Source organism: Chiloscyllium plagiosum, unplaced genomic scaffold (genome assembly GCF_037043375.1).
Source record: "Chiloscyllium plagiosum isolate Xiang-an unplaced genomic scaffold, Cpla_swu_hap1 HiC_scaffold_37, whole genome shotgun sequence".
Classification (NCBI taxonomy): domain Eukaryota; kingdom Metazoa; phylum Chordata; class Chondrichthyes; order Orectolobiformes; family Hemiscylliidae; genus Chiloscyllium; species Chiloscyllium plagiosum.
The window spans coordinates 93,629,276-93,701,364 of NW_028270175.1; the positions used below are offsets into that span (position 1 = coordinate 93,629,276).

General features: G+C 44.6%; 1 long non-coding RNA gene across 6 annotated transcripts; it reads left to right on the top strand.

Annotated features, from left to right (window-relative positions):
• The first annotated feature begins 4,767 nt into the window (after positions 1-4,767).
• Positions 4,768-43,105, top strand: LOC148139873 (uncharacterized). Of its 6 annotated transcripts, XR_015753393.1 has the most exons (7): positions 11,728-11,814; positions 15,547-15,651; positions 20,557-20,663; positions 26,103-26,305; positions 28,363-28,471; positions 33,747-33,853; positions 43,001-43,105. It is a non-coding gene; the product is annotated as an uncharacterized LOC148139873 (long non-coding RNA). The 6 variants fall into 6 exon arrangements; XR_015753392.1 differs by lacking the exon at positions 26,103-26,305; XR_015753394.1 differs by lacking the exons at positions 11,728-11,814; positions 15,547-15,651; positions 20,557-20,663; positions 26,103-26,305 and adding exons at positions 4,768-4,848; positions 5,702-5,808.
• Positions 43,106-72,089: the final 28,984 nt, after the last annotated feature.

A 72,089-nucleotide genomic window follows, 5' to 3' on the forward strand; every position in this document is an offset into this window, starting at 1 on the left:
CTTTCTATATTGAACTTGAGTATTTTTCCAATCTGTTCGTAAATAATCTCCAAAAGTGAAAGTTTCATTGCAAACATGAGCATAGTTTCCACACGTGAGTTACACAAGCACGTCTCAGTTTAAAAACAAGATTTAACTCAAAGTAACATTCCATCTCAAAATTAGCCAAGTTACACCAGTAATAAAGCTCATCCACCCAATGAGGCACTTCACAACATACTGCAGTGTTGTACACAGCCACCTTTACCAAAGAATGATCACGTCACAAAATTGAAGGCCAAGAGCATGTCTCTTTAAAGGAGCTGAAGTCAAACTCAATTTTTGGAAGGATTTTTATTAAACCTGATTGAACATTTAAACCTCAGAGCATAATCTTTGCTTTTTTAAACAAAGTGTGTGGGAAACATCCCACATCTTGGTAAAAGTTCAGTGCGGCCTGATACATAGAGCCAAAGTCAAGCAAACATCACACTTTCCATTCACTTCTACAAAGGGCTGACATCACATTTCGTCAGGATTCATAGTATTTTATAAATTGTTTGTAAAATCATTTGTCACATTAAAGAACTAGACAATAAATGTCATTGTATACAATAAGAGTGAAGCCTGTGACAGCAAATTGAGCTTTGGAGGGCAGTGTATGCGCTTTCTAAATTCTGGGAGCACTTTGGGAGATTGCTCCCAGATGGTGATAGTGAGCATATCTGGAATGCACGTTTTAGATTTGAGAATCATTGGGAGACAATCTGTGGTTTAAATAGTACTTGGCTTGCGTTGTTGGTGTACAGTAAGCAATTCATAAAGTTACTTATATATTGTTGTTGACTACCTGCACGGTATTCAAATCTACCAGGTTGCCTTCAATCGTGTGAATGCATCTATTGTAAATATTTGGAATATTCCAGAACTGCCCAGTGCTTGACAAATTCAGGAGGGACAAAAAATCACATTGAGTAATTTGAAATTAAGAATCCAAGAGGATGTAACCACTGAAGTATTCAATTCAAATAGTTAAATGGAGTGCTCACATTTAAAATACCTCTTATCCATAGGAATAGAGGGACTGACAGAATTGGGATCAAAATCCTGGCTGGGGAGTGTGAAATGTGCTTTGATAAAGTCACCGCATTTACCAACAATAATTTGGCAAGCTCAGAAATTTAAAAAAAACAATATGAGCTTCATTGCGACTCCAGTCGGGTCCCAAGCTCTGTGAAAACTATAGCAATGTTCAGGTTTATTGCATACACTCTGAAACACATGTTTCTTCTACAGATCCTGCAAGTTTCCCCAATGAGCATAGTCCATCCAAATGATGTTGCTAACTTTGGCCAACTCCTTTCTTTCCGAGCCTCTATAACCTGAAGAGTGACCAGAAGCAATTACTCCACATATGTGGGAACATTACTGACGAAGATTCTTTCCTTCAGAATTGAATTCCATATTTTCAGTGCCCAGAACAGATAAAAATCTTGTTATCTTTTATAAAGCAACCTTTTCTTGCTTAATAATCAAGCTGCCTAAATTTTAAATTATGAACACTTCTTAATAGTTGACTAGATACTAACGAAATATTTTGTGTGAAACAAATCACATGATACATAGTTATTCAGATAATAAAACAAGTTTGTTCATTGAAGAACCCAGAGGAAAAGGTCATGAAACAATGTGACTTTGATACACCTCAATCATCATTTCAAGTGCATTCTCTGCATAAATTCTCCTTTTCCTCCTCGAAGTATTCAACTTCTTGAATAACTGAGAGAATGAAGTCACAGTTGTAGAACACAAAATCAGACCCTTCAGTCCAACTTGCTCATGCTGACCAGATATCCTAAATTAATCTAATCCCATTTGTCAGCATTTGTTCCATATCGATCTTAAACCCTTTCTACTGATTATCAATTTATTTTACTTTATCAGCACTTGAAATACTGACTTTGTTTTCTCCCAACATTGGTTAAAGAAATTATAAGTTCATTCATCCAAGTTAATTTTGTAATCTTTCACTAAGAAACAAGTGAGAACAACATATAGCTGAGTGCAAAACAAAATACTGCAGCTGCGCGATATCTGGGAACATTCTAAAGGTGAGGCACTGATACTGCACAAGTTTGTCAGTACGGTTTCAATTACTGACAATAATTTAGTCATGCCTTCGCCTTCACACAGTTAAGGCAAATGTGAGATATCTGAATTTCATGAATTGGTTTGTGTTGCACTTCGTGACGATTAAACCAAGAATAATTTTTGTTGATCAAAGGAAAAAGTGATGACCAAAGAAGCTGGACATCAGAGTCGAAAAGTGCCATGCTGGAAAAGCACAGCACGTCAGGCAGCATCCGAGAAGCAGGAGAGTTGATGTTTCAGGCATAAGCCCTTCATCAGGAATCACAGGCTTCAGAAAAATAACTGACATAGACTTATACCAATACATATGTAGAAGGGTCAGAGCATGTTACTATCAGATTAGAGACTAATTTCAGATTTGGTACCATTCATGCAACATTTCATATGATATTTACATATGTACCTAAAAGAGAAGTTGTCTAAAATTACAAGCTCCAGAATGATTATACGATTAAATATGGAAATAAAGCTGGTGAACAAGAATGGCAAAGTAAAGTCCCATCAGTATCGCCTTGGGCAGTGTCAAGTAAGAATTTGACAACAGAGTTATCATTTTGGTGTAACCTGCTCTCTGGACAAATTGCAGAAAAAATCTGTTCAATTTTATCTGCAAACTATTGAATGCAAAATCCTCCTTGCATAATAATGAGGCAGCATTTTGGGATGTCATTTTTAAAATATATTATTTTCAATGTTACTCACAATGAAGAGTGATCACTTGGTGCTGTCTACCTGACACAGTACGCAAAGGAATTAACAAAAAAAAATTATAACCCAAATTCAGAGTCACTAATTCAGTGCTATTGCATGGGTCCAGCATTTATAAGTAATCATTTTTTAAAAAATAAATACAGATACATTTACTAACTATATTGGAGTACAGTCAAGTTTCTTACTGAACAGTGACAGGATTGGACAAAGTCTGCATGGATTTAAGAGAGGGGAATCATACTTAGCAAATCTACTGAAAGAACCTACAGAGTCGAATATTAAAGAAAGAAATTGCAGGACATTTAGAAAAGCTTATCATTAAACATGGTAGACGGGGTTTTGTGAAAGAGAAACTATATTTGACAAATTTGCGACAGTTCATTGAGGAGATAACAAGCAGGGCTGATAAAGGACAATCCAATGATGTTCTGTATTTGGTTTTTAAAAATGTAAATGATAAGGTGCTACATAAAAGTTAATTGCACAATTTAGGAGCTCATGGTATTGGGGTAATGTATTAGCATGGACTGAGGATTGGTTTACCACACTGGCTGTTGCTGAGTCCTCACTTGGAGTGCTGTATACAATGTTAGCTCCCATATTTAATGAAGGATAAACCAACATCGGAGACCATTCAAAAAAGATTCACTTAGGTGCTTCAAGGATGAAAGGGTTGACCTATCAAGAATAGATAAGCAGGGGTGAGCTTATGGAAACAAGATTCTGATGAGCTTGACAGAGTAGATGTTGACTAGATCTTCTAGCACCAATGAAGTCTCAAACCAGGGGACATTACTAAGGGAACATTCATTTTAAAAAACATAAAGAATTTTTTACTCTCAGTGAATGGCTAGAATTTTCTCACCTAAACAATTGTGAAAGTTAAATGTGGGAGAGGAATGGTTGGGTTACTCTTCAGAGCGTTGTTCTGGCTTGTTGGGCTGAAGGGCCTGTTTCCACATCGAGGGAATCTGCTATTCTATCTCAAATTATTTTAAAAGAGGGCAGATAGATTTTTGAAATATTGAGTAGTTGAGGGCTATGCGGATCAAGCATAAAAGAGGTGTTGAGGTCTGGGTTGGCCCAGCCATGATCTGATAGAATGGGTGAACAAACTGAAGGGAATGAATGCATTACTCCTGCTCCGATTCCTTGAGTCTCCGTTTCATGTTTTTTTTTTGTTTCCAAAGAAGAGCGTGATACAATGTGCTAAAGATCTCAGATGTTGTGAAAAAGTGGTGTTTATGTACTGATTCAGATGGCATTGATTCATCAATCATAGCTATACAGTCATGAGTAGGAAGGCAATTCCCTCCATGAATAAAGAAAATCTACTGCAGAGCTCACACAAAGGCAATTCTTGCCCTCAGCAAACTCTCCCATCACATTACCCAACATATCAGCTAAAGCAGGACGCATTGCGCATGTTCTCGCCAACAAAGGGACTCCGGGTGATTGATGTCAGCACCGGACCAATGAATGGATGGCGGGCGGATCTGGAGGACCTAGCGGGATGTTGGTCCTCCAACCAATCAACGTGAATGAAGGGCGGAGCTAAACTAAACCATGTGATCACCCTCGCGCGCGGCGCACAGTCGCTGTAATGAATGCTCGGCAAGATATGGAGAGAAAGGATACGGTAAGGAAAGAAATAAACAGGGAAATGGGAGAAAAACTGTGTTGCTATGAGCGGAGAGGTTTTGCAAACAAATTGTGCACATCGGAAAACACAAATTTGAACGTCCCAGTCCCGTGTTTGCAGTAAATGGGGAATTGCCTCAGCATAGCTGCAGGCCTGAGTGAGCGCCGCCATCTTTATTCGGGACACGTGCGCGGCCGCCATCTTTGTAGGGGGCAAGGTGCAGCCAGGCGCATGTGCAGCCTTTCTCGAGTATAGAGTCTTTGGGATCATAGCAGCCAATACTGCTCTGATTCACCTCTGGGCTCCCTCATCACCACTTTGTCAATATCTAGCTTCCTCAGTCTCGAACCATGGGTGTATTTTTGGTCTGTTTACTACTGTATTATTACTTTTTTAGACCCTTTGTAAATGAGTTTGTGGGATATAAATGAATTAATGTTATTTCTGCAAGTATAAATTCTGATACAGAACAGGAATGAGAAAATACATATTCAGCAAAAAGAAAGGATATGTTAGCATGAGACGTGAATACAGAACAATGGTGGATATATGGGCAAACAGGAAAGCATCTGTTTCCCCCTACTCGGAGACACAGGAACAAACCCTAATCAAAGAGGTCAAAGTGGCCTCTGGATAGAAATAGCTGCTAATAGAATAAAAGATATGCCTAATCAATAATCTACAATAGACTGACGTCAAACACCCTTATGGGAGTCAGAGATAAGAGTTTGTCACGGACAAGACAGGATAAACAGAAGTTGTGGGGTAAGTCTTAAGGAAATGAGTGACGTAAGCGAAGCAGGGAACAGACAATGGAATAAGGAAAACATATGGGAAAAAACAGTATAAATTGCAAGGGTTTTTTGGGATATACTGTGCATTTTGTCATTGCCTTACCTGGTAATTAGACAAACCACCCACCTATAGGTGTATAAATAAAACGACGCTGTTGTTCAGATATTTGTCTCGGACTGAAATTATTAAAGTGAGTGAGCTTTTGTTTCTCACAAGTTTTTCGCTGCGGCCCAGCCCCTGACCATGTGCTGCTCTATTATCAGATTACTTTTTTCTTGAATATTTTTGACAGTCAAGAATTCTTTTTTCCAACAAGCAAGTGTATTTTCCTTCCATTTCTGACTATCAAATTCTGCACCATTTTCATTCCCTGTAATCCGTTTTGCACTCCCTGAAACATCAACTGTGTTTCTCCTTCCACAGATACCAGTGATTAATGCCAAAGCCCTGTTGCCTGTGGAGAGGGTGATGTTTGACTTTCTTGTACAGCTGCAGTTTGTGTGGTGAAGGTGCTCCCACAATGTGGTTGGGTAAGTGGCATTATAGATTATTCATTCAGCAACAGTGATGATTTGAAAATAATGTCAAATCAACAACAGTTTGTATTTTTATTATCATACTTATAATTTCACAAAAATACTATTGAGAACTTTAAACATATGGCCAGAGATGGAGATATTAGGTCAGGTGACCAAAAGCATTGCCAAAAAGCAGGTTTTGAGGGATGTCTTAAAGGTGGAAAGCAGACCTGTGAGGTTTTGGCTACGAATTTAAGACCATGCTGCTTCAGCAACTGTAGAAACAGCCACACAGGTGAAGTAATGAATTAACAAATGGTTGGGAGTCTCGAAGAAAAAGGGTTGTCGAGGTCTCACAGTGTGTGGGGTGCAGGGAGCTAGGGATTATCACAGCCAGGAATTAAATCAAGTGTGAGACTTTTAAATTGAGGGATATTGGCCAGGTGCTGGCAGGTGAGACTAGATTGGGTTCGGATATCTGGTCGGCATGGATGGGTTGGACCGAAGGGTCTGTTTCCTTGCTGTACATCTCTATGGCTGTATGCAGTTCATTTTAGTTAGGAGCCTTTTGATGGATCAACAAGCAGAGATTTAGACTTTTTTGAGATTACAGGGAGGTTGAATGTGGGAAGCTGGCCCTGAGTGTGTTTGGAAAATGAAAGTATGAGCTGAGACAAGGGTGGAATCAGCTAGAAATAGTGGTCTTGGCGTGGGACTGAGTTATCACACTCTCCTCACCTCTGGGTTTCAGCTGGTTGCCAGATTGTGAATCAGGGCGGTAACACAATCGGGAGCTGAGTGGCCTTGGTGGAGCCTAAAGTGAGTGTCGCTCAGCTGGCTGTTGCTGAGCAGCTGCTGCTTGGTAGCCCTGTAGATGACACCTTCCATCACTTTACTGCTGATCGAGTGTGGACTGACAGAGGGAAATTGCCTGGGTTGGATTGCCCTGTGTTGTTGTGTTGAACAGCCCTGGGCAATGTTCCACATTGTCGGTCGATGCCAGTGCTGGAGCGGTACGTGGCTTGGTGGGTGGCAAGTTCTGGAACACAAGCCGTCAGTATTATTGCCAGAATATTGGCAGGGCCCGTAGCCTTTGCACTACTTAACCATTTCTTGATGTTATTAAAACTGAACCGAACTGGCTTAAAACTCACATCTGTGATGTTAGAAACCAGTGGAGAAGGCTGAGATGGATCATCCCACTTTGCACTTCTGGCTGAAGATTGCTGCAAATGCTGTCATCTTATCTGGTGCATGGATGTGTGAGGCCCCTCCATCAGTAAGGGTGGGGATTTCTGTGATGCTTCCTCCAGTGAGTTGTTTAATTGTCCACCACCGTTCACAACTGGGTGTGGCAGAACTGCAGAGCTCCAATCTGTTCCATTGGATGTAGGATCACTTAGCTCTGTTGCTTGCTGCTGATGCTGTTTGATGCAGGTAGTTCTGTTTGATAGCTTCACCAGGTTGGCACTTCATTTTTAGGTCTGCCTGGTGCTGCTCATGGCATGCCCTCCTTTACTGTCCATTGTGATGGGTGAGAGCAGGATTTACAAACCCATGAAATTACAGATTGTGCTGGAGTACAGTTCTGCTGCTGTTGATGTCCCACAGTGCCTCAGAGATACCCAGTTTGAGATCTTACATCTCTTCGAAGTCTGTCCCATTTTGAACTGTGATAATGTCACTCAACACGATGGAGGTTTTTCTCAACTTTAAGGCAAGACTTTGTCTCCGAAAGGAATGTGTGATGGTCGCTCGTACGGATACTGTCATGGACAGATGTATCTCCGCTGTTCAATTCATAACAATGAGATCAAGTATGTTTTACACTCTTGTTGGTTCCCTCGCCACCTGCTGCAGACTCAGTTGAGCAGCTATGTCTTTTAGGACCTGGCCAGCTCAGTCAGTAATTCTGTTGCAGAGCTCGTCTCGATTGTGGACATTGAAATCCTGTACCCAGAGTACGTTTGACACCATTTTACTTCCTCAGTGCTTCCTCCAAATGTTGCTCATCCTGAAGGAGAACTGATCCATCAGCTGTGGGAGCACGGTACGTGGTAATCAGCAGGAGCCATGAGACTTTCTGGTCTCCGGAGCCAATGCTGTATACTCCCAGGGCAAATCCTCCCTGCCTGTACGCCACTGTGCCACCACCTCTGCCTGGTCTGTCCTGCCAGTGGGACAGGACATATCCAGAGATTTCAGGAGAAAGTGAAGACTGCAGATGCTGGAGATCAGAGTCAAGAGTCTGGTGCTGGAAAAGCACAGCAGGTCAGGCTGATAAAGGGCTTAGGCTCGAAACGTTGATTCTCCTGCTCCTCAGATGCTGCCTGACTGTTGTGCTTTTCCAGCACCACACTCTCGATATCTTGGGATGGTGATGGTGGTGTCTGGTCATTGTTTGTAAGGGATGATTCTGTGAGTATGAGTATGTCAGGCTCTTCCTTGATTGATCTGTGAGACAGCTCTCCACATTTTGGCACCAAAAACCATGTTTGTGAGGAGGATGTTGCAGCATTGAGAGGGCTGATTCTGTGGTTGTAATTTCTGGTGCCTTGTTAGTTGCCAGCTGGTCCATCCAGTTTCATTCCTTTGTTGATACTTTGGAGTGATTAATACAGTGAGCAGCTGGCTGGGCCGCTGTCAGGTTGGCAGGATTTTTTTCGCCATTAACAATGGTTTCATGGAGATCAGGAGATTCCTAATACGTTGTTTTTTTTTTCTTGAATTCAGATTCCACCATCTGCCTAGATGGGATTCGAACCAGGACTTCAGCCGTTTGTTTTAATATTCTGGATAAAAGCTAAATACATCAGGTTTGTTCACTCATTTTAAATATCACTTACCCTGGTTTTGTTTCTTTGTAAAACACTGTCCATCATCCTCCATCCTCCCCTCTAACAACGAGTGAGGAGCACATGGAGTTTCTCTGACACTAAGACTGAGATAATCCGATCTACTCCTTCCCTCCCTCCCACTAGCCCACTGAGCCAAACTGCATCACGTGGTATTCCTGGTTTTTATCCTAAACCTACATCTTTCTCCAGTCTCTTGTAAAGCCTTATCAGAGCTCACCTTGACCCTTTACTCTAATCTCACTAAACTCACTTTCCAACTCTCTTTCCTCCGCTGCCGCCTCATCACTCCCCCTCGCCAATTCATAGATTTTGTTCCTTGTTCTGTCTGTTGGTCTTTTTTGGTTCTGTCCTTCTCTCCCATTCTGTGAAAAACTAACATTTGACCTCACCGTTGTTGGAAAATCCTGCTCCATCTCCACTCTCCCTTTCCTTTCTGAATTCCTTGCATTTGGTGTCCCTCAACGATCTATCCTTGGTCTCTCCTGTATTTCACGTACATAGTGCCAGGAGGTGATATCGTCCAAAAACACTGTTAGGTTTGACATGTACACTGACGATGCCCAGCTCTCCCTCCCCATCATCCATTACTCACCTGTTACTCAGTTATCAAACTGCTTATCACATTCCCACTACTCGATTAGCTGCAATTTCCTCCAATGAAACATTGTCACGGTTAAACCCATTGCCTTACCTTTACCTTTCTGCTGAGCCCCTCCCTTCCACTGGGAACTCTGAGGCAGAACGACCCTCTTCACAATATTGCTGTTATATCTGACCCCAAGGTGACCTCTACACAATCACAACACCAGGAATTCCAATCTCAAACATTTCTTTTTTCCACCTCACCCCAGCTCCATTGCTACTGAAATCCCTTACCCGCGTCTGTGTCGCCTTAAACTTGAATCCAAAACAGAACCCTTGATTCCGTGACTCAGAATCTGGTTTCAGACTCCCCTCTCAATATTAACCCTCAGACACAGCCTCTCTCTATTTATCCTGTCAAACCCCTTAAGAATCCCATCTGTCTCAATGAGATCGCCTCTCTTTCTCCAAAATCCAGTGAGTAGAGTCCCAACCTTTTCAGCCTTTATTTAAAGGATAATCCCTCCAAACCAGGGATCATCTCATTGAATCTTCCCTGAAATGCCTCCAATAAAGTGACACATTTCCTTATCTAAAGGGACCAAAACTGCTCTCATTACTGCAGATATGGTGGTCTCACCAGCACTTCCACACGTTACTCTCAGGTATATACTCCAAACTCTAGTACTGAGAACCTTTGAATCAAAACATTCGATTCCCCTTCCTGATTCCCTGTTGTAACTGTGTGGTAGCTTTCTGTGTTTCCTGAACAATTAACCCTGGTCCCTTTGTTGTGCAGCTTTCTATAGTTTCCACCATTTAAATAATACTTTGTTCTTTTATTATCTCCTCCAAAATGAGCAACTTCCCGTTTTCCCAAGTTACATCCCATCTGGCAACTTGTTGCCCCCTTCTCCTGAGCATCTCTCTCTTTTCATAATCCTCTTAGACCTTTACAGTTATGCCTTTTCTAGCAGATATCCCCCCCTTCCCATTCTTCCAAACATTTACTGGGAGCACTGGGCAGTGGGAAGCAGGCAGAGTTGCTATCTTTTTAGGGATACGCTTTGGAGTTATTGAAAGGATCTTCCTCTCCATTGGTCAGGATGGAGACAACTTGCCCATCGTTAGCCTTTCACACCCATGTCTTATTGATGAGGCAGAGCGGCAGCATGGAATGAAAGAAAAGAAAATAATTCTTGTTCCCCATATCTCACTGACGCTTGGATCATTTTCTCCAATGTGTCAAAGAACTGCTGTGTTCAGTCACATGAGATCTCCAGTTGGAATCTCCTAGAAACCCGCAGATTTCCCCCTGAGTTGACTGCTGTTGTCCTCAAGGGTAATATGTACAGTAATCCTGGGCCACGAGGAGGGGATGGTGTAGGTTTCTAACTTGAACTGATAGTGATGGATTTTATAAACTTGTATTACAGGATATTACAGGTGGACATTCAGATGGTAATCTCAGTAAATGTTCTGCCAAACTCTGATTGAATTACTCAGTATATCAGGACCTGGATATTCGCGTTGTGTGTGTGAGTATTGTGTTCCAGATCAATCCCATTTGCTGCTTAAAAATTCTCCTTTGAATCATCGCATTCTCTCAAAAGGTCTCCCCAAACCTTCAATGTATCATGTAATCCTTTTATGATGACCTGATGAGTGTAAGGTTTATTGTTCGAATATGTAATTTTTGTATAAGGATGTCTCAGAGAGGGAGCAGAATATTCTTAAAGGGGAGAATAACCATTTTCAGGGGAGGCTGTTGTTTATTTGTATCAATGACATAGGAATAGAAGAGTTCACATTGTTGGATCATTGGAGTCTCTTGTGGGGTAGAATTGACCTCCATCAGAAGGATGGATTGTACCTGCACTGGAAGGGAACAGTTGCTAGTGCTATTCAGGAGGCATTAAACCAGTGAAGGAATGTGGGTAAACCCAGAGAGAGAGTGAGGAAGAGCTAAGTCTGACGCTGGTACAGTTCAGACATCAAACAGTCAAGGCAGACAAGGGCAAGGCACAGAATGAGCAGTTACACTGCATTTATTTCAATGCAGGAGGCCCGATAGGTCGGGCAGAGGAGCTCTAGGTATGGTTTTGAACATCGCACTGGGATATTATAGCAATTACAGAGGCATGACTTAATGATGGATAGGACCAGCAGCTTAATGTTCCAGTGTATAGATGCTATAGCAAAGATAGGAAGGGGGCAACAGAAAGGGGGCGTGGTATTTTTGATTAGGGATAACATTACAGCCGGGCTTCAAGAGGGTATTCCTGGGAGTACATCCAGGCAGGTTATACAGGTGGAACTGAGAAATAAGAAAGGGATGATCTCCTTATTGGGATGGTACTATTGACCCCCCCCCCCCCCCTTCCCCAATAGTCAGCAGGGAGTTGAGAAGCAAATTTACTAAGAGATCACTTCTCTGTAAGAATAGTATGGTTGTGTACAAGACTTGACCTTCTTTGTTATTCATTCACAGGATGAGGGTGTCACTGGCTGGGCCCAAAGGGCAGTAAAGAGTCAGCCACATTGCTGTGGGTCTGGAGTCACATGTAGGCCAGACCAGGTAAGGATGACAGATTCCTTCCCTGAAGGATATTAGCGAATCTGATGAGGTTTTTTTTCTCAATAATCAACAATGGTTTCATGGTCTTTAATAGATTCTTAATTCCAAATTTTTATTGAATTCATATTCCACTCTCTGCCGTGACGGGATCCAAACCCTGGTCCCCAGAACGTTATCTGGGTGTCTGGATTATCCATCTAGTGATAATCTCACGAGGCCATTTGGCAGGGTGAGTGACTGAGGTATCCGTAGGGCAGCACATCAGCACCAAATATCCCATGGTCTCTGCGGAAGATAGAAAGGGCTGGGGAGGGAGATATATCCCTGGTGGTGGGGTCTGACTGTAGGTAGCGGACATAGCAGAGATTAATGGCGATTAGTGGATGGCAGGTGAGGACCGGGGGATTATATTCTTATTGTGGTTGGAGGGGTGAGGGGAAGGCGGAGGTACAGGAAGTGGAGGATATGCGTTGGAGTGCATTGTTGATCAAATGGGAGGGAAATCCAGTCCATGAAAGAGGAAACCTTTCTGGGATGTCCTGGAGTGGAATTGCTTCTGCTGGGAGCAGATATGACAGAGGCAGAGGAATTGGGAGTACAGGATCACGTTTTTACAGGAATATACTCGATGGTAATCATGAGAGCAAAAAGGGGACTTGAAATATCTCTATGAAATAGTTTTTAAGGAGAATTCAGAGAGATTCTAAAAATACATTAAGGATAAAATAATAACCAGATGGAGAATAGGAATTCTTAAAGATCAACAAGGCCATCTATGGAGCAACAGGAGGTGGGAGAAATACTATGCTATTCTATTCTAGAGAGTTTGGAGAAATAAATAGTGATAACTTGAAAAGTGTCTAGATTACAGAGGAGGAAGTAGTGGATGTCTTAAACAGTAGCAAGGTTGATAAATCCCTGGGACCTGATCAGGTGTATCCCAGAAATTTGTGGAAAGCTCGGAAGGTGATGGCAGTGCCCCTCCCTGAGGTATTTATATCATTGTTTGTGACAGGTGAGGTGCTGGAAGATGGGTGTCATTATTTAAAAAAGGTGGTAAGGAAAGGCCAGGGAACAAGAGAACAGTCCATCTAACGTCAGTGGTAGGTAAGTTGTTGGAAGGGATTCTGAGGAACAGGATTTACATGTATTTGGAAAGACGAGGATTGATTAGGGATAGTTAACATGGCTTTGTGTGTGGGAAATTCTCTCTCTCTAACTTGATTGAGTTTTTTTTGAAGATGTGACAAAGATGATTGATGAAGGCAGACTGTGGACGTTGTCCATATGGACACTGAACAATGTTCCACAAAGCAGACTGGTTAGCAAGGTTAGATAACAACATGAAATGGCGGGAGAACGAGCCATTTGGATACAAAACTGGCTTGAAGTAGGAGGCAGAGAGTGGTGATGGAGGGTTGCTTTGTGGACTGGAGGCCTGTGAGCAGCATTGTCCTGCAGGAATGGATATTGGGTCCTTAAATAAATGACTTGGATGTGAATATGAGATATGGTCAGTGGGTTCACAGAAGACACCAAAATTGGAGGTGTAGTGGACAAAGAAGAAGTGGACAAGTTCAGAATGCAACAGTATCTTGACCACATGAGCCATTGGAGCGAGGAATGGCAGACTGGGTTCAATTTAGATAAATGTAAGCTGTTGGATTTTGGAAAGGCAAATCAGAGCAGGACTTGTACATTTAATGGTAAAGTCCTTGGGAATGTTGCTGAACATAGAGGCCATGGAGTGCAGGTTCATTGTTCCTTGAAAGTAGAGTCGCAGGTAGGCAGATTAGTGAAGGTGGGGTTTGGTATGCTTATATTTATTTGTCAATGCATTGAGTACAGAAGCTGGGACGTCAAATTGTGGTTGGACAGGACATGGATTAAGCCATTTCAGGAATTATGTTTTAAGTTCGAAATTCCCTGTTCTGGAAAGGATGTTGTGAATCTTGAAAGAGTTCAGACAAGATTTACAAAGACTTTGCTAGGGTTGGAGGATTTGGACTACAGGGAGAGGCTGAATAGGCCAGAGTTAATTTCCCTGGAGAGTCAAAGACTGGGAGGTGACTTCATGGAGATTTATAAAATCATGAAGGGCATGGATAAGGTGAACAGCCAGGATCCTTTCCCCCCAGTTAGGTGGGATCAAAATAAGATCCCATGGGCTTAGGTTGAGAGAGCAAAGATTAATAACAGATCTAAGGGGCAAAGTTTTCAAGCTGTGTGTGGTGTATGTGTGGAATGAGCTGCCAGATGAAACAGTGGAAGCTGATACAATTACAACATTTGAAAGGCATCCGATTGGGTACATGAATAGGAAGAGTTTCCAATGATACGGACCGATAGCTGGCAAATGGGGCTCCATTTGATGAGGATTCCTATTTGGCGTGGACAAATTGGACCAAAGGTCTGTTTCTGTGGTGTACATCTCTATGACTGTAATAAATTAAAATAAGATGTGTTCCTCTTTTGTGGAGAGCTAGCAGAAGCACAGATAATTGTCCTTGGAGCTGAGAAGGTTAAGCAGTGATTTTTGACCAGGTGCAAATTTGTTTCTAGGATATCTAATCTGCAGAGAGAGTGGAAATGTTAACAATGTCACAATTTTAGAAACTATTTTCAGGTAATTGGCAAATAATGTGAACATTATTTTATTCAGTAAGTTCTGAGTATCTGGAACAGTCTGAATGGCAGCTGGACACAGACTCAGCAGTTATTCATAAACAGATTTGGAATTTTACTTTTTAAGGGAAGATATGGGGGGCTATGGGCACATGGGAAGGGAATTTGGACAGATTTGCAGCATCTCCAGAGGGAGAGTGTACATCCCAAATGGGCTGAATAGCCCCAACCCCTGTGCTCTGTGATACTGCCCCATTGAGTGTGAATGTTGTAGCTCATCCCAGGGCAGAGAGAGGGAGGATCCCACCACTCACCTCACAATGGGCCCCGATGATTGATGTCAGCGCAGGCCAATAGGGGGCAGAGGGCCGTACTGGAGGACCAGGTCGTACCAGTTTGTCTTCCAACCAATCGGAGTGAATGAGGGCATCCTCAAGGCTGGAACTAAAGAAAGGCACATATCGCAGAGATTTGAGAAACTGGAGGACATGAGATAGGGAGCGTTCTGTGGCTGGTGAGGAATTATATAAATAAGGAAGAGTTGTGAGGCTGGATGAGGTGGCAGTGAACGGGAGAGTTGAGGATGGAGGAATTTAGATTAGTGAGGATTAGAGTCATAATGTTATACAGCAAGGAAACAGGCCCTGTGGTCCAACCAGTCCATGCCAACCATAATTGCAAACTGAACTAATTGTACCTGCCTCCGCTTAGTCCATATCCATCCAAATGTTTCCTATTTATGCACTTATCTGAATGTCTTTTAAATATTGTAATTATATTCACAGCTACCACTTCCTCTGGAAGTTCATTTGACACATATATTTTTTTTTTAAAACCATAATGTCTTTTCTCAAATCTTTCTCATTTCATCTCAAAATGAATGCATCCGAGTTTTGAATTCCCCTCTCCCTCGTCCATTCACCTTATCTACACTCTTTCTGATTTTATAAACCTCTAATAAGGTCACCCCTCAACCTCCTGCACTCCAGTGAAAAAACTCCCAGCCGATCCAGCCTCTCCTTAGAACACAATCCCTCCATTCATGGCAACATGCAGGTAAATCTCTCCTGAACCTGCTCCAATTTAATAATATCCTTCCTATAACAGCACAACCAGAACTGGACAGAGTATTCCAGAAGAGGCCTCCCCAACGTTCTGTACATCATCAACATAACGTCCCAACTCCTGTACTCAAAGGTCTGAACAATGAAGGTAAGTGTGCTAAGCACCTTCTTAACCACCCTGTCTACATGTAACACAAACTTCAAAGACGTGAAGCCCTCGGTTTCTTTATTCCCATATCACTACTCAAGGCCCTCCTTTTATTGAGTGTAAGTCCTACCCTCGTTTGTATTGTCAGGATATTATATTTTGCATTTATTCCAATCCAAAAAATTTTTGAGTATAAAGGCAGTAGGAGTATAATTAAGAGGAAAATCAGGAGGCAAAAAAAAAGGGACATGAGATAGCTTTGGCGAATAGGGTTAAGGATAATCCAAAGGGCTTTTGTAAATACATGAGGAGCAAAAGGCTAACTAGGGAGAAAATAGAGACCCTCAAAGATCAGCAAGGCAGCCATTGTGTGGAGCTGCAGACGATGGGCGAAATAGGATACAAGTATTTTGCATCAGTGTTTACTGTGAAGAAGTACATGGGAGCTATAGAATGTGGGGAAATAAATGGTGACATCTTGGAAAATGTCCATATTACAGAGGAGGAGGAGGTGCTCATTGAGTGGCTAAGGAGCTGGTGCAGGGGAAAAGGATTCACGTTTTTTGGATCGTTGTGATCTCCTCTGGAGTAGAGTTGACCTGCGTAAGAAGGATGGATTGTACCTGCATTGGAAGGTGTCTAATGTCTAGGCAGGGAGACTTTCTGGTGATACTCGGGAGGCATTAAACCAGTGAGAGAGTGGGTGTAAACCCAAGAAGATAGTGAGTAAAGAGATATGTCTGAGGCTGGTACAGTTCAGAAGTCAAATAGTCAAGGCAGGCAAGGGTAAGGCACAGAATGAAGTCAGACTGAGCAGTTGCACTGCATTTACTTCAATAGAAGAGGCCTGACAGGGAAGGCAGAGGAGCTCAGGGTATGGTTTTGAACATGGCACTGGGATATTATAGCAATTACAGAGGCATCACTCAGGGATGGATAGGACTGGCAGCTTAATGTTCCAGGGTATAGATGCTATAGGAAGAATAGAAAGAGGGACAGGAGAGGAGGGGGAGTGGCATTTTTGATTCGGGATAGCATTATGTTTTTGCTTAGGGAGGATATTCCTGGGAGTACGCCCAGTGAAGTTATTTAGGTGGAACTAGGAAATAAGAAAGGGATAATCACCTTATTGGGGTTTTCTGCATGGTTTCGTCCGGGTGCTCTGGTTTCCTCCCACAGACCAAAGATGTGCAGGTTGGGTGGATTGTCCAGGCTGAATTGCCCATAATGTTCAGGGATGTGTAGGTTGGCTGGCCCTGAGAAGTGCAATGTTATAGGAGGAGGTTAGGAGGCTTTCCAGGTCAGTATTAGTATGATGGGCTGAATGACTTGCTTCCACACTGTTGGGAGTCTCTGATAATTCTACTCGTTTTAAAATAGTTACAGAAAATAATATACCAGATCTAAGAGTTAAGGTTCTGAATTGGACAAAGGCCAATTTTGATGGCACAAGGCAAGAACTTTCATCTGGCCCCTCAAGCCTGCTCTACCATTCAATAAGATCAGGGCTGATCTTCTCATGGCCTCCGCTCCACTTTCCTGATCTCTCACCATAACCCTTAATTCTTTTCCTATTCACAAATCTACATTTTGCCTTAAAGGCATTCAAGTTGATAACGTTAAATGCTGCACTCGGCAGGGAATTCCACAGATTAACAACCCTTTAGCTGAAGAAGCTCCTCCTGAACTCAGTCCTAAATCTGCTCCCCCTTATTTTGAGGTAATGCTCTGTAGTTTGACCCACCCCCAGTGGAAATAGCCTCCCTGCTTCTGTCTTATCTACTCCCTTCATAATTTTATTGTTTCCTATCCAACCTCCCATTCTTCTAAATTACAATGACTAAAGAACCAGTTTTCTCAATCTCTCCACATGCACCAATCCTCAACTCCTAACCCAAACTAGTGAACCTCCTCTGTACTCCCTCCAGTGCCAGTACATCTTCCTGAAGTAAGGAGACCAAACCTGTACACAGTACTCCAGGTGTGGCCTCCCCAGCACCCTGTACAGCTGCAGCATAACCATCCCTCTAGCAAGGAAGGACAATATTCCCTTCACTGCCTTAATTACCTGCTGCACCTGCAAACCAACTTCCTGTGATTCATGCACAAGGACACCCAGCTCCCTCTGTACAGCAGCCTGCTGCACGTTTTCACCATTTCATAATCCAGTTTGTTGTTAGTCCGACCAAAATGGATGACCTCACATATCCCAACATTGAACTCCATCTGCCAGATCCTTACCCACTCACATAACTGATCTGTATCCCTGTGCAGACTTACAGTGGCCTCTGCACACATTGCTCTACCTCATCTTTGTATCAAATGTGAACTCTGACACCGTACACTTGGTCCTCAACTCCAAAACATTTGTGTAAATTGCAAACAGTTGTAGTGCCAACACAAATCCAAACACCCATTTATCCCCATTCTTTACATTTTGTTGGTTAACCGATCCTGTATCAATGATAATTACCCATAATGCCATGCATCTTTACCTTATTCAGCAGCCTTTTATGTGGCAACTTATCGAATGCCTTCTGGAAATCCAGGTACACCACATCCACCGAATCCCCCTTGTCCAACGCACTCGTCGTATCCTCAAGTAATTCCAGTAAACGCGTTAAACGTGACCTGCCGTTCATGAATCCATGCTGTGTCTGCTCAATGAGCCAATTTCTACCCAGATATCTCACCACTACTTCCTTGACAGGTTCAAGCATTTCCTCCACTACAGAAGTTAAGCCATCGGATCCTTTTTGAAAAATAGTGGCACCACATTTGCAGCTTCCAGTCTGTCAAAACCAGACATCCAACAAATTTTAGTGAATTATCACGAGGTCTATTTGTTATTCTCTCCCCCCCCCCCCCCTCCTCAACATTTCTTTTAGTCCCTGGGATGCATTCCATCAGAGTCAGGAGGCCCATTACCTCTTTACTGAGAATGATTGCTTCTGTATCCTCATCTGCCATTGCCTCCCTCGGCCTGCGACAATGAGAGTATATAGACAGTATGTTCCTGTTAAGGCCAAGGCTGGTAGGTGTAAAGAGTGCTGCCTGACGAAAGAAATTGAGGGCCTGGTTGCAAAAATGAAGGAGGGATATGGCAGGGACAGAAAGCTGTGTTTGTGTGAATCCCTAGAGGAGTGTAGCGGCAGTAAGAGTATACTCGAGGTAAACCAGGAGGGCAAAAAGGGGACATGAGATAGCTTTAGGAAATAGGTTTAAGGAGAATCCAAAGTGATTGTACAAATACACTAAGGACAAACGAGTAACCAGGCAGAGAATAGGTACCCGCAAAAGTCATCAAGGCTGTCTGTGGAACCGCAGGAGGTGAGAGCGATTCTGTATGAGCGGAGAGGTTTTACAAAAAACAAATGCACGTCAGAAAACACAAATTCGTACGTCCCAGTCTCGTGTTTTCAGTAAACGGGGAATTGCCTCAGTGTGGCTGCAGGCATGAGTGCGCGCCACCATTTTTATTCGGGGCAAGAATTCAATGGACACGTGCGGAGCCGCCAGCTTTGTAGGGGGCAAGGTGCAGCCAGGCGCGTGTTCAGCCTTTCTCTGGTACAGAGTCATTGGGCAGGATTTACACAGAGCACATTCAAACTCAGAGAAATGGATGTTTATTTCTGGATTTGTTTCGCCATTCATTTAAATGATTTGGTATCGTAAATGAGTTTGCAGGTCATACAGAATTGGAGGTATTGTGGATAATGAAGAAGGTTACGTCAGATTACAATGAGATATTGATCAGATGGGGTTTAATTTAGATAAATATGAGGTGCTGCAGTTTGGAAAAGCAAATCAGGGCAGGACTTGTACACTGAATGGCAAGGCCCTGGAGACGTTTGCGGAACAAAGAGACCTTGGATTGCAGGTTCATAGTCCTTGCAAGTCAAATTGCAGGTAGATAGGATGATGAAGAAGGTGTTCAGTATATTTTCCTTTATTGGTTCGAGCATTGAGTATAGGATGTGGGAGGTCATGTTGCTGTACAGGACATTCGTTAGGCCACTTTTGGAATATTGTGTGCAGTCCTGGCCTGCCTCCTATCAGAAGCGTGCTGTGAAACTTGAAAGGTTTCAAAAAAGAATTACAAGGATGTTGTCCGGGTTGGAGGATTTGAGCTGTAGGGTGAGGCATAAGAGGCTTGGGCTGTTTTCCCTGGAGTGCCATAGGCTGAGTGGTGATGTGATGGAGGTTTATACAATCATGAGGGGCATGAATAGAGTAAATGAACAAGGTGTTTTCCCTGGAGTGGTGGTGTCCAGATGTAGAGGGCATTTAGGGTGAACGGAGAAAATTTCAAAGGGGCCTAAAAGACAACTCTTTCATGCAGTGGGTGGAATGAATGCCAGAGGAAGTGGTGGAGGCTAGTACAATTAAAACATGTTAAAGGCATCTAAATAGACACATGATATGATTAGGAAGCATTTACAGGGATATGGGCCAAGTGCAGGCAAATGGGAATAGATTCGACTTGGATTCCTGGTTGGCATGGATGAGTTAGACTGTAGGGTCTGTGTTGGTGCTATACATCTTTATGACTGTGGGATCATAACAGCTTACACTGTTCTGCTTCATCTCTGGGCTCCCTCGTGACCACTCTGTCAATATCTAGCTTCCTTAGTCTCAAAAAAAGCGTGTAAATTTGGTCTGTTTAGTATTTTACTATTACTTTTACAGACATTTTTGTAAGTTGATTTTTCACTGCGGCCCAGCCCCTGACCATGTGCTGCTTATTAATTTTTTTCTGGAAAATCTTTGACAGCCAAGAATTCTTTCTTCCAATAAGCAAGTGCATTTTCCTTCCATTTCTAACTATCAACTTCTGCACCATTTTCATTCCCTGTAATCCGTTTTGCACTCCCTGAAACATCAACTGTGTTTCTCCTTCCACAGATACCAGTGATTAATGCCAAATCCCTGTTGCCTGGGGAGAGGGTGATGTTTGACTTTCTTGTACAGCTGCAGTTTGTGTGGTGAAGGTGCTCTCACAATGTGGTTGGGTAAGAGACATTAGAGTATTCATTACAGCAACAGTGATGATTTGAAGATAATGTCCAATTAAAGAACAGTTTGTAGTTTTGTTATCCTGCTTATAATTTCACAAAAATATTATTGGGAACTTTAGACATAATGCCAGAGAAGGATGATATTAGGTCAGGTGACCAAAAGCATTGCCAAATAAGCAGGTTTTGAGGACTGTCTAAAGGAGGAAAGCAGATCTGTGAGGTTTTAGCTGTGAATTTCAGACCTTTTTGCTTTGGCAACTGTAAAAGCAGCCACACAGGTGAGGTAATGAATTAACAGATCATTGGGGGTCTCGAACAGAATGGGTTGTTGAGGTCTCAAAGGGTGTGTGTTGCAGCGAGCTCGGGATGATCACAACCAGGAATTGAATCAAGGGTGAGAATTTTAAATTGAGGGATGTGGGCCGGATGCTGGCAGGTGAGACTAGATTGGATTGGGATATCTGGTCGGCATGGATGGGTTGGATTGAAGGGTCTGTTTCCATGCTGTACATCTCTGTGGCTCTATGTTGTTGATTATGAATAGGAGCCTTTTGATGGATCGACAAATTTTGGTACGAGGGTGTACTTGGACAGCAGAGATATAGTGTTTCTTGAGATTACAGGGGGGTTGAATGTGGGCAGCTGGCCAGGAGTGTGTTTGGATAATGAAGTTTGTAGATAACACAAGGTGGATGAGAGTATATGAGCTGATACAAGGGTAGAATCAGCTAGAAATAGTGATCTTGGAGTGGGACTGGGCTGTCGCTCTCACCTCACCTCTGGGATTCAGCTGGTTGCCAGATTGTGAATCAGCGAGGTAACACCATCGGGAGCTGAGTGGCCCTGGTGGAGCCTAAAGTGAGTGTTGCTGAGCTGGCTGTTGCGGAGCAGCTACTGCTTGGTAGCCCTGTAGATGACATTTTCCATCACTTTACTGCTGATCGAGTGTGGACTGACAGAGGGAAATTGCCTGGGTTGGATTGTCCTGTGTTTTTGTGTTGAACATCCCTGGGCAATGTTCCACATTGTCGGTAGATGCCAGTGCTGGAGCAGTATGTGGCTTGGTGGGTGGCAATTTCTGTAGCACAAGCCATCAGTATTATTGCCAGAATATTGGCAGGGCGCGTAGCCTTTGCACTACTTAACCATTTCTTGATGTTATTCAAACTGAACCGAACTGGCTTAAAACTCACATCTGTGATGTTAGAAACCAATAGAGAAGGCTGAGGTGGATCATCCCACTTTGCACTTCCGGCTGCATATTTCTGCAAATGCTGTCATCTTATCTGGTGCATGAGTGTGTGAGACCCCTCCATCAGTAAGGGTGGGGATATCTGTGATGCTTCCTCCAGTGAGTTGTTTAATTGTCCATCACCGTTCACAACTTTGTGTGGCAGAACTGCAGAGCTCCGATCTGTTCCATTGGATGTTGGATCATTTAGCTCTGCTTGCTGCTGATGCTGTTTGATATGCAGGTAGTTCTGTTTGATAGCTTCACCAATTTGGCACTTCATTTTTAGGTCTGCCTGATGCTGCTCATGGCATGCCCTCCTTTCCTGTCCATTGTGATGGGTGAGTGCGGGATTTACAAACCCATGAGATTACAGATTGTGTTGGAGTACAGCCCTGCTGCTGTTGATGTCCCACAGTGCCTCAGAGATACCCAGTTTGAGATCCCACATCTCTTCAAAGTCTGTCCCATTTAGAACGGTGATAGTGTCACTCAACACAATGGAGGTTTTTCTCAACTTTAAGGCAAGACTTCGTCTCCAAAAGGAATGTGTGATGGTGGCTCGTACTGATACTGTCATGGACAGATGTATCTGCAGTTGGTCAATTCATAACAATGAGATCAAGTATGTTTTTCCCTCTTGGTTCCCTCACCACCCGCTGCAGACTCAGTTGAGCAGCTATGTCCATCAGGACCTGGCCAGCTGTCAGTAAATCTGTTGCAGAGCTAGTCTCGATTGTGGACATTGAAATCCTGTACCCAGAGTACGTTTGACACCATTTTATTGCCTCAGTGCTTCCTCCAAATGTTGTTCAACATGAAGGAGAACTGATCCGTCAGCCAAGGGAGGACACGACGTGATAATCAACAGGAGCCATGAGATTTCCTGGTCTCCGGAGCCAATGCTGAGTACTCCAAGGGCAAATCCTCCCTGTCTGTGCCACGACCTCTGCCTGGTCTGTCCTGCTGTTGGGGCAGGACATATCCAGAGATTTCAGGAGAAAGTGAAGACTGCAGATGCTGGAGATCAGAGTCAAGAGTCTGGTGCTGGAAAAGCACAGCAGGTCAGCCTGATGAAGGGCTTAGGCTCGAAACGTCGATTCTCCTGCTCCTCAGGTGCTGCCTGACCTGTTGTGCTTTTCCATCACCACAATCTCAATATCTTGGGATGGTGATGGTGGTGTCTGGTCATTGTCTGTAAGGATTGATTTCATGAGTATGACTATGTCAAGCTGTTCCTTGATTGGTCTGTGAGACAGCTCTGCACATTTTGGCACCAAAATCCAGATGTTAGTCTGGAGGACGTTGCACCATCGAAAGGGCTGATTCTGTGGTTGTATTAAATGGTGCCTTCTTAGATGCCGAGTGGTCCATCCAGTTTCATTCCTTTGTTGAGACTTTGCAGTGATTAATATAGTGAGTAATATTGTGAAACACTGTTCATTATCCTGTCTCCTCCATCCTTCGCTCCAACAAGAGTTTGGAGTACATGGAGTTTCTCTGTCACTAAGACTGAGATAATCCGATCTGCTGCTTTCCCCACTCCCCCTCCCCCTCCCCCCCCTCCCCCTCCCCCCCTCCCTCCCTCCCTCCCACTAGCCCACTGAGCCAAACTGCCTCACGTGGTGTTCCCGGTTTTTGTCCAAACCTACATCTTTCTCCAATCTCATCTCATGTCAAGCCTTATCAGAGCTCATCTTGACCCTTTACCCTAATCTTACTAAACCATAGACTTTCTAACTCTCTTTTCTCCTCCTCTTCATCAGTCCCCCTCACCGATTCACAGACATTGTTCCTTGTTCTGTCTTTTCTGGTTATGTGCTTCTCTCCCATTCTGTGAAAAACTGACATTTGACCTCATTTTTTTGGAAAATCCTGCTCCATCTCCACTCTCCCTTTCCTTTCTGAATTCCTTGCATTTGGTGTCCCTCATGGATCTATCCTTACTCTCTCCTGTATCTCACCTACATACTGCCAGGAGGTGACATTGTGTAAAAGCACCATGTTGGGTTTCACATGTACACTGATAATGCCCAGATCTCCCTCCGCATCATCCCTCTCCATTACTCTACTGTTACTCAGTTATCAAACTGCTTACCACTTTCCCACTACTCGATTAGGTGCAGTTTCCTCCAATGAAACATTGTAGTGGTTAAACCCGTTGCTTGACAAATTCCTTTCCCTTACTGCTGAGCCTCTCTCTCTCACTGGGAACTATGCAGCAGAACGACACTCTTCACAGTATTGCAGTTATATTTGACGCGAAGCTGACCTTCTGATCAGACATCTACACATCCCAAACACCAGGAATTCCAATCTCTTAAACATTGATTGTCTCCTCCTCACCCCAGCTCCATTGCTACTGAAACCCCTTACCCGTGTCAGTGTTGCCTTAAACTTGACGAATCCGAAACAGAACCCTTGATTCTGTGACTGACTCAGAATCTGGTTTCAATTTCCCCCCACAGTATTTACACTCAGACACATCAGTATTTATTCTGTCAAACCCCTTAAGAAGCTGGTGGTCCGGTCTGATTGTAGCTGGTGGAAATGGCAGAGGATGATATGTTGTATCTGGGTGGAAGGTAAGGACATGGGGGGTGGGGGGGTTCTATCCTTGATGCAGTTGGAGGTGTGGGTTTCAAAGGCAGAGGTGAGGGAAGTGGAGGAGATGTGGTGGATGGTAGTGACACATGGGAGTGGAAATTGCAGTCCTTGAAATACGGGGCCATTTTGTATGTTCTGGCCTCACTGGAACACTGCAGTAAGCATGAGACAGAGATGTTGGCTACGGAACAGGCTTGTGTGTTAAAGTGGCAGGCAGCTGGAAGCTCGGGGTCTGTTTTTGCAGCAGAACGTAGATCATCAGTCGCCATTTCCACCACCTCCACGGAGATGCTGCCAGACACAGGTTCCTGTCCCTCCATTAACAGCTACGCACCCTCCCAGCCAGATCGTAATCCACTCCTTTGTCTTTCCAAATGTTCCGGTCTGTCTTTGGGTTCTGTCCCTGCCGATGATTTCCTCTTTAACCCCTATCTCCTGCAGTACAAAGATCTGCAGGTTAGTTGAACTGGGGGTAAGGTACAGTGAGGCGCATGTGCATGTCCCTTTCCGAGGATTGGGGGGGGGGGGGAGGTGGCGGTGTGCGATTTGAAGAGAGGCATTTACACATCAAGCACATACCAGGAAAAAGTATGTCTTTATATTCTTCCTGTACTGACTGTGAGTTTTGTTTCGTGAATTCATTTAATCGGATATTAAATCAGAATAATTGAGGCTGGGATCTCAAAAGCAGTTTTTACAGTCAATGGAGTCATCGGGATCTGAATATCATTGGCAGTTAACTGTGGAAGGAGAAAGGTTTTGTCTGTTCTGTTTGTGGGAAGATATCTCCAATATTTTTGTTAAGCAGAATGATGTACAAATTCGTGGTTGGATCACCCTTTGGGTGTGTGCTCTGTTCTGGGCCCTGCAGCTGAGGAAGGAGATATTGGCCTGCGAGGGAGCACAGATTTATCCAAATTACACCTCGTCTCTTTGTAAGTACTCTCAGATTTAGACCCAATCACCCACTTCATGATGTTAACCTGTAAACTTCAACTACCTGCAAACTTCCCATTAAAAATCCTTTTGGACTCAAATTCCAGTACCTTTTCAGGTGGAATGTCCCAGCTTCTGACAACTGTCTGTACATCCAGAAACTGCTGGATGACTCTGGGGTTACAAAGGGCTGAATTGAAAGATGAGGTGCTTCACTGAGCTCCCATTGAGATGCATTCGAACAGTACAGGAGGCTGAGGGCAGTGTAGGTATGAGCAGACAATGAAAATGACAGGGCTGCACTGTGAGGGTTGCTTGGCTCAATGAGAGTGTTCTGGAGTTGGGTGTAAACAGACTGATGTGAGACGGGGAGAAGGTGAGGCTGAAACTCAGTTTTAGTTCAGGCCGTTCAGAAATTCACATGGTCCCAATGTGAACAGCCAGTTTTTAAGTGATACCTGTGGATTATTTGTTAACAGTTTTAAAAGTATTTTTCCTGAGGGCAGTTGAGAGTTAACCACATTGCGTGGGTCTGGAGTCACATGTTGGCCAGACCAGGTGAGGATGACCGTTTCCTTCCCGACAGGACATTAGTGAACCAGCTGGGTTTCTAACAATTGACAATAGTTTCATGGTCATCATTCGCCTTTTCATTCTAGATTGTATTGAATTCCGATGCCACCATCAGCCATGTTGGGATTCTATCCCTAATCCTCGGAACATTGCACATGTCACTCATCTGGCAGGAATACCATTAAGCCATTGCCTCCCTTTTAGCAATGTTTAAAAGAAAGTTCCATCATTCTAGGTGTACAATGTGAGATAAAATACTGCAACGTCCGTGTGTCAGCCTCTCCGAAAGGTCAATCAACAGAAATTTGTTTGGGAGCGAAATATTTCACTTTTTTTGGGGGGGGGAGGGGGGGGGTTATTAAACAAAAATGAATCCAAATAAAAATCTTATGCCACAGACATGTAATTTCTGAAGCCGGAGGGGGATTACAGAGACAGGGAGGGATGTGGGGCCACAGGGGGATTGTTGTCCAAACATCACTGTGGTGTACATGGACTGCAGCATTTCAGGGAGGCGGTTAAACACCACTTTCTCCAAGAAAGTAAAGGTGGCCAAGAAATACTGGTCTGGGCAGCAAAGGCAACCCCCAGTGAATAAAACCAAGCAGTGACCTCTCTGAGCTGACTTGCTGTGAATTTAAAAACCTCTCTGGAAATGGAATGGGCAGAGAAGAGAAACAGAGACGTTTCACAGCTGCCCTCAGAGAGACCTCACCCTTGGAAGTACTCCGAGCCGGGGATCAGCTCAGTGACTTTCAGTCTCTTCAAATATCAATCTTCGTCGGTTTTATTTTATTCAATCTACAATCGTGAGTAAGGTGAGGATTTCTTTTTAATGTCTTACGGTCCCTTGATTAAATGTTTAAGATATGAACCGAAAGCATTAAGTTATTCTCGGGCAGTATTTTTCGAGCAGTAAGACTGTGCCTTTGTCTTGGTCTGTAGATTGTTAAGGCGGAGAGATGGCCTGTTGTCGAGTGGCGTGCTGTTCCTGTCGGATGTGGGAGATTAGGGAAAGTTTCAATGATCCTGATGATTATGACTGCAGCAAGTGTGATTGCAAATCCTATTGGAACGCATGGATTGGTGGAGGAGTGATTAAAGGCAGTGAGGAATTGACAGGAGCTGGGGGCTGTGATAGGTGGCAGTCTCAGAAATGCAGGATACTGCAGATACAGTCAGGTAGATGGGTTACCGCCAGGAAAGCTAGGGGGGATAGGTCGGTACTGCAGGAGTCTCCTGTGGCTCTATCCCCATCTCAGGCAAGTGTATTGTTTTGGAAAATGTAGGTGGTAATAGACTTTCAGGGGAATGTAGCACTGACAGCCAAGTTACTGGTACTGAGACTGGCTTCTAACATAATGTGAGGTATATCCAGTTCCACATGATCGATGGTGATAGAGGACTCTCCAGTCAGGAGCACAGTCTGCCATTTCTGCAGCTGACAGTGAAACATCAGAATGGGGTGGTGCTGCCCTGGTGCCAGTGTCAAGGATGTCTCTGAGGGAGCAGAATATTCTCAAAAGGGAAAATAACCAGTGGGAGGACATTGTATATTGGTACCAATGGCATAGGAAGGGGAAACCATGGGGCCCTGACGAGCAGGGAGATTTGCTAGTGCCATTCGGGAGGCATTAAACCAGTGAGGGAGTCGGGGTAATCCTAAAGAGATAGTGAGAAAAGAGGTGAGTCTGAGGCTGGTACTGTTCACCAGTCAGACTGTCAAGGCAGACAAGAGCAAGTCACAGAATGAGGTGCGACGGACCAGTTGCACTGCATTTATTTCAGTGCAAGAGACCTGACAGGTCAGGCAGGTGGGCTCAGGGTATGGTTTTGAACATGTGACTGGGATATTACAGCAATTACAGAGGCATCACTCAGGGATGGATAGGACTAGCTGCTTAATGTTCCAGGGTATAGATGCTATAGCAAGTATAGAAAGGGGGCAACAGAGCAGGGAGAGAGGTGTTTTTGATTAGGACAACATTATGCTTGGGCTTCGGGAGGATATTCCTGGGATTACCTCCAGGCAAGTTATTTGGTTGGTACTGAGAAATAAGAAAGGGATGACCATCTTACTGGGATTGTATTATAGACTCTCTCCCAATAGTCAGCGGGGAATTGAGACACAATTTTGCCAGGAGACCTCAGTTATCTGTAAGAATAATATGGATGCAATGATAAGGGGTCTTAACTTTACCAACATGGCCTGGGAGTGCTGTAGTGTTAAGGGCTTGGATGGAAAGGTATTTGTTCAGTGTGAACGAAAACATTTCAGATTCAGTTTGTAGGATGTACCTACTAGAGAAGGAACAAAACCTGACCTGTTTCTTTATTCATTCACAGGATGAGGCTGTCACTGGCTCGGCCAGCATTTATTGCTGCGTTTACCCAGAGGGCAGTTAAGAGTCAACCACGTTGCTATAGGTCTGGAGTCCCATGCAGACCAGGCCAGGTAAGGATGGCATTTTCCTTCCCTAAAGGTCATTAGTGAACCACATTGGTTTTTCCAACAATTGACAGTGGAATCCTTGTTGTCACTAGATTATTTTTTCCAGATATTTATTCAATTCACGTTCCAAAATCTGCCGTGATGGGATTCAAACCCGGGTCCCCAGAACCTTATCTGGGTCTCTGGATTAACTGTCTAGCGATAATTTCACTCCGTCATCACTGCCTCTTAGGAAATGTGGCAGGGTGAGTGACCGAGGTATCAGTGGGGCAGCGCATCAGCACTAAAGATCCCACAGTATTGTGGCTCAGTGGTTCGCACTGCTTCCTCAGCAGCAGGGACTTGGGTTTGATTCCACCCTCGGGCAACTGTCTTTGTTGGAGTTGGCACATTCTCCCCAGTGCTGAAAATGTGTTGCTGGAAAAGCGCAGCAGGTCAGGCAGCATCCAAGGAACAGGAGAATCGACGTTTCTGGCATAAGCCCTTCTTCCCATAGTGTCCAGATGCAGTATATGAGGTTTTGGGATGTGCAGGCAAATCTCTGCCTGATGTGAAAAGATCCTTTTGGGAACTTGGACAGATGTCAGAGGGAGGTGTGGCCGCATGTTTTATATCTCCCATGGCGGCAAGGGAGGGTCAAGGATGTGGAGCGTGGGTTGGTGGGAGGGTGTGGACCGAACAAGGAAGGCGCAGCGGGAATGGTCTCTGCGGAACGCAGATAAAGGTGGGGAGGGAAATATGTCTCTGGTGGTGGGGTCTGAGTTTAGGTAGCAGAAATGAGAGGTTAATGTGCTGTATCTGGAGATTAGTGGGGTGGAAGGTGAAGACCGCAGGGATATATTCTTTATTGTGGCTGGAGGGGTGGGGTAAAGGTGCAGGTGCGGGAAGTGGAGGGTATGTGTTGATCAAGTCAGAGGAAATTTACGGTCCTTGAAGTAGGCCTTTCTGGGATGTCCTGGAATAGAATCCAAAGAGATTAAACAAATATATCACAGACAAAAGATTAGCTGGACCAGAGAATAGGACCCCTTAAAGGTCAACAAGGCTGTCTATGGAACCACAGGGAGTGCGAAAGATATGCAAATATTTCACGTCATTTTTACTGGAGAAGTGTACGGAAGCTCGAGAGTTTGGAGAAATAAACAGTGATAACTTGAAAAGTGTCCATGTTACAGAGGAGGTGGTACTGGATGTCTTAAATCGCATCAAGGTGGATAAAGCCCTGGAAAATGATCAGGTGTATTCTGTAACTTTCTGGAAATCTAGTGAAGTGATTGTTGGGCCTCTCCTGAGGTAAAAGTGAGGTCTGCAGATGCTGGAGATCAGAGCTGAAAATGTTTTGCTGGAAAAGCGCAGCAGGTCAGGCAGCATCCAGGGAACAGGAGAATCGACGTTTCGGGCATAAGCCCTTCATGAAAAAGGGCTTATGCCCGAAACGTTGATTCTCCTGTTCCCTGGATGCTGCCTGACCTGCTGCGCTTTTCCAGCAAAACATTTTCAGCTCTCCTGAGGTATTTGTATCGTTGATAGCGACAGGTGAGGTGCCATTATTTTAAAAAGGTGGTAAGGAGAGGCCATGGAACAAGAGAACAGTGAGCCTGAAGTCAGTGGCAGGCAAGTTGTTGGAAGGGATTCTGAGGGACAGGATATCAATCTATTTTGAAAAGATAAGGAATGACAGGGAGAGTCAATGTGGTTTTGTACATGCACAATTGTGTCTCACTAACTTGACTGAATGTTTTGAAGTGACAAAGAAAATTGATTAAGCCAGGCGGTGAACGTTGTTTATATGGACATTCAACAAGGTTCCACAAAGCAGACTGGTTAGCAGGGTTAGATAACATGGCATGCAGGGAGAGCAAGCCATTACAAAACTGCCTTGAAGGAAGGAGACAGAGGATGATGATGGAGGGTTGCTTTGCGGACTGGAGGCCTGTGAGGAGCAATGTGCTGCAAGGATGGATATTGGGCCCTTAAATAAATGACTTGGATGTGATTATATGAGGTATGGTCAGTAGGTTTACAGAAGACACCAAAATTGGAGGTGTCGTGGACAGTGAAGAAGGTTAGTTCAGAATGCAACAGGATCTTGATCAGATAGGCCACTGGGGCGAGGAATGGCAGACGGAGTTCAATTTAGATAAATGTGAGTTGTTGTATTTTGGAAAGGCAAATCAGGGCAGGACTTATAAACGTAATGGTAAAGTCCTGGGGAACATTGCTGTACAAAGAGACCTTGGAGTGCAGGTTCATAGTTCCTTGAAAGTAGAGTCACAGGTAGGCGGGGTAGTGAATACAGCATTTGGTACCCCCCCCCCCCCCCTCCCCCGTTATTGGTCAATGCATTGAATGCAGCTGTTGTGATGTCATATTGTGGCTGGACAGGGCACTGATTAAGGCTCTTCTGGAATTCTGTTTTCAGTTCCAATCTCCCCGTTCTTGGAATAATGTTGAGAAACTTGAAAGGGTTCAGAAAATATTTGCAAGGATTTTGCCAGGGTTGGACGGTTTGAGCTATTGGAAAAGGCTTAATAGACTGGGACTATTTTCCCTGGAGAGTTGGAGGCTAAGAGGTGATCTTATAAAATCATGAAGGGCATGGATAAGGTGAGCAGTCAGGGACTTTTTCCCAAGTTCGTTGGGTCCAGAACTAGATGGTACAGGCTTAAGGTAAGATGGAAAATATTTAAAAGGGATCTAAGGGGCATCTTATTCATGTTGAGGGCATTGCAAGTATGGAATGAACTGCCAGAGGAAGTGTGGAAGCTAGTACAATTGCAGCATTTAAAAGGCATTTGATTGGGTATATGAAGAGGAAGGTTTTAGAGGGATAAGTGTGAACCGCTGGCAAATGGGACTCCATTAACACTCTCCGTTATTGGTCAAAGCATTGAATACAGAAGCTGGGACGTCATACTGTGGCTGGACAGGACGTTGATTAAGCCACTTCTGGAATTCCGTTTTCAGTTTGAATTTCCCCGTTCTGGGAAGGATGTTATGAAACCTGAAAAGGTTTGGATAAGATTTACAAAAACGTTGCCAGGATTGGAGGATTTGGCCTACAAGGAGAGGCTGAATAGGCTGGGGCTATTTTATCTGGAGAGTCAAAGACTGAGAGGTGACTTCATGGAGATTTATAAAATCACGAGGGGCATGGATAAGGTGAGCATCTGGCGTCCTTTTCCCTCAGGTTAGGTGCGTCCAAAACGAGAGCACATGGGTTGAAGTTGAGAGGGCAAAGATTGAAAAGGGATCTAAGTGGCAACGTTTTCAAGCTGAGTGTGGTGTGTGTATGGGAGGGGCTACCAGATGAAGTAGTGGAGGCTGACAAAATCACAACATTTAAAAGGCTTCCAATTGGGTACATGAATAAGAAGGGTTTCGATGGATACAGGCCAATAGATGGTAAATGGGAATCCATTAGTTTAGGATTCCTTGTTGGCACGGACGACTTGGACCGAAGGTCTGTTTCTTTGATCTTAATAAATTAAGATGCATTTCTCTATTTTGTGCAGAGCTAGCTGAAGCACAGATAATTATCCTTGGAGCTGAGAAGGTGAAGCAGTGATTTCGATCTGTTGCAGATTTGGTTCCAAGGTCTTGAATTTGCAGAGAGAGAGGAATTGTTAACACTGTCACAATTTTTAGTAACTACTTGCAAGTAATTGGCAAATAATACAAGGTGAAAATGTGAACACTATTTTACTCAGTAAGTTCTGAGCATCTGGGACAGCCTGAACGACACAGATTCAGCAGGTATTCTGAAACAGACTTGGAATTTACTTTGTAAGGAAAGATTTGGGGGGCTGTGGGCACATGGGAGGGGACTTGGGACAGACTTGCAGCATCTACAGAGGGAGAGAGTACAGCCCCAATGGGCTGAATAGCCCCCAGGCCCTGTGCTCTGTGATACTGCCCCATTCACTGTGAATTATGAAGCTCATCCCAGGGCAGAGAGAGGGATTAGCCCTCCACTCTCATCACAATGGGGCCCGGCTGATTGACGGCAGCTCTAGACCAATGGGAGGAGAGTCTGTGTGGTCCTGCAGCCAATGGGATTGAATGAAGGGTGTGGCCAGCAAGACAACAACTGTCCATGAGCTGTGCAGGTGCAGTGTCACTGTTTGGGGTTGGGAGAGACAGCAGAGACTGTGACAGAGGCTGTTGGACCTGAAATACAAACTCCCAGTAAATTAAAACCAAAAGAACTACGGAGGATGTGAATCAGAAACAACAACCAGGAGGTTCTGGAAAAGCTCAGCAGGTCTGGCAGTATCTGTGAAGAGAAATCAGAGTTAAAGTTTAAGATCCGGTGTCCCTTCCACAGAACAGATGTTACTGAGAATAAATGTCAGTTTATGTGCAGAAAATAGTGTGGGGGGAAGGATAAAAGGAGTAAAGGATAGGTGGGGATAGAGTGAGAAGAACAGTTGGAAAAAGGATAACCATCTGGCTGGGGGAGGGTGACTAGCTGTTCATGGAGACTGTTAGTGGCTAACCATAGGCAGTGTGTAATGGCAGGCTGTGAGAACAAGGCCTGGTGTGTGGGGTAGGGGGCTACGACATGACGTTGTTAACCTATGGTTAGCCACTGTCTCCATTGTAAGCTGTTGCCCACCGATATCACTCCATGATTGAAGCTGCCAAGGACACAAACCTTTGGAATATCCTCCCGAACCCCCTCTGTCCGCCTTAAAGATGTATCTAAAAATCGTTCTCTTTAATCAATGTTTCCATCATTCATGAAGCATTGTTGGAGATTTGTCAGTGTGAAAGGCTCCATACAATGCAGGTAGTTGTTGTTATTGTCTGACATCAGGAGAAACATGGATGAGCCCTCTCTTTCTCACACCTGATGAACAGCAGCAAAAGCAGGAAGCAGTGAGCATGCTCCAGCGCACAATGGGCCTCGGATTATTGATGTCAGCGCAGGACCAATAAGAGTGGGCGAACGGGGGCGAGAGGTGCTAGTTGGGCCTTCAACCAATCGGAGTGAATGAGGGGCGGGACTATACTCAACCACGTGATAAACTTCACTGACAGCACAGTGTTGTTGTGGCCAAGGCATTGGCAATGTGAAGGTGAAGGGCAGGGGAAAGGAAAGACATATTGACCAGGAAGAGAAGGAAATTTTCATGGTATGGGATGAGAGGTTTTACAGAACTTAGTGCACATTCTAAAACGCACATTTGAAAATCCCAAATTCTGCACCATTTTCCCTCCCTATAATGCATTTTGCACTCCCTGAAATATCAACTGTGTGTTTCTCCCTCCACAGATACCAATGATCAGTGCCAAAGCCCCATTGCCTGTGGAGAAGGTGATGTTTGACTTCCTTGTACAGCTGCAGTTCGTGTGGTGAAGGTGCTCCCACAATGTGTTTGGGTAAGAGCTGTTTTAGATTATTCACTCAGCGACAGTGAAGAGTTTACAATGTATGTGCAAATCATCAACAGTTTTTTTTAATCATGTTTATAATTCCACAGAAATACTATTGAGAACTTCTGACATAAGGCCACAGATGGGAATATTAGGTCAGGTGATCAAAAGAATTGCCAAATAAACAGGTTTTCAGGAATACCTTAAAGGGGAAAAGCTGGTCTGAGAGGGTTAGGATGGGAATTCCAGACCGTGTTATCTTGGTAACAGTAGAAACAGCTGGACAGTTGAAGCAATGAATAAACACATCGTTGGGAGTCTGAAAGAAAATGAGTTGTCGAGGTCTCACAGGTTGTGTGGTGCAGGGAGACAGGGATGTTCACAGCCAGAATTTACATCAAAGGTGAGAATTTTAAATTGTTGCTTGTTAATAGGAGCCTTTTGATGGATCAACAAGTTTTGGTACAAGTGAGCACTTGGGCAGTAGGGTTTTAGATACTCTTGAGATTACATGTAAGTTGAATGTGGGAGATTGGCCAGGAGTGTGTTTGGATAATGAAGTCTGGAGATAACACAGGGATAGACGAGTATTTCAGTAAATGAGCTGAGACTAGGGTGGAGTTGGGTGATGTCACTAATGTAGGAATAGTGCTTTTGGAGTTTGGCTGCTCCTCCTCTTCATCACTCCCCCTCGCCAATTCACAGATATTGTTCCTTGTTCTATCTGTCTGTCTTTTCTGGTTATGTCCTTCTCTCCCATTCTGCTGCAAACTAATATTTGACCCCACCGTTGTTGGAAAAACCTGCTCCATCCCAACTCTCCCTTTCCTTTCTTAATTCCTTGTATTTGGTGTCCCTTAAGGATCTCTCCTCGGTCCCTCCTGTTTCTCATCTACACACTGCCAGGAGGTGATATCGCCCAAAAGCACCGTGTTAGGTTTCACATGTACTTTGACACTGCCCAGCTCTCCCTCACCATCATCGCTCTCCATTACTCAGTTATCAAACTGCTCATCACGCTCCCACTACGCGATTGGCTGCAATTTCCTGCAACGGAACGTTGCAATGGTTAAAGCCATTGTCTTCAGTTGCTATTACAAATTACTTTCCCTTATTGCTGAGCCCCTCCCTCCCACTGGGAACTATCTGAGACAGAACCGCACCCTTCACAATATTGCTCTCATATCTGATCCCAAGATGACCTTCTGATCAGACATCTACACAATCACAAACACCAGGAATTTCAATCTCTCAAAATGTTGCTTATCTCTACCTCACCCCAGATCCATTGCTACTGAAACCCCTGACCTGTGTCAGTGTTGCCTTAAACTTGACGAATCCAAAACATAACCCGTGATTCTGTGAGTGTCCCAGAATCTGGTTCCAGACTCCCTCATGATGGGAAACATCCGCTCAGTATTTACCCTGTCAAACTCCTTAAGAATCCTACATGTTACAATGCGACCACCTCTCATTCTTCCCAAATCCAGTAAGTAGAGACCCAATTTCTTCAGCCTTTTCTTAAAAGATAATCCCTGCAATCCAGGGTTTATCCCAGTCAATTTTCTGTGAAATGCCTCTGATGAAATGACACATTTCCTTAAATAAAGGGACCAAAACTTCTGCCATTACTCCAGATGTGGTCTCACTCGCACTTTATAAAGTTACTCTCAGGTATATACTCCAAACAACTCCGTTTAAACTTGCAAAGATGTTGTTGGAAATGCTCAGCAGGTCATGCAACATCTGTGAAGAAAAATCAGTTAAAGTTTCGGGTCTGGTCACCCTTCCTCAGATACATTAACTCTAATTTCTTTTCACAGATGCTGCTAGACCTGCTGAGCTTTTCCAGAAACTTCTGTTTCTCTTCCTGGTTTACAGCATCTTCAGTTGTTTCGGTTTTCATATCCTTTAAACTTACCATCTCTCCTCTAGAATTTGTCATTTCCACCTTGGAAAAAAGATTCATATATGTTTGGTCTCCCCAACCTGGGAAAAACGAAACCATGACTAGTCACCCGATCATTGCTCCTCATAATTTTATAAAGATCGATAAAGCCACCTAAAGTGTCCAGTGCTGCAGGGAAATAGGCTCAGCCTATTCAGCCTCTCCCTATAGTTCAAATGTTCCAATACTGGCAACACCCTAGTAAAACTTTTCTGAACTCTTGCAAGTTTCCCAACATCTTTCCTATAGCAGGGAGACTGGAATTGAAAGCAGTATGGGACTCCAAAAGTGGCCGAGCCAATAAACTATACAACCGAAACATGATCTCCCAACTCCTATCCTCAATACACTGCCCAATAACAGCTAGCATACCGCACACCACCTTCACTGACCTGTCTACCTTCAACCACACTTTCAAGGAACTATCAACCCACACTGCATGGTCTGTTTGTCTGTCAACACTTCCCAGGAACTTGTCATTAAGAGGTTGAGTCCTATTCTTGTAACATCTTTCTGAAATCAGGGAGAGCACAATTGAATGCAGTATTCTAAAACTGGCCTCACCAATGCCCTACTCAGCCACAACATGACCTCCTAATCCCTATACTCAGTGACAGGATCCCTACAGTGTGGAAGCAGGCCTTTCGGCCCATGAGACCATACCAACGATCGGAACAGCATTCCACCCTAACTCTGTAACCTACCATTACCCAAAGCTAATCCAGCTAACCTGCATGTCTTTGGATTTGTGGGCGGAAATTAAGAGCACCCAGAGGAAGCCCACGCAGACACACAGGGAGAATGTGCAAACACCACACAGAGAGTGGAATCGAATCGAACCAGCACATTCCATTCAATGTTAGTGTCCCAAATGCCACTTTCAGCACCTGATCTCCCTGAAACTCTACTTTCCAAGAACTATACAGTTGTTCTGAGCCCTCCAGAGGGAATTAAGGTGAGGAGGAGAAAACAGGAACAGGGTTGAGTTTTAGATCTATAAAATAACTCTCCATCTTCCCCTCTGTTCCCCCCGTCTCTCCCGCTCTGTCTGCTCCCCCCCTCCGTCTCCCCCCACTCTGTCCATCCCTCCCCTCTGTCTGCCTGTTTTATCACCCCCCCCCCCCCGTCGGCCTGTTCCCCCTTTCTGTCAGCCTCCCCCCGTTCCCCCTGTCTGTTCCCCTCCTCTCTAATCCCACTTTATGTCCCCACCCGTCTCTGTGCCGCCCTCCCTGTCACCCCCCTCTTTCCCCAGCCATTGCTATCTCACCCCTCTCCCCAGCCATTTCTGTCTCACCCCTCTCCCCAGCCATTTCTGTCTCACCCCTCTCGATCCACACACCCCCTGTCTGCCTACCCTCCCTCCCAGTCCCCTAGTTCTGTACTCCCCCCACTGCAGGGCAAATATCTTGTCTATTTACCGTATCCATGCCCAGCCTGATTTTATAAATCTCTTTCAGGTCACCATTCAGCCTCTGACGCTCCAGGGAAAACAACCTATCCAACCCTGGCAACATGCTATAATTCTTTTCTGATCTCTTTAAAGTTTAAGAACATCCATCTGATAGGAAGGAGAACAGAATGATATGGAATATTGATTCAGCAACTTTTGTAATGTCCTGTACAGCCGCAATATGACCTTGCAACCCCTATACTCAATGCTCTGACCAAGAAAGACAAGCAGACCAACTGCCGTCTTCACTATCCTATCTACTTGCTACTCTACTGTCAATGAACTATGAACCTGCACTCTTTATTTAGCAGCACTCCCCAGGAACTTGCTATTAACTGTATAAATCCTGCTAAAGTTTGCTTTTCCAAAATGCAGCAGCTCGCATTTTTCTAAACTGAACTCCTCAGTCCATTCACCCATCTGATCCAGATCCTCTTGTACTCTGAGGTAATCTTTTCACTGTCTACTACACCTCCCATTTTGGTGTCACCTGCAAACGTACTTACAATACCTCTTATGTTCACATCCAAATCATGGATATAAATGGCGAAATTTTGTGGATCCAGCACCGATCCTTGTGACACTCCACTGGTCACAGGCCTCCAGCCTGAAAAGCACCCTCTGCCTTCTACCTTCGGGCCAGTTCTGTACTCCATGCGATCTAACCTTGCTGACCAGTCTCCCATGGGGAACCTTGTCAAACACGTTACTGAAGTCTACGTAGTCCATATCCATGCTCTGACCTCAGCAATCCTCTTTGTTACTCCTTCAAAAAAACTGAGTCAAATTCATGAGATATGATTTCCCATGCACAAAGCTGTTATTAGTATCCAGGATTTAACTCTGTACATTGGGGTCTGCGTTGCCCAGTTATAGGTGTTAATATTCTTGATGAAATTCAAGTACACCAGCATTTTGTCAGTGACTCTGTATTGAGTCTTGTTAATGTCACCAATACAGGTGAGTTCCTTTTGAAAGGCAGTGCCTGTATCCCTTGTCCACCTGGAAATAATGTAAGTGTCGTTACTTCTGGACTACGAGGATCAGGCTCAGAGTTGAGTAACAGCATCTTTGAAGAGGCTGATTAGTAAACCTGCCCAAGCCACCAGGCCATTCTATCTCCCACCTGTCCCTGCCTGAGCCTCCAAACAGAACCTTCCTGTAGTTTCTCTCCTGTCAGACTCTCCCATTGCTTAATTTGTCCAGTATCCCCTCCTGCTGCTGCACTGATCCTGTCCCTCACTGACCTGTCCATCCCTCAGTGTCCTCCGCATTCATTCATTGTTAACAATCCCATTGACCCAGTCCTCCAGCCCCGCCCCCTTCCCGTCGATAGAGACGGCTCCGTGGTTAGCACTGCTGCCTCACAGCAGGTACCCGGGTTCGATTCCAGCCACGGTGACTGTGTGGAGTTTGCGCATTCTCCCCGTGTCTGAGCGGGTTTCCTTCGGGTGCTCCGGTTTCCTCCCACAATCCAAAGATGCCCAAGTCAGGTGAATTGGCCATTCTAAATTGCCCATAGTATTAGTTACATTAGTTAGGGGGAATGGGTCGGTCTGGACTTGTTTGGCCGAAGGACCTGTTTCCATACTGTAGGGATTCTGATATATTGGGCAGCAGCTGCTGTCAATCACCCGGACTCCTGTATGATCGGGATCACGTGCTGTAGGAGGGCAGACCAGTGCATGGGTGCAGTGCTGGCAACTGTGGGAGCATGCGCAGTATAGGTCAGTGCCTGGGAAGGAGGCTGTGGGTGTGAGGGATTAATCTATCATTAGCAGCTTCATCCCTCTGGGAGCAGGACCCAGAGTAATGGTCCTTTTCTTGCTACCCTGACATGTGATCAGACTATCAGTGGTGCAGCGTTTTGCAGAAAGTTATCAGAACTCTTTTGTGAAGATTCAGGGTTGTTATGGAAAGGGACAAGGATGGGTCTGCAATTAGAATTCTAATTTGGCTCATTTTAGTAAGATGGGTCTTGGCCAGAGTGTGCAGGAAGCAGTGTCTGCAGGATGGTTCTCATCAGGAGTTAGGAAACTGAATTCGAAGAGAGAGTGTGTGAGAACTGGGTGTGGAGGAAAGGAGTGGGGGAATTGGTTTGGATTTCAGTTCATAGAAGAGAGAAATTGTGAGACTGAGGTTTAAAGCTTTGGGGGAACAAGGAAACTACAGTTTAATCTACAATTGTCTTATGAATTTCCATCCTGTATTAACAGTGGTAACTTGGGTGCTCTGTTGTATGGTACTGAAAGGGTGGATTTGCGGATGAGAAATACAAATTGAACTTCATGTTCAGATCTGATCGTTACTTGAGCCGTGCCGATCTGAATATCATTGGCCTTTTCATCTGGAAGGAGAGGTGTGTATTCTGTCCGTGGGCGAATATTTCAAATCTCAGTGTGACTGCAAAAGTACTGAGACACAGCCAAGTCCATGTCAGCATGGTGAGTGTGGAGAGAGATTTCATTTGTTTTTGAAAGTCTGAAAAATCATGGCACATTTCCCAGGAACAATTAAGACACAACTTTGCTTTGTAGAAGGATTAACCATGCAACCAGAAAGAGACAAGGCTACCTGCACCATGGGAAACACTATGAAAACGGGATTGTTGTAAAGGAGTTCATTCTCGATCATGGATTGTAATCCATTGGCGTTGTCACGTCGTTTCCAGTGCCGTGGGGAAATACTTGAAATATGATGAATGTAATGTAGGTTTCAGTTATTAAACTGTAAAAATTGCAGAACAATTTACAAGGATGTTGCCAGGGCTCAGGGGTCTGAGTTATAGGGAGAGGTTGGACAAGTGAGGATTTTATGTTTAGAGCAGAGGAAACTGAGGGGGCTCTTTTCTAGAAGTGTATAAGACCATGAGAGGCATGGATAAGGTGAATGCACTCAGTCTTTTTCCCAGGAACTCAAGGATTGGACGGCTTGATTGGATCAGTTTAAGGTTAGAGGAGAAAGAATAAAAGGGAAGCTGAGGGGCAACTGTTTTACACAAAGGGTGGTATGTATACGGAATGAGCTGCCAGTGGAAGTGGTTCAGGCAGGAACACTCACAACAGGTAAAAGACATTTTGAGAAATACATGGATAGCAAAGGGTTAGAAGCAAATGGTGGAAATGTGTTGCTGGAGAAGCGCAGCAACACATTTCCATCTCTGACTCCAGCATCTGCAGACCTCATTTTCTCTTAGAAGCAAATGGGCCAAGTGCCAGGAAATGGGGTTAGTGTGGAAGGACAGTCTGGTCGGCATGGGCGGTTTGGGCGAAAGGGCCTGTCTCTGCTGTAGGCTTCTATGACTCTAAGTGCATTTGCTATTTCTCCCATTAACTCTGTTGGTTTCCTGGGATGTATTCCATTTGGGCATCGAGACTTGTCTACCTTTAGCTCCATTAGCTTGCCCAGCTCTAACTCTTTCACGATAATGGTTATTATCTAGGTCCTCACCTTCCTCAGTCTCCTTATCAATTACTGGCATGTTCTTCGTATCCTCCACTGTGAAGACTGACTGCTGTGTTCTCATATTCCTGAACCCTGCTGGATAGGAATAACTAGGCACAGAACTCTGATTGGTCTTCTTTGAGTCTTTATTGATGAGACATGGCAGTTACCTGGATAGTGTACATGCAGAACACCTCCAGGCAGCATCAGGTAACTCCACGCCTGTCCGATGTGCCGCTCCCATTCTTATACCTTTGTGGTTTGTGGTTTTGAATGGACGCTGTCTCTCAGTATTCTCTCCATGGCAACGGCAGTTAGAAAGTCTAGTTCAGTTCAGCACTTTGTGGTTAAACCACACACCCCTCCCCCACGCCCCCGTGGCTCCCTCAAGTATCTGACAGGTGCTTCAGTTTCAGTGGGGTATCTATCAGGATACTGATGTGGAGGAGCCGGTGTTGGGGTGCGGTGAACAAACTTATAAATCACACAATACCAGGTTATAATCCAACAGGTTTATTTGGAAGAACAAGCTTTTGGGGTGTGCTGTGATTTGTAACTTGATCAGGATTATCTCTATGGTAACAGTTAAGTGCTTCAACAATTACAGAGGCCATATGTTCCCCACACAATAGGTTCCCCTCTAGCAGTGTAAACTGCTATTCTGGCCCTGGGGATAGGTATTAATCACTTTTCTCCCCCAATCCCATCTCGCTTTCTGTTGATCTTTAAAGTTTTTCTAATCTCCTTGGTCTTTGGCAATTTGTATGCATTTTATTTCAGTTTGATAGACTCTCTTATTTCCTGGGTAAAACCAATGACTGCAGATGCTGGAAACCAAATTTTGGATCAATGGTGCTGGAAGAGCACAGCAATTCAGGCAGCATCGAGGAGCTTCAGCAAAACCGACGTTTCGGGCAAAAGCCCTTCATCAGGAATCGATTTTGCTGAAGCTTCTCTTATTTCCTGAGCCACCTATGGCAGATTATTCCTTTTCCTACAGTCCTTCTTTTTCCCTGATATATACTTTTGCTGAGCACTTCAAAAAATTGCTTTGATATTACCCCACAGTCCGTCAACTTTCCCACCGTAAAGTCTTTGTTTCCAGTCTCCATTAGCCAACTCCTGCCTCATCCTATTGTAGTCTTATTGTAGTTTAAGCACTGGATCTTGGGAGTGAATCTATTCTTCCAGCTTTCCATCTGTGTTCTAAGTTCAATCAGACTTATCTGAAGTCTTTTATCAGATTACGAGGGGAGGCGATGTTTCCTGGGTGTTTTGGTTTTCATTGTCAGTGACCTTGGCTTTGTAATAAAGTACAGGATATATATTCACAACAGCGTACTCTGGACGCTGCCAATGTACAACGCAATCTAAAACCATAAATCACTGTCTTCCCTCAGTTTAAAATTCCTCACTATCTAAGCTTGGAATGCTAATCCACCTGACTATCTGTCATTTTCCGAAAATCTCCTTTGGTGAAGGTGGTGATTTTTGGATTCAGCATTCCAGTTATTACTGTAAGAAGATAAGCACTGGGCACAGGAGAACCAGCCCCACTATTTAATATGGTGATGATTGAGCTCACATCGGTCTCAGCTGGATTTTCCCGCCTGCTCTCTCTCACCCTTAATCTCATTGCAAATTCAACATCTGTATCTCTTCATTAAATTGGCTCATTTTCCTGGCATTCACTGCATTTTGAATAGGGAATTCCACAGATTCGCAACACATCGAGACAAGTACATTCTTCCTCATAGGAATAGAATAGAGTCTCTATAGTGCAGGAATAGAGTCTCTATAGTGCAGGAATAGAGTCTCTATAGTGCAGAAACAGAGTAATCATCGAGTCCACACCAACCCTATGATGAAAATCGCATTCAGACCCACTCGTTCCCTGTAACATTGCGTTTCCCATGGCTAATTCTCTAACTGGCACGTGCATGGACACTGTGAGCAATTTAGCATGGGAAATCCACCTAACCTGCGCATCCTTGGACTGTGTGAGGAAACTGGAGAACTGCACGAAACCATGCAAACATGGGGAGAATGTGTAAACTCCACACAGTCGCCTAAGGTTCCTGACGCTGTGAGGCAGCAGTGCTAGCCACTGAGCCACCTCTTCTTAAAGCCTACTGCACCTTAATAACCTCCCTATCCCCCAATTGGCTGAATCTATGTTCCTTACGTCAGAAATCAGGTTGTCTAAGCGGATGTCACAGTAAATCCAAGTGACAGCCCACATGTCCCATGTGTCTGAATGGGAATCCGATGCACAACATCCTCCATCCCACACTTTTCATTCATGTTCCAGAGACAGGGCTCCAGTGCCTGCATGAGGACTGCAACTCCCAAATTCCGAGGCAGGGACCACACGTCTGTGGGGAAACCTGGCACTGCACACGTACAGAATGTGGGTGAGTTTTGGAGCATGTGCTTTGGGGTAACTAGTGGAAAGTATTTCACACTGTGATTGTCTGGAGGAGGAACGTATTTGCTTGTAGTATTGATCTGTTGGAGGATCAAAGTGTCACCACACCCACATGGGACCAAGTTACATTCCCAACTTGTCATAACACTGGAATCAACCAATGAGAAGCAAAGGATGTGAACCATTCTCCCAGACTGCAGGTTCCTGTTCTGTCCAAGATCTGCCATCTCCCTTTCTGTTTCCTTTTGTTTCATTCTGCTGTTACATTATTGACTTGCACCAACTGAGGGAAAGGAAGTGAACCCAGAAAGGGTGCAGAGTCTAACCAGGAAGGGAAGTGGTGGCATAGACCTGTTTATCAACAACTCCATGAGAATGGGGAGGGTGTACATTAGGGGATAGTAGAGTCAGAATGGTGGGAGAGAGTAAGTGGGCTGGAGGGTTACAGCTTTTGGCGTAGAAAGTGGAAAAAGATATTCCAGAGAAACTAGAATTGTCTGCTCTGAATTTCTAATCTGTACATATTCCTTTATACAGGGTGTTAGATAGTGAAGATTTGCAGACTGAAATCTCAAAATCATGTGCAGATCGTGATAAAGTTAACCAGAATTTGAAGAACCAAAGATGGAGAATCACTCGGCCAAAATCCTGCAACACTCTCCTCACGGCATTGTCGGTCTATCTGCGCCAAATGGACTGTGAATGGTACAAGACAGCAGCTCACAACCATCTTCTCAAGGATAACGAGAGATGGGGAATAAATGCTGGCTGAGCCAGTAATGCCCATATCCTGGAAACGGTTTCTATCTCTAGTTGCTGAAACCCAATTGATGTTACTGCAGGATGAAGAGGGACGCTGAGTGCATCCTCCAGGAGGCAGCACCATCACATTACCCCTGCCTACACCCACACAGTAACACAACAACGCCACTGGAACAAAAGGCAGTGAAGCCAAAGAAGGACTTAGATATAGTTCTTCGAGTTAAAGTTATGAAAGGAGATTGGAACACAGCAGGATCAGGAGACTGAGCTTCATGGCTAGCTGTTTCCCTTTGAATGGTGGAGCAGGATTGAAAGGCTGAATGGCCTCCTGCTGCTATCTCCCAGGTAGGTATAAAGCTAAGGAGTCCGGGTAGAAAGAAGTCGGCATGGCAGGGATTCTCCAGGAGATTGCACCTCCACATCAGTTTTCAGTGAGGGATGGTTTGATGGATTTTATTTAACATTTGTCTTTAACACAAGATTTGTGAATTTGGTTTTAAAATATTGTAGCTATTTATTCCAAAATAAATAAAACTAAAAGAAAGGAAATGAAACTATCTGAATATAACAGTTTGTAAAAATTTCAAACGCACTGTAAAACAAAATCCTGTCTATTCACGGGCACCATCACTTTCCAGTTACTTAAACTCCAGGGAAGTATTCCCTCCCCATCTGAAACTTTGGTTTGATTTAACTGCTTTTCAGTTCTCCTTCTGTGAGCTGTGAAGTGTTCTTTTTCCCCCCATTTCTCCTACCCAGAAGTGTTATCTCACACAGCTGAGCAACATACCCACGTTCATCATTACACCATTTTGGGTTTTGTTAATATATAATTACCAGCAGTAATCCACCCGTGTAACCAATTGAATATTTACAAACAAAGCCCATTACGGGCAAAGCAACCCATTACAAATGACAGAGTGGGAATGGACCAAATTTGTGGGCGGCACGGTGGCACAGTGGTTAGCACTGCTGCCTCACAGCGCCAGAGACCCGGGTTCAATTCCCGCCTCAGGCGATTGACTGTGTGGAGTTTGCACGTTCTCCCCGTGTCTGCGTGGGTTTCCTCCGGGTGCTCCGGTTTCCTCCCACAGTCCAAAGATGTGCAGGTCAGGTGAATTGGCCATGCTAAATTGCCCGTAGTGTTAGGTAAGGGGTAAATGTATGGGTGGGTTGCGCTTCGGCGGGGCGGTGTGGACTTGTTGGGCCGAAGGGCCTGTTTCCACACTGGAAGTAATCTAATCTAATCAAATCAAAGTAGGGTTAGGGGTGAGGGGGCAGCAGTGGAGATAAAGCACTGTATCCCCTGCGATGCCCACGTCTATCTAAAGGCATCGAGAGCATTGATACATACCACATGCTCCTTCTCAAAGGGCACCCTGCTTTATCCTTAATCATAGAATAGCCTTTATCCTCAATCATAGAATAGAATCCCAATAGTGTGGCATGAGAGAATTGGCCCATCAAACCCCACCAACCATCTAAAGAGCATCCCACCTGGAGCACTCCATCCTTGTAACACTGCATTTCCCCATGGCTGATCCACCGAGTCTGCACAATCCTGGACACTGTGGACAATTTCGCACAACTGATCCACCTAACCCACAAATCTTTGAATTGTGGGAGGAAACCGGAGCACCTGGAGGGGGCCCACACAATCATAGGGGAATGTGCAAACACCACACAGGCTGTTGACCAAGGCTGGACTCCAACCTTGTACCTGGTGCTGTGAAGCAGCAGTGCTATAATCCCAATTTAAATCAAAACAGATGATCCCTGCTCACTGTCACATTGCTGTTTATTGGAGACTTATTATCCAGAGAGACATCCTGAGATTCAGAAAGTGACAATATAAATTCAGTCAACTCCAGCCGAGTTAATGTGACTAACAACAACATAAATACTCCAATAGTGCCATCAGACCTCGTACGTACTCTATCATTTACGATTTTTAGGCCATGGGAAGTTTGTTACCAGCTTCGATGACAGCCATAATGCTCTGACCACTTTGACGGAGCCAGTGCTCGTCAGTTCTAATAGTTATCAATAGATTGAATCTGAACAGGATGCCCCACAACAGAAAGTGCTCTGACACTCAATGCCGGTAAGTCAAGGTCATTTTCCTAAAACCACTCACGTCTGGCAATACCATTGAAGGTATTTTATACAGTAACCTTTCAGTTTCAATTGCCAGTTCCAGTCCATGAAGCAGCCAGTAACATGCATCAGTGAATTGAATTCTAACAGCAGCATTGCCCTGGCAGGAGAGATTGAGGAGCTTGAAGCTGTCTTCTCTGGAGTATCTAAACATGAAACACTTCAAATGAACAAAACTCTTCAAGAGCTCGAGAGGACAGATAGAGGAAGGATGTGCTCCCATGCTGGTGTATCTGGAATGAAATCAGCACTAACTACGGTACCTTTACCCAGCATCCCCTTTAGCTGCATAAATGTTTAAGATTTATTTGCTGCGACAATTATACTCTCTTGATCACTCCCACTTTTAACTGCTGTAAAGTTGATGACTATGCAAGTGTATAAAATTTAATTTAATCCATCCCAAAACCTCTCTGTACCTGTGTCTCACTTGTGTTCACCGAGACATTCATTGAATCTGACCTCTTTACAAATCCTGGACTGATATTTCCTTAGAGGGCTCAGAATGAAACATTCACAGAATTGTTACTGCACGAAAGGAAGCTGATTGGCTGATCAGCTCTCCAAAGGATCACCTCACCGAATGCCATTCTTTTCCCTTTACCCCATAAACCTTCCCATTCGTCCTCTTCCAATAACACCGGCGAGTTCACAAGTAACCACAGCGATTGGATTTGTTTTGTTTGTTTATGGGATCACGGCATCACTTGCTGGGGCAGCATTTGTCATCCATTCTAACTGCCCAGGAGATGGTTCACAGTCAACCCCATTATTCAGTGTCTGGATTCACATGTAGGCTGGACCAGGTCAGAATTAATACAGTTTCCCAGACCAAATGACATGAAGAGTTGATTTCTGGCCTATTATCTTATTTCTGAAAACATAATGAATAATGTTTGCTGTTGATTTAAAACTGAAATGCCAAAATGGGGTTTATTCTGATTGTGTCCGTCCTGTTTTCTCAGTTGTTTTTGACAATCTCATTCCCATCGTACTAGAACCTGTTCCAGAGAGTGTTACAGAAAAGGCAGAATGGTCAGCTGCAGCTGGTCACCTGACTGGTCACTGGACCCAAAGGTTCACTCTCCACAGATGCTGGCAGATCTGCTGCATTTTTCCAGCAATGTCTGTTTTTGTTCCTGATTTCGCAGCATTTGCAGATGTTTAGTTTTTCAATATTGATCTTGTCTGTTGCAGAGGAGATTATTGATGAGTTTGGAGAGCTTTGAAAATTACAAGTTAGGCCACAAATCAGCCATGATCTATTGAATGGCAGAGCAGGATTGAGGGGCTGAATGGCCTCTTCCTGTTCCAATTAAAGTTGTCCATCTGCAGCTCGTGGCAACATTTCCACTGACTGTTCACTTCACCTCCATGTCTAACACAGTGTTACTGACTAAACAAACCTCCTGTGTTTGAACTAAACCTGCTAAATTTCAGTGGCTCCCGCTCCTGCCACCCGGGTTTAACTCTCATCATGGAACGCTGTCTCCTATTACTGCGGGAATGCCCACAAAGGACTCAGCCTGGAGTCTGTATCCCCTGGGATCCATAAACCCCGTTTATTTCATTCTTCCTCTTTCATTCTGGCTATTGACCTCTCGGTTTCAATCCATTCTCCGTCATGTTCTTCAACGTACCCGCGGAAACACGAGGAGAGGCGACAGCAAAGACAGTTCTCATTGTAACGGCAGAGTTTCTCCATGACCCAGTGAGTGGTGAGGCACCTGAGATTGTGGGGGAGGAAGATTCAATTGGGGATTTGGGAAAACACTCAGACACTGCCCTGCCCATCTGATTGTTAACTCAGACAGATAGACAGAAAGAAAGATGCACATTTAAGTAGCACCTTTGATGACCTGGGGCAATGAAACATGCTTCCGACCTGATGATTTCAACCTCAAATCTCTGAAAACACAGACACACAGCTTCCTATTTGTACCAGGCTGTCTCCCAGCCTCCTCCTTTCTTGAGAAAAACGTTTTGAGCTCTTCAGCCTTTCCTTGTAATTATAACCTCTATTTTCCTGTATGATTTGTCATTAAACCTTTATTATTTTCCTGTTCCTTATGTGTGATGCCAGCAGCGGAAACAGGTCCTGACCTGTGAGGAATTTCAGTTGGAATATTTATATTTACAAATTCATTCCCACCCTCACATATGGTGTGAAATTGCTGGAAAACAGAAGGAAAGGAGAGTGTGAGAACCCACAGAAACACACAGGCAGCATGAGGACCTGAGCTGAACGAACCGGGCATTAGGAAAATGTGGCGACAATCTCAACCATTTATAATCACAGAAGCCCGCAGGTGCAGAAAGAGGCTATTCGGCCATCCAATTCTGCAATTACCTGCTCTTCCACCCTACCCCCATAACCCCACATTTACCATGGCTAACTCAACCCTCCTAACCTGCACACGACAGGGCATGCTCACACGGCCAAGAGAGCAAACCTGTACATCTGTCAGAGGGTCACAGATTATCCAAATGCTCGGAATTGTGGATGAAGGCTCACAAATACTTGACTGACACAAATTCTCTGTTTCCAAAATAAAATCTGGGGGAAACTGCAGCCAGAAAGATTTCCAATTATCTCTGGAGGAAGAGAATTTAAAACTCGTGCCATTGACCCAGGGGGGCGCAGTGAAACTTACAGCAGCCTGGGAACCATCAGAAATGTAACAGGTTGTATGTAAGGGGGGGGGGGGGGGGTGGGGGGAGACAAGGACATAAAGACAGTCTGTCACATGGGTGAAGGCAGGAGAGATTAAACAACAGAAATGATAGTCCCTCAAGACCACAGGGAATGGAGTTAGGGCTGGGAAAGGAACAAAGAAAGAAGGTGTGCAGCTGCCAAAGAAATACTTTGAGAAAATAGATTATAACAACATAGAGGGCAGAGTTCACAGTCTGAAATTGTTGATCTCATTGGTGAGTACAGAACGGTATAAAGCCGGGTCGTTCCATCACAGCCAACACATACAGGATAGGCCAAGTGGCTTCGATCTGTGCTGTAACATTCTGATAATTTTATTCTGAATTTGGAGCTCAAGTCTAATGATGTTTAACTTCTCAAATTGGTCTGGAGTTTAATATTCTGGAGAAATGTCAAATAAATCACATTAATCCCATTCTGCAGACTTTAGTCCATCGCCCGACATGTTCCAGCATTTCAGTTACATCCACGTCCTTTTATTTTAATGTGATACTGGTTACTGCATCTACCACCCCGTCAGTGAGTTTCTGCTCGCCAACATCTCTGAGTGAAATGAATTCTCCCCTCTCCATCTCTCTGAGAATTAGTTTCAGTCTAAATTCTCCAGTTACTGACCTCTCTGTTAACGATTAGCTCCTTTCTATCCACTCGATCTGGACTCCGCAGCATTTTATCACTTCAATTAAATCTCAGCTCATCCTCCTCGGAAATCATCCCCAGCCTATCCAGCCTTTCGTCAGAGCAGAAATTCTCCAATCGGAGAAACATTCTGATCAATCTCCTCTGTACCCTCTCTGGTGAGAACACATCAATCCTGGAATGTGGGGACGAGGAGTGAGTTCAGGACTTGAGCCGTGGTCAGACTAGTGTTCCAGACCGATGCAATGTCACCTCCGTGTTCTTGTGGTTGTCGCTGACACAAGAAGTGTCCTGGTTTTCCCACATGGAACTGGATGTGCACTCCATGGGGCTGGGATTCCCTATCATGTGTTTATTTGGTAACCAATCCTAAATTAACTTCAGATTAAAACAAGATTATCAGCTACCCACCAATCAATTTCTTCCATTATACTCAAGTCAACTTACTTTTTAAAATCTCTTTAAATTTATTACTATCTAAACACAACAGGCTTTAATTTGCTGAACAAGTATTCAGATGTCTTCACTGTTACAAACACTTGAAGATTATCTTTACCTTCAGCTACATCTGGTGAATTGAACACTGATTGTAAATATATGAATACCAAATGGAGCTGAAATTATGTTGCTGGAAAAGCGCAGCAGGTCAGGCAGCATCCAAGGGGCAGGAGAATCGACGTTTTGGGCATGAGCCCTTCTTCAGTCCCGAAAGGTCGATTCTCCTACTCCTTGGATGCTGCCTGACCTGCTGCGCTTCTCCAGCAACACATTTTCAGATCTAATCTCCAGCATCTGCAGTCCTCACTTTCTCCTAGTTGAATACCAAATGGACTTGTGTTTTATGATAATTAATCCAATCTGACACTCTTGTTGATTAATATCTTGAAGAGAACAATCCTCAGAACTCCAACTGTGCTCTGACTTCATTCACAACTGAATGTCATAGAGATGTGCTGCATGGAAACAGACCCTTCGGTCCAACCTGTCCATGCCGACCAGATATCCCAACCTAGAGATGGAAATGTGTTGCTGGAAAAGCTCAGCAGGTCAGGCAGCATCTAGGGAACAGGAGAATCGACGTTTCGGGCATTAGCCCTTCTTCAGGAATGAGGAAAGTTGGTCCAGCAGGCTAAGGTAAAAGATAGGGAGGAGGGACTTGGGGGAGGGGCGTCGGAAATATATCCCAACCTAGTCTAGTCCCACCTGCCAACACCCGGCCCATATCGCTCCAAACCCTTCCTATTCATAAACCCATCAAAATGCCTCTTAAATGTTGCAATTGTACCAGCCTCCGCTACATTCTCTGGCAGCTCATTCCATACACGTACCACCCTCTGTGTGAAAGCGTTGCCCCTTAGGTCTCTTTTATATCTTTCCCCTCTCACCCTAAACCTATGCCCTCTAGTTCTGGACTCCCCAACCCCAGGGAAAAGACTTTGTCTATTTAGCCTATTCATACACCTCATAATTTTGTAAACCTCGAGAAGGTCACCCCTCAACCTCTGACGCTCCAGTGAAAACAGCCCCAGCCTGTTCAACCTCTCCCTGTAGCTCAGATCCTCCAACTCTGGCAACATCCTTGTAAATCTTTCCTGAACCCTTTCAAGTTTCACAACATCTTTCCGAAAGGAGGGAGACCAGAATCGCACGCAATATTCCAGCAGTGGCCTAACCAATGTCCTGTACAGCCACAATATGACCTCCCAACCCTGTACTCAATACTCTGACCAATAAAGGAAAGCATATCAAACACCTTCTTCACTATCCTATCGACCTGCGACTAACTTTCAAGGACCTTGCACTCCAAGGTCTCTTTGTTCAGCAACACTCCCTGGGACCTTACCATTTAGTATATAAGTCCTGCTCAGATTTGTTTTCACAAAATGCAGCATCTCACATTGATCTGAATTAAACTTCCATTTGCCACTTCTCAGCCCATTGGCCCATCTGGTCAAGATCCTGTTGTAATCTGAGGTAATCCTCTTCGCTGTCAACTACACCTTTGGTGTCATCTGCAAACTTACTAACTGTACCTCTTATGCTCATATCCAAATAATTTATGTAAATGACAAAAAAGTAGAGGGCCCAGCACCGATCCTTGTGGCACTCCACTGATCACAACCCTCCACCAATACCATCTGTCTTTTACCTTTGAGTCAGTTCTGTATCCAAATGGCTAGTTCATCCTGTATTCCATGAGATCTAACCTTGCTAATCAGTCTCCCATGTGAAACCTTGTCGAACGCCTTACTGGAGTCCATATAGATCACATCTCCTGCTCTGCCCTCATCAATCTTCTTTGTTACTTCTTCAAAAAAACTCAATCAAGTTTGTGAGACATGATATCCCACACACAAAGCCACACTGACTATCCCTAATCAGCCCTTGCCTTTCCAAATACATGTACATCCTGTCCCTCAGGATTCCCTCCAACAACTTACCCACCGCCAAGGTCAGGCTCACCGGTCTATAGTTCCCTGGCTTGTCTTTACCGCCCTTCTTAAACAGTGGCACCACGTTTGCCAACCTCCAGTCTTCAGGCACCACACCTGGGACTATCGATGATACAAATACCTCAGCAAGAGGCACAGCAAAGACTTCTCCAGCTTCCCACAGAGTACTCGGGTGCACCTGATCAGATCCTGGGGATTTACCTACCTTTAACCAATTCAAGAAATCCAGTACTTCCTCCTCTGTAATCTGTACATTTTGCAAGATGTCATCATCTATTTCCCTATAGTCTATATCTTTAATATCCTTTTCCACAGTAAATACAGATGCAAAATATTCATTTAGTATCTCCCCCATTTTCTGTGGCTCCAGACAAAGGCCGCCTTGCTAATCTTTGAGGGGCTGAAAATGTTTGCTGGAAAAGCGCAGCAAGTCAGACAGCATTCAAGGAACAGGAGAATCGACGTTTCGGGCATAAGCCCTTCTTCAGGATCCCTATTCTCTCCCTAATTACCCTTTTGTCCTTAATATATTTGTAAAAACCCATTGAATTCTCCTTAATTCTGTTTGCCAAAGCTATCTCATGATGTGGCTGGACTGCAGATCTTAGGTCTGCTCTGTTTTTTCCCAGATTGATTTTCTCTGTCTATCACTTGCTGCTTATGCTGTTTGGCATACAATTCGTCGTCTTTGGTAACTTCATCAAGTTAACGCCTTATTTTTAGGTATTCATGCTGCTGTTACTGGCATACCCTCCTGAATTCTCTCAGTTGAACAAGGATTGATCCTCTGGTTTGATGGTAAGAGGTAAGTTGAGGAATATGCTGGGCAGTGATTCTGTAAGTTTTGTTGGAGTACAATTCTATTGCTTTTGTCGGAAGGAAAGAGCTAAACTCTTACACTGTCGGCCCCATATACAAGAAGCTACATGCAGTATTATGAACACTGATAGACCAAGACAGGAAATGCGAGCAACACTGTACAATGATGCAGGATCATAACTGCAGCAAGGGGAGATTAAGAGCCAAATTGACATAGGAGTAGGGAAAGAAGCAGCTGATCAGATTGAGTCTCTTTGCCACTATGAATGAGACAGTGAGATTATTGTACTGTTGGAGTGAGGATGGAGGAGGTTGGGGAGATAGAGAGTACTTCTACAGAAACTAATCTGCCTGAGAGTTATGAGATCGACTCGATTGCCATGCATTTAACAGAAAGCTAACTGAAATTGTTTTTATCCCCAAAAGATAACAAGACTGATGGTGTTTCCAATCATCACCAGAAACAAACCCCAGAATACATGTTTCCGAGATGGATGTCAATAGCCAATCAACATCCAACTCCTGCAATCATTCAGCAAACGTCTTGGTGACCCAGAAAATCACTGTTGACGCTGTGCAGAGGGACAGTGATGTGGGGAGGTATTGGCCGAGTGGTATTGTCACTAGACAGTTAGTCCAAAGCCCCAGATAACGTTCTGGAGACCTGGGTTCAAAGCCTGCTGCAGCAGATGGGGGAATGTGAATTCAATTAAAGAAAAACTCTGGAATTTAAGAATCTAATGATGACCATTGATCGATTGTCAGAAAAACCCATCTAGTTCAGTAATGCCCTTTCAGGAAGGAAGCTGCCATCCTTACCTGGTCTGGCCTACACTGTGACTTCAGACCCACAGCAATGTGGTCGACTCTTACCTGCCCCCTGGGCAATTAGGGATGGGCAGTAAATGCTGCCGGGCCAGCGACACCCTCATCCTGTGAATGAACAAAGGAAAATAAAAGTCTCTACACAATGTGAATCTGTACATGTTCAATAATGTTGTGAACATTTCCAAAACTAAGTTCTCTATATGCAAAACCTTATGAACTGCCAAAACCATTGTTCATTATTTGGTGTGAACAAAAGAGAGAAAAAAAATCCTTCAACTGTGGTTATGAGTAAATTCACTGGTGTCTCAGCAGGATGGATGCCTGAGTGAAGCCCTTCACCCCACCACCACCCCCCCCCAAACACACACACACACACACACACACACACACACACACACACACACACACACACACACACACACACACACACACACACACACACACACACACACACACACACACACACACACACACACACACACACACACACACACACCAGCTCCTCTCCAGTGACTGGTTTGGCCAGATTCCAGGTGGAATGGGTAAATAATTCCCTTCTGCATTCCCACATTTCCAGAGTCAGTCCCTAATGTGGCTGCACTGGTGTTTACCAATTTCAGATAAATGCTGGCAGACTGTTACACACAGTGTTAGCACCCCCAGGACCCAGTATAAAGCAGTAAACATTACCTCCTGCTGTGGAAGGACAGTCTGTATTGGTCTGAGTATGAAAATTGAGCAGCTTTACCTCAATGATAATTTAACCCCTGAAGGCAAGTGACCAGAGCAAGTTAAGCAAGTCTGAATAAAATGCATTGTACCACAGAAAGAGGCCCATGAAATCCAAGCTGGTTCTCTGTAGCAGAATCCCACATTCTCATTCCCCATCCGTCCCCCAAACTCTGCAAGTTTATTTCCCTCAGATCTGATATAATTGTTTTTATCAATCATTCATCTTCTCTGCCTACACCACCATAATAGGCAGCATGCTCTGCATATTCCCAGCCAATACAGTCAGCACAAACACTTGCTCATCTCCCACTGTCTCAAAACCTTACATCTGATCTTAATTCTTGTGCCATCACCTATCGAATACATATATTTTTTGTCTGCTATATCTAGGTGTGTTATAATCTTATACAGCTCTATCAAAAATATATTTAACTTGTTTACTTCAAAGAAAATGGCAATTTCTTCAAATCAATCCAGTGACTGCAGGTTCTTCATCAGTGAACCACTCCAGTAAGTCTATACCCCACACTCTGAAAATCACTCATATCCTTCCTCGTTGATGTCTATTTTGTTCCACAAATCCAGACGACGCAAGTTTTCTGTACAACAGCAGTAGCTTTATTATCGGACAGCCGGCGAGAGTTTCAAAGCATCTCTAAAGTAGCTGAGTGTCTACTTGTACAGACTCTTCTTCACAAATCTGTGCCTTACCCACAGAGATAGTATATTTAATAAGAATTAGACAAAGGCATGTCAGTCACATGGGCGACTGTCATTACGTAGTTTAAAGCAGGGTAATTATGACCTTACAAAGCTTGATGAATGACGATGTCCTGTGATAACGTGTGATGGATTACAGAAACTGATTATCGTATTGTTCATGATTATGTGTTGATGGAAAGAGATTAAAGTAGAAAGGTTATTCCTTCAGCAAATGGGGATTCACTTACCCATGCTAATATGGAGGGGAAGTAAGACAATGGGAGCAGGAGGCAGTTTAACAGGGTTGTGCCCAGGGCTCTCAGTCTTGTCTGGAAAGGGCAAATTCATCTGTCTGGGGTTATCGTGGAATCCACATGTGTGGCTCCAAGAGGTTCTATTTCGAAGATATAGTCCGCCTCACTCCTCCTAAGGTGTTCTGTCTGTATTGGAAGAGTGCAGGTCTTGTACACTTACAATACGGCAGTAAGACCTTTGGCAGGAGAATATTTAAGTCTTGAGTCGCCAATGCATCGTGAAAGAGAAGCAAAGTATGGAATTGGCCCCTCTGTGGTATTTTAACTTCCTCATCCTGACCACGAATCTGTTGACCACAATTGGATGCAATGATTGACTGTGACCTAACTTGAGCTTTGTCAACGGTCAGCATCTTTTCCATGAGTATGTTATCATTCCCACTATTAATGAAGCCCAGCATCCTATACATTTACTCAAAACACTTTATGTTCTCTCTCCTTTTAGGATTTGTACACATTGTCCCGCATTCCTGCTGTCCTGCTCCCTGTGTCTGTGCCATTCAAATATACATTCGCTTTCTACATTGCTTCTCTCAAAATGCATCAACTTACTCTGTGTTCTAAAAAAGAGACATATTATACTCAAAATATTATCTCTCACTCCACACATTCTACGCGCTGGAAAACAGAACAGTACAGCACCGGAATAATCGGCCCACCATGTCTGTGAGGATCATGATGCCATTCCAAACTAATTACATCTGCCTGTATATGATCCATATCCCTGCCAATCCATGCCTGCTTACCTGTCTTTCCAAATATCTCTTAAATATTGTGAATTTTTCTGCTTTTGCCATCTATCAGGCAAGTACAATTTACTCACTGACCACCTTCTGCATAAGAAACTTGCCTGACACAACTTCCTTTAAACTTGCACAGATGTTGTTGGAAATGCTCAGCAGGTCATGCAGCATCTGTGAAGAATAATCAGTTAATGTTTCGGGTCCAGTCCCCCTTCCTCAGAAACGTTAACTAATTTCTCTTCACAGATGCTGCTAGAACTGCTGAGCTTTTCCAGAAACTTCTGTTTTTATTTCTAGTTTACAGCATCTGCTGTTCTTTCGGTCTTCATTTCCTTTAAATTTGTCCCCTCTCCCCTTTAATCTACGGCCTCTAGAATTTGTCATTTCTACCTTGGAAAAAGATTCAGATTATTCACTCTGTTTGTGCCTCTCGAATCTCTCCGCAGCCACTGACTTTCCAAAGACAACAATTCAAGGTTTTCCAACCTCTCCCAATCCAGGCAACATCCTAGTAAACATGTTTCCATCCTCTCCAAAGCCTCCACATCCTCCTTATAATGTGGTGATCTAAACAGCACAAAATACTCCAAAGGTGGTCTAATTACAGTTTTATATTCACTCCCCTGACAGAAGAAGGCAAGCCTGCCATCCAGCTCCTTCACCACATTCATGGAGCTGTGACGTTGCACCTGAAGATCCCTCTGTATATCAAAGCTGCTAAGGGCCCTTCTGTTTAGTGTATACATTCCTCTTACTATGAGCCTCCCAAAACGCATCACCTCACACTTGTCTGAATTAAAATCTATCTGCAATTTCTCCGCATAACTTTCTAACTGCCCTCTTCCTTGCTGTATCCTTTGACAACATTCTTCATGATTCACAACTTCGTGAGTTTGTACAATCTACAAATTGCTAATTAAAACATTTACATTTTCAAGCTAATCATTTATTTGTATTACAAGCAACATATGTCCCAGTTCTGACTCGTGTGGAACAGCACTGGCCACAGACCTCCAGCCAGCAACTTGCCCCTGCACAACTGTTGCTGGGAGAAATATCAAAGAGGAGCCTTGAGTTCTGTGTTTAGAGCACGACCAACGTTTATTCAGTTAAAAATCACACAACACCAGGTGAAAGTCCAACAGGTTTAATTGGAAGCACACTAGCTTTCGGAGCGACGCTCCTTCATCAGGTGATTGTGCAGGGCTCGATCGTAAGACAGAATTTATAGCAAATATTTGCAGTGCGATGTAACTGAAATTATACATTGAAAAATTGATTGTCTGTTAAGCCTCTCATCTGTTGGATAACAGTGATAGTTTCGCTTCTTTCATGTGTAAATCACAAAACCCTTTTTAAAAAAGTTACATTCTCGGGTTAGCTGTTAACAATGGTGTTCATGTCGAACTCTGAGCTCAGAAACTGCATGAATTTATGTAAAACTCTGTTATCTCGTTTTTTTTTAGAATAGAATCAATCTAAACCTCAGGTCATATACAGAGAACACAGGGGGCCAACACCTTCAACATATTGTCTAGCTATCACCTGATGAAGGAGCGCCGCTCCGAAAGCTAGTGTGCTTCCAATTAAACCTGTTGGACTATAACCTGGTGTTGTGTAATTTTTTAACTTTGCGCACTCCAGTCCAACACCGGCATCTCCAAATAATGTTTATTCAGAGCTCCTTACTAGTGCATGATGGGAGAGGTTCCTCTCTGGAATTCTGTGGCTCCTCCAGACAAGTACAGCATTTTGATGTGTTTCCTGCAAACGTTCCAGTAATATATCCCCCCTGACCCGATCTCCTGGGTTCGGGATGTCAGCTGGGAAGTTTCTGTGCTCCGTCTTTCAGTTTCTGATTCTCTATCCTTCTGCAACTTCCCCTCTCAGCTCATGCTGTTGCTTTGCCATTTCTATCACAAATTGGTTAACCTTATCCTTGCCATTTCACATCTCCAGCCCTCCCACTACCACACCCTCTGCAGTTGCATAGTCCATCCAGTCACTGATTCAAAGGGACAGCCCCGTCCCCTTTGCTGGGGTTGACCTCAGGTTCATTCGGATGGAGGGGATTACGCCAACCCGTCCCTGCCTGTCTCTGTCACAGCCTTAGTCAGACTAGCTTTCAGTGTCTGCTTCATTCCTTCAACTGTCCCTGAGCTCTGGGGATGGTATGGGGAATGGGATTTCTGTTCAGTACCAAACAGGGCACATAGCTGTTTAACTATGTTCCATGGAATATATGTCCTTTTGTCAGAATTTTCAGGGGATTGCTTCCACTCACTGAGTAAACCTGTTTATTAAGACCCAGCAGGACTTCCTTCCCTGGGATTGGGATGGGGGTGTGTGTAAAATCCATCCTTAATTCTTCCCATGGGCCCCTGATCCTCTGCTGCTGCCTCCATTTTATCCTGATCGCATTACCTGGCTCACATTGTGTACAGACTACACACCTTCAACAAAACCTTGCTGTATCTCTCCCTGTTCCAGGCCACCCCTGTAGTGGGTCATCTGATAATGCATTGTATCCTGCCCAATATGGGCTGACCCATGATATATTTTAATAGTGTTTGCCTTATACAGTGTAGTGGCACTGCTGGATCACCCAGACTATGTCGTGTCCTATTACTGCCCACCCTTTTTCCCATTCCTGTCTCTCCTGTTGTGGGGCTGCAACTGGGAAGGTCTTAAAACTTTCCTTTCTCGCTTCTGCAGCTACTGCACTGTCACTTCCCCAAATGTCTGCACTGTTTCAGTCAGTATTTTATCTGCCTTACCCACATACACACTGCCCCTTTGGTGTGGGTTTCGACTTTCCTGTGAGCTCTAATCTTCCTTATTGCTGCTTCACTGGGAAAGTTAGCTGCATCCACTAACTCTCTGATCTGTTCGTCATGTTCTATGTGGCCCCCAGACAGGGTGATGTACCTTCACCAAGCCCAGTCATGAACTATACCAAAGGCATGCTGACGGTCTGTGTACATTTTGCCTCCCTGACCCCTGGCTAATATCCGCGCTTCTGTCAGTGCTCGTGATGGTTCTCTATTTCTGGATAATTCCCCACAAAATTCCCACAATAATTAAACAATCCTAAAGTTTGTCTGACGCCTTTACGGTGGATGGTTTTATAATCATAGTTTTTGATCCCGCTGGGACTGTCCCCTCTCCCTTCCTGATTTTATCTCCCCAATATGATGTCCCAGTTCCATCTCTCCCTACCTTCCCAATTGCACTCTCTGTGCGTTAATTTTAAGCCTGGCCTGGCTAACCTGACCCAATACTCTGTTTAATATCTGGATATGTTCTTTCTCACCGACTGTGGTGATGAGGTGTTGGTAAGATCAATGTGACTAAATGCATCAAACACACATCAGTGGGATACACTTGAATATTGCGGGATCCCTGAGGTAATAGTATCCTGGTGGCCTGTTCTCCTCAGTCAGTAAACACCACTTTCTTCTGCCATTCAATGTCCACAGGTATGGACCCAGACTATTTCCAGCTTCTGTCAATCTGTCACTCTCACAATTACTGCCTTCTCAGCCCCAGCTTTGATGAGATCCTGTTTGTGTGGGGAATGAGAGGGCCCTCAATCTATACAGGGTCGATAGATAACAACCTTCTCTGACTGTCCCAGTCTCCCTACAATGTAGCTACTCCGGAGAGGTTGCCTCTCCTTTTCTTTCTGTCCCAGTCCTGGCCGGAGAATATCAAGCTGAAAATGTGTTGCTGGAAAAGCACAGCAGGTCAGGCCCCGAAACGTCGATTCTCCTGCTCCTTGGATGCTGCCTGACCTGCTGTGCTTTTCCAGCAACACAGTTTCAGCTCTGATCTCCAGCATCTGCAGTCCTCACTTTCTCCTCGGAGCATACCCATGTTTAAATTCGGGTGTTGACATCAATAGTTTTAGAATAAATACGAGAATGGTCCCGTCTTGAGTTTCACACCTCCAGATCTGAATATATTTGGTCATACTCCCGGTCTTCATCGGGACAGGTTTGCTTCATCCAACTTCCTAGGTTCCCTCTCCGACTGCTCTCATTTTAGTAATTGAAGGGGTGAGGGGTCAATCTTATCAGTAACTGACAAAGATGCTCCGGTGTTAGCATCATGCAGTGTTGGCCCCTGAACAGCGCGTCAATAAATATTCATGGGCTATGCATATACCTACTTGAACACAGGCGACGCACAGTGTGAACACCTATCTCCCTCTCTCTGCCGACGTTCCTTGTCTATGTGCCCTTTCCTGCTTCCCTTGTAACATCGTGGGTCTGATTATCTTCCCTGTACTGCAGCTATTCCCCTGTGTTTCTGAGTTTGCGTGAGCTCACATGGCCCAATTCAGAATGTGGTTAGAATTATTTCCCACTGGGAGTCCCATGTTTATAATTACAGTTAAATAGGGTCCGATGTCATCTTTTAAATACATCAAACCGATTTCATCATCACAGGTTGGGGTTTGGTAATCCCCTGGGGTCGTTACACACCTCAGGCTTCCTCTCTGTATGATCCGCGATACTACCATTTGGTCCCTGAGTCACCAAGGTTATTTTAGCCCATTCAGCCTGTCCCCTCCCCAGTGGGTCCCTGTAATATCTGTAAATGCCTGGAGCCACTGATCGGCTGTGCACTGGGGGGAACCGGCTCACACCCCCACCCTCTCATTGCAGGGACAGGTTCTGCTGTACACATCAGGGCATCCTGGCCTGAGGGAGGATATGTACATCAACATCAGTGAGACTGAGTACCTCAACTAATTCATCCATATTCACCCAATAAGGCCCATTATTGCCATTTCTCTATCAGGCTGGGTGTTTATCACCAACATCTGCCGTTCAGCGGGTGAACGGTTCAGGTTTAGTTTCTGTCAGTTCCCTTTGTTGCTCCCTATTGGCTGTCCAAGTTGAGCTTTGATGCCCAGTGGTGCCATAGACACGGCCTTCTGGGCCTTACAGGGCAGTGGGTCATCTCACCCATTGCCGTCCCTCTGTCCATAGTGGACGCTTCGCTATCTAACCCGTTCCAGTCACTGTCACCATCCTCACTGCTTTCTGAGGAGAGCGGGGCACTAGGTACTTCCCCCACTGTCACTACCACCTGGCCCTTTGGCTTTAAGGCCTCACGTCTGAGAGGCACCACCTTCACTTGTTCCTGTTTCCCATAATAATGTAACACATTCCGTCATTCCTGGAATAAAGCAGAACAGAATGTGAATTTGGTTTTACTTGAAATAAGAATAATTTAACATTCACTTCACATAACTATAGAGGTGAAAATTCTACTGTGATTATTTAAGTGAATTTAACTTGATCATACACTGAAAATAACTCTGGAAATCAATGAAAATGAATGAACTGAATGATATGTGATTATTTGTAGCATTTCTTGCATTGAAGATTCAACGTTATTTTAATGCTTGTCACCTATTGCACCAGGGCCATTGTTATTGGGAAGAAAATAATGGAAAGATCTGAAACAAAAACTGGAGTTTTCATGCAATAATGAACGAAAGCAAGATCTGGACAGATGGTTGAACTGGAAACTGTTTGATATATAGTGTCATCATTGATAGGAAACATGTTTTAGTTTGCAAGATGTTCTGCACTAAGAATAGTTTGAAGTGAACTGTGATTATGAATTGACCATTTAAAATATATTTTCAAGTGAATAATCAGATACATTTTTTGGAGGAAATTAGGAAAGGAAATTAATATGCATACATTGGCATTAATAGTTTAAAAATGTTTAGCAGTTGACCGAATTATTTGAATGAGAGAGTATGCACGATTATAAAGACTAATTCACCTTTTTCATTGCATTGTTGGTTTCACTAGAACCTGTTGTGTTCTAAGCTCTTGTTATGTGCAATATCGCTAGTAACCTAATTTATCTGAGAGACCCCGACCAGGTTTCCTTTGTCTGTGAATCAGGCGGCCAATGAGGGACACACCTGCTTTTCTTTGTGGAAACTGAGATCACAGTGTAAATGGTTGCAAGCACACACCATCAGCAGGGAAGGGTTTTTCTACACAGTTCCAATCTCTGTCTACAAATCTGATGGTATCTGTGTTTGTCAGTTTGTGGAGGATTCAGCCCCTTTGTTCTGAGCTGTTTTTATACAAGCAGTTGGTTCATTATGTCTTTGCCAAGAATGTTATTTACTTTCCCCTTTTACTGTGATTCTGGGAGATTGCTTTCTGCAGATTCCAATACTCTGAAAATCAATAATCTTCACTAACTTAATGTTAAATGATTTTGACTCTAACCGAGCAATGGCCTTGTTTTCAGCTCATTATTCACTTTCCATTTCCCAGTTGTGTTGAATGTTACAGAAGCAGGCTCTGGGCAATGTTTCCATTAACTTGTGTTGGAGTCACTGACAGCCACGTCGTCAGTCAGTTTCAGGCTGATGGATCAGTTTCTCTGTACTATTAGATGGTGGTCACTTGCTCAGTTTCCGATGGCTCACCTCAGTGTCAGGCCGTCAGCTTCTGAAACCGTCCGTCCAGCATTTGTTCCCTCTCACCATGACTACTCCAATGCAGTCCCAGCTTGTCTCCCACATTCTACCTCCATATACTCATGATCACCTCAGATTCTACTGTCTGTGTCCTTGCAGCAAGTCCCATAAGACATCGACCTCAGCCTTAACCTGATCAATATCATTTTAAAATTTGGTTCACTGCTTTTAAACCTACCCGTGCCTTCACCCTGTCCTCCCTGCGTAATTCCACACCTCCCTGGGGTATCTGCACTTATCCAATTCTAGCTGCATGACAGTTTCTTATTTTATTCTCCCCTCTGTTGGTGGCTTTAGATTCAGCTGCCTTGAACCTAAACTTGGTAATTCTCTTACCCCATTCCCTTCAACTCTCCTCCATTCTATCGGCTCTCCTTAATTTCTACCTGTTTGATCAAGAATTTGGTTTACACCTTTAAAACTCTCCCTTTGTAGTTCGGTAACAGCCTCATGGCACCATTGCTGAACTGTTAATCCAGAGACTCATCTAGAATTATGAGTCTATTGATAAAATTATTCTGGATTGTCAAGAAAACCCCATCTGGGTCACTGATGTCCTTTAGGGAAGGAAGCTGCCATCTTGACCTAATCTGGTCTACATGTGTCTCCTGACCCACAGCAATGTGGTTGGCTCTTACCTGCCCTCTGGGTAATAATTTTGCCCATAGCCAGTGGCACCTACATCCAGTGAATGAATTTTAAACAAAGCCCTCAGTCCTGGGATCATGTGAGAAAGAAGCAGAAGGTAACCATTCGGCTCCACCATTCAATAAGACCAGGCCTGATCTGTTTGTGATTGTGTTCCATCTCCCGCTAAAGTCCCTTAACAAGAATCTATCAATCTGTGTCTTAAAATACTCAGTGAGCCCACCTTCTGGGGCAGAGAGTTCCAAAGTTGCACTGCCCTCTGATTGGAATCAAATCTCCTCATATCTGTCCTGAAAGGGTGAACACAATTTTAAAGCAGTTCCCTCTCGTTCAGGAATGGCCCATAAGAGGAAACTCCCTTTCCCCATCCTCCTCATCAAATCATTCAGGATCTTCGACACTTCAGTGATGTCACGCCTCACTCTCCCAAACTCCAGCTGAAACAAACCCAATCTGTCTAACCGATTTGCATTTATTTTCTGTCACGCCAGGTGTGAGTGGGGTTGAAATGTTATGTTATGTTTCCACCTCCCTCCCTCACTCGAACCAAAAAAGGAGACAAATCGAGAAAATCTGTTAGAAAATTGGTTGTCGCCTAAATGACACTTAGTCTGATTGTAGAGGTTGCATTGTAATTGAAGTAACCAGCTAATAAAAAAATACTTTCAAGAGATTTTGAGAGGGGCTGCTGTGTTGGTGCTGGCAGTGCTGCTGGTTGGTATAAGTAAGGGCCGGGGTGAATACTGGGCTTTGGTGAGAAAGGTGAACATGAGAAAGGTAAGGTGAGATTCTTTTGTCTTCCTCGATAAGAAGAGGGAAAGATGGCAGTTCGGACAGTGTGGAGCCGTTTTAATCTTGCAGGCATTCTTTTTTATAATATTCATTTTGTGTGATGTGAGTGTCACGGGCTTGGCCAGCATTGATAGCCCATCCCTCCGAATAGTTCCAGAGATGTAGAGGAAAGGATAGCAAAGATGATTCTCGATAGGAGTGAGAGAGGCAGGGTAGTTGTCATGGGGGACTTCAACTTTCCAAATATTAACTGGGAACACTATGGTACGACTACTATAGATGGGTCATTTTTTGTCCAGTGTGTGCAGGAGGGCATCCTGACACAGTATGTAGACAGGCCAATAAGGGGCGAAGCCACATTAGATTTGGTACTGGGTAACGAACCTGGCCAGGTGTTAGACTTGGAAGGAGGTAAGCACTTTGGTGATAGCGATCACAATTCTGTTATGTTTACTTTAGTGATAGAAAGGGATAGGTGTATACCACTGGGTAAGAGTTATAGCTGTGGGAAAGGCAATTTCGATGCGATTAGGTAAGATTTAGGAAGATTAGGTTGGGGAAGAAAACTGCAGGGGATGGGCACAGTAGAAATGTGGAGCTTATTCAAGGAAAAGCTCCTGTGTGTCCTAGATAAATATGTACCTGTCAGGCAGGGAGGAAGCTGTAGAGCGCGGGAGCCGTGGTTTATGAAGGAAATGGTATCTCTGGTCAAGCGGAAGAAGAAGGCTTATGTTCGGATGAGATGTGAAGGCTCAGTTAGGGCACTTGAGGGTGACAAGGTAGCCAGGAAAGACCTAAAGAGAGAGCTCAGAAGAGCCAGGAGGAGACATGAGAAGTTGTTGGCGGATAGGATCAGGGTAAAACCTAAGGCTTTCTATAGGTATTTAAGGAATAAAAGAATGACGAGAGTAAGATTAGGGACAATCAAGGATAGTAGTGGGAAATTGTGTGTGGAGTCAGAGGAGATAGGGTAAGCACTAAATGAATATTTAGTTGTCGAGGAGATTACTGTGATAAAGGCTACTAGACTGGGTGTGATTGAGGTTCACAAGGTGGAGGTATTAGAAATCCTGCACAGTGTCAAAATAGATAAGTCCACTGTGTCGGCTGGGATTTATCTGAGGATCCTCTGGGAAGCCAGGGAGGAGATTTCCGAGCCTTTGGCATTGAACTTTAAATCATCATTGTCTACAGGAATAGTGCCCGAAGACTGCAGGATGGGAAATGTGGTTCCCGTTTTCAAGAAGGGGAGTAGAGACAATCCTGGTAATTATAGACCAGTGAGGCTTACTTCAGTTGTTGGTAAAGTGTTGGAAAAGGTTAGAAGAGATAGCATTTATAATCATCTAGAAAAGAATAATTTGATTAGGGATAGTCAGCACGGTTTTGTGAAGGGTAGGCCGTGCCTCACAAACCTTATTGAGTTCTTTGAGAAGGTGACCAAACTGGTAGATGAGAGTAAACCAGTTGATGTGGTGTATATGGATTTCAGCAAGGCGTTTGATAAGGTTCCCCACAGTAGGCTATTGTACAAAATGCGGAGGAATGGGATTGTGGGAGATATGGCAGTTTGGATCAGTAATTGACTTGCTGAAAGAAGACAGAGGGTGGTGGTTGATGGGAACTGTTCATCCTGGAGTCCAGTTCGTACTGGTGTACCGCCAGGGTCGGTGTTGGGCCCACTGCTGTTCATCAGTTTTATAAACGACCTGGATGAGAGTGTAGAAGGGTGGGTTAGTAAATTTGCAGACGACACCAAGGTCGGTGGAGTTGTGGATAGTGAGGAAGGATGTTGTAGGTTACAGAGTTACATAAATAAGCTGCAAAGCTGGGCTGAGGTGTTACAATGGAGTTTAATGCGGACAAGTGTGAGGTGATTCACTTTGGTCAGAGTAACCGGAATGCAAAGTGCTGGGTTAATGGTAAGATTCGTGGTGGTGTAGATGAGCAGAGAGATCTCGGTGTCCAGGTACACAGATCCTTGAATGTTGCCACCCAGGTTGACAGTGTTGTTAAGAAGGCAAACAGTGTTTTAGGTTTTATTAATAGAGGGATCATGGAACCATGAGGTTATGCTACAGCTGTACAAAATTCTGGTGCGGCCACATTTGTGTACTGTATTGTGTACAGTTCTGGTCACCGAATTATAAGAAGGATGTGGAAGCTTTAGAAAGGGTGCAGAGGAGATTTACTAGGATGTTGCCTGGTATGGAGGGAAGGTCTTACGAGGAACGTCTGAGGGACTTGAGGCTGTTTTCGTTAGAGAGAAGAACGTTGAGAGGTGACTTAATAAAGACATATAAGATAATCAGAGGGTTAGAGAGCCTTTTTCCAAGTATGGTGACGGCAAGCACGAGGGGGCATAGCTTTAAATTGAGGGGTGATAGATACAGGACAGATGTCAGAGGTAGTTCCTTTCCTCAGAGAGCAGTAAGGGTATGGAATGCTTTGCCTGCAACGGTAGTAGATTCGCCAACTTTAAGTACATTTAAGTCGTCATTGGACAAGCATATGGACGTTCATGGAATAGTGTAGGTGAGATGGGCTTCAGATTGGTATGACAGGTCGGCGCAACATCGTGGGCCGAAGGGCATGTACTGCACTGTAATGTTCTGTGTTCTAATCCTTGGCACAACATCATAAGCTGAAGGGCCTTTCTGTGCTGTACTTTTCTATGTTCTGAAATTCTAGATAATCCTCTTCGACCACAGCACTCCCTCAGTACTGACTGTCTGACATTGCTGCGTTCCCTCAGTACTGACCTTCTGGCATTGGTGCACTCTGTCAGTCCTAACCTCTGACAGTGCAGCGCTCCATCAATACTGATCCTCTGACAATGGAGCGCACATTCAGTCCGGACCTTCTGACAGTGCAGCGCTCCAGCAGTACCGACTCTCCAACAGTGAGACACTCCCTCATTACTGACACTCTCGCAGTACTGACTAATTCAAACAGTAGTGCTGAATCAGTACTGACCCTCTGACAGTGCAGTCCTCCCTCAGTTGTGAGCCTCAGACAATGCAGCACTCCCTCAGTACTGACCCTCTGACAGTGCAGCATTGCCTCAGTACTGACCCTCTGACAGTGCAGCATTCCCACAGTACTGACCCACTGACAGTGCAGCACTCCCTCCGTACTGACCCACTGACAGTGCAGCACTCCCTCAGTACTGACCCTTTGACAGTGTGGCACTCCCTCAGCACTGACCCACTGACAGTGCCGTCTCACTCAGTGCTGACCCACTGACTGTGCAGCACTCACTCAGTACTGACCCACTGACAGTGCAGCACTCCCTCAGTACTGACCCTCTGACAGTGTGGCACTCCCTCAGTACTGACCCACTGACAGTGTGGCACTCCCTCAGTACTGACCTACTGACTGTGCAGCACTCACACAGTACTGACCCTCTGACAGTGCAGCATTCCATCAGTACTGACCCTCTGACAGTGCAGCATTCCCTCAGTACTGACCCTCTGACAGTGCAGCATTCCCACAGTACTGACCAACTGACAGTGCAGCACTCCCTCAGTACTGACCCTCTGCAGTGCAGCACTCCCTCAGTACTGACCCTCTGAGAGTATGGCACTCCCTCAGTACTGACCCTCTGACAGTGTGGCACGCCCTCACTACTTACCCTCTGACAGTGCGGCACTCCCTCAGTACTGACCCACTGACTGTGCAGCACTCACTTAGTACTGACCCTCTGACAGTGCAGTACTCCCTTAGTACTGACCCTCTGATAGTGTGGCACTCCCTCAGTACTGATCCTCTGATAGTGTGGCACTCCCTCACTACTGACCCACTGACAGTGTGACACTCCCTCAGTACTGACCCACTGACTGTGCAGCACTCACTCAGTACTGACCCTCTGACAGTGCAGTACTCCCTTAGTACTGACCCTCTGATAGTGTGGCACTCCCTCAGTACTGACTCTCTGAGAGTGTGGCACTCCCTCAGTACTGACCCACTGACTGTGCAGCACTACCACAGTACGACCCACTGACAGTGCAGTGATCCGTTAGTACTGACCTTCTGACAGTGCAGTGATCCGTCAGTACTGACCCTCTGACAGTGCAGTGATCCCTCAGTACTGACCCTCGGACAGTGCTGTGATCCCTCAGTACTGACCCTCTGACAGTGCGTCCCTCCCTCAGTACTGACCCTCTGATAGTGCAGCACTCCCTCAGTACTGACCAAATGACAGTGCGTAGCTCAGACAAACTTGATCCTCTGACAGTGTGGAACTCCATCAGGAATAAACTGCTGATAGTGCAGCAGACCTTGAGTACTGAACCTCTGATAGTGCAGTATTAGCCTAGTCATGTCCTTATGACAGTGCGGCCCTCCCTCAGTACTAAACCCCTGACAGTGCGTCCCTCCCTCAGAACTAAAGTCCTGACATTGCGACCCTCCCTCAGAACTAAACTGTTGACAGTGCGGCCCTCCCTCAGAACTAAACTCCTGACCATGCGGCCCTCCCACAAAACTAAACTCCTGACAGTGCGGCCCTCCCTTAGAACTAAACAGCTGACAGTGCGGCCCTCCCTCAGAACTACACTCCTGACAGTGCGGCCCTCCCTCAGAACTAAACTCCTGACAGGGCGGCCCTCCCTCAGAGCTAAACTCCTGACAGTGTGGCCCTCCCTCAGAACAAACTCCTGACAGTGCGGCCCTCCATCAGAACTAAACACCTGACAGTGCGGCCCTCCCTCAGAACTAAACTCCTGACCGTGCGGCCCTCCCTTAGAACTAAACTCCTGACAGTGCGGCCCTCCCTTAGAACTAAACTCCTGACAGTGCGACCCTCCCTCAGTACTAAATTCCTGACAGTGCGGCCCTCCCTCAGAACTAAACTCTTGACAGTGCGGCCCTCCCTCAGTACTAAACTCCTGACCGTGCGGCCCTCCCTCAAAACTAAACTCCTGATAGTGCGGCCCTCCCTCAGAACTAAACTCCTGACCATGCGGCCCTCCCACAAAACTAAACTCCTGACAGTGCGGCCCTCCCTTAGAACTAAACAGCTGACAGTGCGGCCCTCCCTCAGAACTACACTCCTGACAGTGCGGCCCTCCCTCAGAACTAAACTCCTGACAGGGCGGCCCTCCCTCAGAGCTAAACTCCTGACAGTGTGGCCCTCCCTCAGAACAAACTCCTGACAGTGCGGCCCTCCATCAGAACTAAACACCTGACAGTGCGGCCCTCCCTCAGAACTAAACTCCTGACCGTGCGGCCCTCCCTTAGAACTAAACTCCTGACAGTGCGGCCCTCCCTTAGAACTAAACTCCTGACAGTGCGACCCTCCCTCAGTACTAAATTCCTGACAGTGCGGCCCTCCCTCAGAACTAAACTCTTGACAGTGCGGCCCTCCCTCAGTACTAAACTCCTGACCGTGCGGCCCTCCCTCAAAACTAAACTCCTGATAGTGCGGCCCTCCCTCAGAACTAAACTCCTGACCATGCGGCCCTCCCACAAAACTAAACTCCTGACAGTGCGGCCCTCCCTTAGAACTAAACAGCTGACAGTGCGGCCCTCCCTTAGAACTAAACTCCTGACAGTGCGGCCCTCCCTCAGTACTAAACTCCTGACAGTGCGGCCCTCCCTCAGAACTAAACTCCTGACAGTGCGGCCCGCCCTCAGTACTAAACTCCTGACAGGGCGGCCCTCCCTCAGAACTAAACACCTGACAGGGCGGCCCTCCCTCAGTAATGAACACCTGACAGTGCGGCCCTCCCTTAGAACTAAACTCCTGACAGTGCGGCCCTCCCTTAGAACGAAACTCCTGATAGTGCGGCCCTGCCTCAGTACTCAACTCCTGACAGTGCGGCCGTACATCAGAACTAAACTCCTGACAGTGCGGCCCTCCCTCAGTACTAAACTCCTGTCAGGGCGGCCCTCCCTCAGTACTGAAGTCCTGACAGTGCGGCCGTCCCTCAGAACTAAACTCCTGATAGTGCGATCCTCCCTCAGAACTAAACTCCTGACAGTGCGGCCCTCCCTCAGAACAAACCTCCTGACCATGCGGCCCTCCCTCAGAACTGCGGGATGTCGCATAAATAGTGTTATTTCTGCAATTCCATTTACTTATACAAAGTAAATGAACTCACACCAGTGTGTAATTGTTTTAGCCACGAGCTGAGTCAATAAGAATGGAAACTATGTGGAGGAAATACATAATTGTTTTTGTATTCGCTAAAATTGTATGCCAGAATAAAACGTGACTGAAAAACAATGGTAGATATTACAGGCGAATAGGTAAGATGCTGTGAGGGGAGGAAGTTAAGCTAGATACGCCTGTACAAACAGTAGGTATAAATATCTGTTTCCCACTTTTACAGAAACACAGGAACAAACCCCAATTAAAAGGGTCATAAGGATCAGGGGAAGGTACAGATGCAGGGAGTAGACAATGATGAAGAAAGAATATGCCTAACAATGACCTACAACGGGATGAGGTCAAACGGCCTTGTGAGGCCAGATATAAGCATTTTGTCACAGACAAGGCCGGATAAGGCAAGAGATAAACAGGAGGAATGAGTGCCGGTCTTAGGGAAGTGGAAGATGTAAACAGGGGAGGAGCAATGAAAAACAAAAGAAACCAAATTATATAAATGTTGTGTATTAATTGAATTTGGGGTGTGTATGTCCCTTGCCATATAGACACTGGACATCACACCCTCTTGCAAGTGTAAAATAAAGAACACTACTGATTCAGATTTTGTCTCAGACTGCAATTATTGAAGTGTGTGAGCTTTGATTCTCACACTGCTGACATTGGCAGCCTGAAACTGGCAGCCGCTCAATGCACTACCTTGCTCTTTCGAGTAGATCGACGTTGTCCGGGGTTATTAGCATGATAGAAAATGTTTGGAGAGGAAGTAACAAAAGAGAAGCTGATTACAAGTTGGAAGTCAGGAAATATTCAATAAAAAGAAGTGTGCAGATCGGCACAGGGAGATGGACATCGAACAAGGAGTGTCACTGGTCCCGAGGTCTTAACTCTGTTTTGCTTTCCAATATACTCCCAGACCTGCTGAGATTTTACAGCAATGTCTTTTGTTGGTACATAAAGAGAAGATGGGAGAGTGATCCTGGACTGATCCACTCACTCTGCTCTGTGGATATTTGACTTACATGTTCAAACAGATCACTTCTGTCCCACAGTGAAACCTCACAATCCTGCCCCACCACAACTCCCGTTCCTGACAATAAACTGTTCATTACCCAAACCCACATTGGCACCACAACAAAACCATTTTCCTTGTGCATTGGGAAAATTCTAGGAAGAGTTCCCTTTGCTTTCCATCAGAACATCCTGAATGAGATAATTTTGGTTCAGGACCATCTGACATGGAACCCTCACTGTCAGTCCCCCAAACAAGTGGCCATTCCCATTCAGTGGTCTCTGAGCACATTGGGTGTTGTACGGCTGGAGTGGAACATCGTGTTCGGAAAGGGTCACTGATAGACTTATCTCTGGCACTTCCAGTAAATTGGTAATAGATTTCACTCAGAAAGCGAAGTGTGATCAAAAACAGGGGAACCGACGTAGCAACATAAATAGCACTCTGTTGTCATACTGCAAGTGGAATTGAGAGCAAGGATTGTATTAACGAGGAAAAGTGCCCACCGTGGGGCATGACCCCGCGACCCTGGAGCCAACCCAGAGTCACAGTGGCTTAGTTTGCCATTTCATACAGAGCATAATTCACGTGGCAATGCAATTTGCAAGGATTCCTTCATTTCTCCCAATCACACATAACATCATTCACACCTTTCGCTTCTCACTGTTATTCCTTCAGAAAATTACAATTTATTTAGCACTTGTAGCGGGATTTACTATTCAATATTGATACATTATTTTTTTTTTACCCTCATGTTTAGGTCGGAGATGTGATTCCGTCACTCTCGCAGATGATAAATCAATCAGAAAATTACCGAAGAGCACGCAATCATTTCTGACTAGAATGTCGGACACCCAGTCTGCCTGTCGAGACACAGTCCTCCAAATCAATACTTTCTTTGTTTTTCCTGCCTACAACTTTTACCATTTGTAATTTCCAAGACAGAAGTTTGGATTAAAAACCTTTCCACGAACAGGAGCAAACTTCCTATTTTCTGAAGCTGTTTACAAACTAGACTGGATTGTT